This window comes from Silene latifolia, chromosome 3 (genome assembly GCF_048544455.1).
Source record: "Silene latifolia isolate original U9 population chromosome 3, ASM4854445v1, whole genome shotgun sequence".
Taxonomy (NCBI): domain Eukaryota; kingdom Viridiplantae; phylum Streptophyta; class Magnoliopsida; order Caryophyllales; family Caryophyllaceae; genus Silene; species Silene latifolia.
The window spans coordinates 779,675-838,779 of NC_133528.1; the positions used below are offsets into that span (position 1 = coordinate 779,675).

The window sequence follows — 59,105 nt, forward strand, 5'->3', positions numbered from 1 at the left end:
TTTTTAGAATAAAAACACTCAAGTAAGCGTGTTGCTCGAATTCAGGTCGAGTCAACGCCCTACTCTCATATGGCATCTCGAGCCTATGCTTGCTCTCTTCGGATGGATATTTCACGCGTAACAAAGGCCTCGGAGGGTATGCAAAAGGTCATTTTCTGATGCCTTACGGTAATGGTGGATAGTCGGGACCTTGCTTGAAGCTAAGGTCTCTGTGCCCTCTTGTAGTAGCTCGAGTAGTCTTACTTCTAGAGAGAGGAAGTTGTTGGTGAGAAGTTTTTACCATTGATTGGTGAATAGTGAGATATTTATAGGTTTTATGTGTACCTCAAATGATGGTTTGGCAAGCACGGTTACCATATTCGCTATGAATACGCCTTACCGATTAGCGATTCGCTTATAGAAAATGTGTTACATGTATTTTCAGTAATCAACTTGATAGAATTCGCTTTTAACGATTTGTGATTCGTAGGGTACCAAGCGAATTTGTAACCATGTTGGCAAGCGTGTTGACTTGTAAGACCCCGTATTGGCAAGTGAGTCAAGTCGGTTCGGTGTGCCTCATTAATAATATTAATAATAAATGTTATGACTTTTAATAATAATACCAATAATAATTATAATAACAACGACAATAACAATAATAATAATAATAAAAATAATAACAACAACAACAACAACAACAACAACAACAACAACAACAACAACATTAACATTAACATTAATAACATTATTATTCATTTTAATAATAATATTCATCATCATCATCATCATCATCATCATCATCATCATCATCATCATCATCATAATAATAATAATAATAATAGTAATAATAATAAATAAATAAATATATTATTAACAATATTATTAATTATAATAATAATAATAAATAATAAATAATAAATAATAAATAATAAATAATATTAATATTAAAAATAGTATTATTGTTAACAAAATTAATAATAACTATTATTTAAATTAGTAAAGCTGAAATGAGCTGAATTTAATGGAGCTGAACTGAACTGAATGGAGCTAAACTAAACTTAACTAAATAGAGTCGAATCGAACGAATCGAATCAAATCGAATGAATGGAATCGAATCGAGTTGAATCGAATGAATAGAGCTAAGCTGAACTGAAATGGGCTGAAAAATAAGCCAAAAAGAACAGGGCCTTATTCTTTCAGTAGAAGGAGATTGGGTTGAATTAGATTAATTTGAATCCTAAATTATTATTCATCGGGTTTAGTATATTAAATTCAGTTTGCTTTTTAGTGTGTACTAGTATAGTTCCCGTGCTACAGCACGATATTTTTTAGATTTGTTTTATAAAGAAATTTTCATATTAAATTAATTGTATAAATTAACTATACTTGGAGTTTAATGTTATAATGTACGGAGTACAAATATAATCTTAGTAAGAGATATAAAACGAAAGTTTACTACAATCAAAAGACATTTTATAAGTTATTTTTGTCTGAAATTGTTTTTAACTATAATGTTATATCGTTATATGATATGACAAAAATAAAATTAAGTGCTGTAAGATCTAATTAAAATGTGTATTACTTTATAACGAAAACAGGTAAAATTAGTATACTACGCATTTAAAAAGACAATTTAAAATAATTATCTAATATTTTTTATTTTTATTTTTTATTTACATAAAAATTTGTTACGTCATAGAAAACCATATTTTGAGTCTAACTGATGAAGGATAATACTACAAAAAGGAGATTTGCGTAACTTTAGAGTATAACTGATAGAGGATAACATTTATTGAAATGATTGTATACTAATAAACTAGGGATAATAATTGTTTTTTTGTAAAAGAGATGAATATAAATGTAATATTGTTTCCATATATTGTTTTGAGAGTTATTTTCTTAGACGGGAAAACTACTAAGAGTTTTTATTCTTTTAGTAGTCGGGGGAATATGTAAAAACAATATACTACGCATTTAAAAAGACAATTTATAAATAATTAACTAATATTTTTTTATTTAAATAAAAATTTGCTACGTCATAGAAAACCATATTTTAAGTCTAACTGATGAAGGATAACATTTATGGGAATGATTGTATACTAATAAATTAGGGATAATAATTGTTTTTGTAAAAGAGGTAAATATAAATATAATATTGTTTCCATATATAGTTTTTAGAGTTATTTTCTTATGCGGGAAAACTACTTAGAGTTTTTATTCTCTTAGTAGTAGGGGGATTCTATATATTCCCTCCAATTCACAATAAATCTCCCTATTTCATTTTTCGGTTATTCACAATAACCTCCCTATTTCTTTTTATGGTAAGTGTTTGTGTGGCCCAAATTTAATTGTATGGTGGGGTAGTGTATTTGTGTGGTCCAAATTTAATTATATGGTGGGGTAATGTGTTTTCTTAATTTTTGTGCCAAAATAAATTGGGAGGTTTATTGTGAATTGGAGGGAGTACATAGTAATCATGGAGTTATGCTTTATCATAAAATGATATCCCTAATGAAATTTATTTCAACCTCAATAAACGGTATTGCCTATAATATTTTAAGACTCCATATTTGTTAGTGTTTAGTTTGTTTTTTCGTATCAAATCACAGTCAAGATTCAAACTCTTTGTTCTTATAACGAGTAATGATTTAACATGATCCGTTACACACTTATAAGTTACCGCCGTCTCAAATTAGAATTAGTGGAGGTTCATTATCAAAGACTTCTTTATCGAACTCGATGTTCTTATACCGAGTATAATCTTAACCTTAATGAAAAACCGTAGTCCATACTAGTTAGTGTTTTCCGACCGTTTTAAGGTTTTCAATGTTTTCATCATCACCCATAAATCGAACAAAACATAACACCTAGAACTTTACGAATCATGAGTCTATGATCCAAAAATTATACACCGTTATCGACGATAGACACCAGTACTAGAGATGACAACGGATCCTGGACCCTATCTAGATCCGCGGATCCGGACCCTGATGGGTAGGATATGGATCCTAATTTTTCGAACCCCGTGGATATGGGTTAGATATGGATCCACTTATTTGAAAATGGATCTGGAAAATTTGGATCCGCCGGATATGGGTCGGATATGGATCAAACGTTGGTGTAGCGGATATGGATCTAGATCCTATGAGACCCTATCCAGATCCGGTTCATTGTCATCTCTACTAACACTACACAAACATAGTACACAAATTGTAAGTTAGAGATGACAACAGATCCTGGACCTTGATGCGTATGATATAGATCCTAATTTTCCGGACCCCGTGAATATGGGATGGATATGAATCCACTTATTTGAAAATGGATCTGAAAAATTTGGATCCACTGAATATGAGTAGGATATGGATCAAACGTTGGTGTGACAGATATGGATCTGAATCCTATTAAACCCTACCCAAATCCGGTCCATTGCCATCCCTAACACCTCCATTTACCCCACCCAAAACAAATAAGAACCACAATTCCAATAGGTCTTGGTATAGACGGGTGGGGCGAACAGACGGGTAAAGACCTCTAATAAAATGGGTAGAGGGAACAAGGTGGGGCACCCCCATGTGCTTCCCACTTTATGGTAAATGGGTATTTTGTGAGGGGAAATGGTATCCGTCTATACGTATAGACGGATAGTGTCCGTCTATAATGAGAATTTGTGCCACAATTCCCATTTCCCTCACCAAGGGGTTCCTTCCTTCCTTCCCCATTCTCCTAATCCACTCATCTTATTCATCTTTGTCTTCTCTTCCTTTTTCTTTTTTCTTTTTTCTTTTTTCCTTCCATCATTTTTTTTGTGTAGAATCAAAAGGTATAAACTTCAGAATAATTCCTTAATTTTTAAAAACCTTTTAAATCTTTTTTTTTTTTCACCTTTTATTTAACATTTCCCCCTTTTTTTACATTTTCCCATTTTTTGTGTCAATTTTTTACCACATCAATGACTACAGTTACCCCCCTTGTTGATCAATCCGTCACCACTGATCTCACCCTATTAACTGTAAATGATCAGGTAATTCTCATAGTTTAATTAATGTTTATTAATAAATTAAGCATCTTTTATTTTTTTGGTTGTGATTGTAACTAGATCTGGGTATCTGGGTATTTGTCAAATTAGGGTTTGAGGTTTGAAATTAATCCCAATTTGTTGTAATTAATTGTATGAAATTGATGGGTTTTCTGGGTATTGATTTGTTTTGTGTAAAGATATGAATTTTTTAGGTTTTAATATGTAGGTATTTGTCAATTTAGGGTTTGATGCTTGAAATTGTACCCAATTTTTAGTCGATTTCGATTTCATTTATTGTTTTTTCTGCCAATTAGTTTAATTGAGTTGATGGGTTTTCTGGGTTTGATTTGATTATGTGCAAAGATTGAATCTTGAGCTTTTGATAGCCTAGATGAAAATGAAGGGTGTGGTATTTGGTAATTTAGGGTTTGGCGCTTGAAACTAAATCCAATTTTGAGCTGAATTTGGTTCCATTTCTTGTTGTTGCATCAATTAGTTGAATTAAATTGATGGGTTTTGTTGGTATGATGCTTAAAATTATACCTAATCATGAGCTCAATTCGATTCCGTTTTGTTGTTAATTGTATTAAATTGATGGGTTTTGACTTGATTATGTGTTAAGATTGAATTTTGAGCTTTAAAAATGCGGATTTGATTCAGGTGAAAATGAAGGGTGTGGAAAAGGAAGAGGAGGGGGAAGAAAAGGGGGGTGGAATAATGACAATGGTGGTGGTGCATAATGGGGTGTGCGCGATATGTTTGGATAGTATTGAGCTTCAGGAAACAGCCCTTGTTAAAGGTTGCGAGCATGCTTACTGGTTTGTCCTTCCTTTTTACTGATAACTTTTTATTTTCGATTGTTTCCCTCTGTTGAATTTTCTCTAATGATTGTATTAATTTATTTCGAGTAAAATGGCTCACTGAATTGATTGACTGCGCTTCTTTTTACCGTGAAAGAAGTTTTGTAAGCTGAGGTGATATAGTCATGTACTCAAGTGTCATCATAAAATTTTGATCTTATTGAATTTAGAAAGTGAACCAAGCATGTATTCATATTGCTCATATTGTTTACGTCTCTTGTCTTTCTAAATTTATGTTTTTAAGTATGATTTCCTATTGCAATGCTTGCTTGTAGAGTGAATTCGATCAGATTTCATGGTTTGATTTGATTATGTGTAGAGAATGAATCTTATGTTTGACGTACGATTTCCTATTACACTCCTTTTCTTGTAAGGTTGGGGTAAAATGGTGCAGGTGAATATGCGATCCTTTTCTTTTGACCTATAGTTTTTCTTTAATCATTCATTTGGAGAGGGAGGCATGGCCGCATGGTGGATATCTATACTTGAAACAGGGAGCTGTAATGGAGGAGTAATAGTGACTAGCGATCATAAATTACGTGTATAAAACTATCATGTAATCACGTACTCACATGTGCTAACATCGACATGCTTGAGCTTTCGCTTTGCTAAACAAACTCTTAAGGTTCTCCGGTTTTACCCAATTTCGTTTTCTTAGTTAATGCAACAGGCGCATCCTTCGGTGAGTATTTATACGTTTATGAGGATTTCAATTTGATATTTTCCAAGAACAAGTTATAAATGAGTATAATCATTGTATTGGTTTGTCATATGCTGTATGTGTGCTATCATGATCATAGATGTATAATCTTAACCGGAATCTCTCTTCTTATCTGTTGAATATTTTGTACTTTATTCGAGTTGACTTATACATGTTATTTACTTCCAGTGTGAACTGCATCCTTCAATGGGCCACATACCATGAGCATCCTAAATGCCCCCAGTGCAAACATCCATTTGAATCTCTTAGTATTCATCGCGCTCTTGATGGAAGGTATGTTCTGAAAACAACCTGTTATTGCATTTAATGACCTGTTTCACAACATTAACCCATTTACTCCGTGTCACCGGCTCCTGCAAATGGCCAATAAGGGGTTTCGACTTTCGATGTATAGTCTTACCCATGTGTTTAATTAATATGACCAGTAATGGAAATTGCGTTTTGAGAACTACATCGAATGATGGCTATTTTGCAATGAAGGGCAGTGCGACTAGTTTAGTTACTAATTTTAATTTATTCCATCATCCAAAATAAGTATCGATGACAAAATCAGTAGAGAAAAAATGGTGATTATGAAGTCATTTGTTTAGTTACTCATTGATGTTTAGTCTTTTATCGTCCAATTAAAGGATGAGACGTTGAGGCGGAAGTGATATGTTTGTTACCCCTTATGTGTTGTTTAGTTAAGGCCAACATTAGCCTTATATGGCCATATGGGAATAGTCGAATACGCAGTGTGCAGGTCACCATTTTGTTGTTGTCCTTAAAATGATTGACGACTCGTCCTTGCAGCTTGCATGATTACATGTTTGATGAGAGTGTCTGCTTGCTTTTGAGAGCCACATGGTTTACACCATTGGCGGTGGAACATAGAGACGACCCCGACGACGACCTAGACGATATCTTCTATTACCAATACCAATACCAACATGATTATGAGGAACAAGATGACCTGGATGATGTCTACCTCCACAACTCATCTGCCCCCCGCATTGGCAATCGTAGGTGGGGTGACAACGGTTACATCAGGGCCGGACGCCAGGAGGCAAGACCAGCCTACAGATCAAATCTCCACGACTCGGGCATAGGCCCAAGCTCGTCCCGTCAGCGCAAACAGAAAGAAGCTGATATGGAATCTGATGGAAGCTCATCTCATGGACCCAAGAAGAAAGAAGTCGGAAAGGATCTTATGGGACGTCGTGCCAAGAGAGCGCTCAAGCGCGAAGCTGCTGACAAGGCAGCCATGGCGAAACATGAACAACACTTAGTTAGGTTAGGTAGGCAGTAATTTGCAATCAACCCTGTACAGTTTCTCATCACAATCTAACTTATGGTTTGTAAAAATAATGGCATCATAGATTTGACCAGTCTGTCTGTTTAATTCTGATTTAAGCAAATATTGCTCTGTTATCTGCTTATTTCTGCTGTAGTACTACTACAAATCTCCGATTCAGCCAAGAAACCATATTGAGGGATTTGGCTATCAGTTAACCCTTGCATCAGTTATTCAGCTATATGAATTTAGTTATTGTGAGGTCTTGTTCTCTGTTTCAAGTCTCGGACTCGAGAATCATGGCTTCTTCTTGATCCTACCGGTTTTTTGTTGTTGGATATCGTGATATGTTGTGTGGGGGGTTTCTCGCCTTTCTTTTAAGTTGAGAACTATACACCCATTTATCGGTCTAGGGTTTAGACAAGGGCGGATGGTTCAATACGTTCGTTCCTAAAGTCGGGACCAAAGTCAGGTCTTCTTAACTCTTGTATTGACGGGTAGATTATCGTGCTTATCTCGTCAAGTGTCTTTATAAGTTCGTTCCTAAAGTTGGGACCGGTCTGGTATAACCCTTGTCGGATCAGGTAAAGGTAAAGCGGTCACATAAATTTAAAATCAGGACCAAAGTCTGGTATAACGCTTTTCAGTCCAGGTAAAGGTAAAACAGTCGCACAAATTTTGAGGAGAAACCGAGGACTTTTAACTGTGCACGTATGCGATAAACCAAAATTGGCCGAAAATCGGATATAATCATGAAAAATGGAGTAATACTTGTTCTTTTGAGCTGAAATCAAATAAGGGAACTCCTGAAGTAATGCCGCACACGTGGTAGAAAAAACGGGAAAAATAGAAACCCGACCTCTCGAATGACTCAAATTGAAGTGTATAATACACGATTTTCGGGATTTTGGGGACCTGAAAAAAATGTTTCACAATCACACGGACGGCTCCTCAGGTCAGATAAAGTGGCCAAACAAATTTTGAGGAGCAACCAAGGATATTTGAGGGTGCCTATATGCGATAAATTAGCCTGGCCGAAAATCATATAATCGTGAAAATGGATTAATAGTTGTTCTTTTGGCTGAAATCGAATAGGGTAACTCCAGAAGCGATCACGAACACATAGTAGAAAAATTGGGAGAAAAAGAAACGTGATCCGGTTCGACCTCCCGAACGACTCAAATTGAAGTTGTGAAATACATTGTTTTCCAGGATTCCGGAGTCCGAGAGCAAAAATGTTCAGAAATTGCACGAGAGGTTTATCGTGTCAGACAAAGTTGCTAGACAAATTTTGAGGAGCAACTGAGGAGATTTGACGGTGCATGTGTGCGATAAACCAGGCTTGGCCGAATATCCGATAATCCTGAAAAATGGATATTTTCGGAGAAGTTGGCTTGAAAAATGACAACAATATCAGATCTCGAATCGACCTTAAATATGCCCATTTGGGCCCATAAAATGTTCTTGTTTAATTTGTCAATGTTTAAACCTTCACAAATTCTCATTAAAGACGACACTATCAATCACAAATTCTTATTATCAACATTTATTCAAATATAACTTTAATAAATAAAAGAAAATAATTCGCAAAATAATTTGTTTCTATATGTATACCGACATTACACAAGAATAATTGTACATATATTTGTATGTCATCTGTCAATACTGATGATATTAGGTCACATGCACGGTATAACTCTCGACGAATCTTGCAATTTAGATATAAAATTCACATTTTGGTTCCGTTAACCTTCAACATTAGATCATAATAATACGTTTCCTAATAAAAAAAATAGTTTCTAAATACTTTATTGTGCACCTTTCTTATCACAAATACAGCTGGTTGCGCTTTTCATATCGTGTCATCCACTTAACATATGGTTAATTTCCACATTAGAGAAATTAGTTTCTAAATACTTTATAAAGAGTCTAAATCTTTTTTTACTAATCTAAAGTACATTATTCAAAGGATAGACTTAATCCCCTTAACCCCGGACATATAAGTATATGACAATGTGACATATTAACATGTTTAAACTTGTCAATTGATATTTTATAGTTAAGCTAAAACAACCATTAAATTTACGGGTTTGAGGATGAACGACTAATTTAAATGTGACATAGGTCCAAAACGTGGCTAAAGCAAAATTCCGGTTAAGTGAATGAAATAAAATTATTTGGTAAACCAACAACAACAACAACAACATCAGAGCCTTAATCCCAAAATGATTTGGGGTCGGCTGACATGAATCATCCTTTCGAACCGTCCATGGGTGAACGCACGCCTCAAAATGCGAATAAAAAAGGGAAGATAAAAAGCAAAAGGGAGAACGAAAATGTAATGGAAAGTCAAGGTGAACTTAGGGGTTTTAAAATCGAATTCCGTCTTTCTTTTATAAAAACTTAAAAGTTAAATCGAGAGAAAAGATTAAAACGATTTTTAAAAACCGAAATAGAGTTAAGGGTCCGGAATGACCCAGGTAAAATCTATAAGAAAGTGGTTGTTGAAAAAGTGTGTAATAAAGGAGAGAAAAATAAATAAAATAATTTCTTTAAATTAAATAAATAAATAAAAACACTAAATCTGTCAAAAAAAACATCAAATACTAAAAATCCACATGTATCCTTTCCCTCCATTGTGCCCTCTCCGTCACCATACTCTCCTCAAGCCCCAGAACTCTCATATCGTGCTCTATCACTCTCAACCTTGTCTGTCTCGGTCTTCCTCTCGCCGTCTAGGGACCTTTTTCTGTTCTCCAAGTCTCCAGCCTCCTAACTGGTGCGTCCATAGGTCTCCTTCTCACATGGCCAAACCATCTTAGTCGGTTTTCCATCATCTTGTCCTCTATTGGCGCCACTTTAACCTTTTCCCTAATCACCTCATTCCTTAACCGATCTTTCCTTGTATGTCCGCACATCCACCTCAACATGCGCATCTCCGCCACACTCATCTTTTGAATGTGACAATGTTTCACGGCCCAACACTCGGAGTCGTAAAGTAGGCGAGCCTAATTGCCGTGCGATAAAATTTTCCCTTTAATCTTTGGGGCATATCTTTATCGCATAGAAACCCTGAAGCACTCTTCCATTTCAACCATCCCGCTTTAATTCTGTGAGCCACATCTCCGTCTAACTCCCCATCTTTTTGAATAATAGATCCTAGATATCCAAGAAATCAACCCTCAACAACATTCCCATCGAAAATAATACTCCCCGCCTCCGTCGATCTCAACCCCGCCACCTTAGTGAATCGACACCTCAAATACTCGGTCTTACTCCTACTCACTGAACCCACGAGTCTCTAAAGTCCGCCTCCACAATTCCAACTTTCTCTCCACCCCTTCTTTTGTCTCATCAATCAACACAATATCATCAAGAAACATCATGCACCAAGGGATGTCGTCCTGAATATCCCTTGTCAACTCATCCATAACTATAGCAAAGAGAAAAGGACTAAGTGCGGAACCTTGATGCACCCCGATGGTAATAGGAAATTCTTCCGTTCTCCCAACATTAGTGCGAACACTTGCACTAGCCTCCTCATACATGTCCTTTATGAGGTCAATATATTTTCGCGACACACCCTTTCTCGCCAAAGCCCACCAAAGTACTTCTCTTGGTACCCTATCATATGCCTTTTCTAAGTCAATAAAAACCATATGCAAATCCTTCTTCTTGTCCCGATGGTATTCCATCAACTGTCTCATGATAAAAATCGCATCCATAGTCGATCTCCCTGGCATAAATCCAAATTGGTTTTCCGAGATGTCTACATATCTCCTAAACCAAATTTGTTTTAAATACTCTTTCTTATAAGTTTCTGACGGATATCCGTCAGAAGGGAGACTTATTGCTCAAACTAATCGTAAATGTGTGTTGTAAATTTTTTTTATGGAAATAATAACAAACCTAGCTGGCTAGTCCAAGTACTCTCAATCTCACTTGTACAGTTGTACTATATAATCTCCTGCATTTTCAATAATTTTTGTTTTCATCGCAAAAATCCTAAAAAAAAAAAACAAAAAACAAAAAAAAAAGTGCCTTGGTCAATGGCTAGCAACTCTTCACTTCTACAAACAAACTCACTTGGCACTTTAGATGATGGTCAATCCTCCCATACTACATTGTCCCCACCTAATCCGAACTCGCTATCAACCCCGATTTCTAGCCCAACTCGCAACCATTCTGGGCCAATTCAAGTTAATGGCTCACGCGATGGTTTGAGTCAGGGTAATTGTGAAACCAACCCAGATACTTACCCGGCTAGTCCTTATTCTCGTCTATGCGAGATTGAAGGATCAAGAAACTTGGCCCCTAGGCCTTTAACAATGGTGGGTTCTGAACCACCAAGGCAACGAGGAAGGCCTAGGGGCTCAAAAAACAAGCCCAGGGGCGTAGTTATTAACTACGACCATGGGCTATTAAACAAAACCCATGTGCTGGAGATTCCATGTGGGCTTGATATTGTTGAGATGATCCAAAACTTTGCGAAGGCCCAACAAGTTGGGGTCATGGTCCATAGTGGAACGGGCCGTGTTATGAATGTCACGGTCCAGACTGATGGGACCAGTGAGTCCAACATCTATCGTGGTGGGGTCCATGATTTGGTCGCTATAAGTGGGTCCCATATTGGGACGGCCATCCCAAGCCCCCCCATGGGACGGGTTTATGGGCCGTACCTCAGTGAGGCCCACAATAACCTTACGGTGATCTTACGGGAGCCTAGATTTGGCTTATGGGGCGGGCCGATAGCGGGCCCGTTGGTGGCCGCTAGTACCGTAATTCTTCATGTAACAACTTTTGGATGTTATGAGTTACATAAGCTAGATGCAGAATTTCTGGCCCAGGCAGCACAACGTCCAAGTACAAGTGGTGTAAGTCCAAGTACAACTGGTCTGAAACCAAGCCCGAATTTGTCCGGTCTGAAACGACCCCGTTTCTCAGATTATTGATAAAAATATATCCGTTTTAAATATACAAATATATACAGTCGTAAAACCACATTTTAGTTACAAATTTTGTTCTCGTCTTAAATTACGACCGTGCTGTTTGACTTAGTAAAGGTGGTTTTTAAGTCCAATCAATAGTTTTTATACTTCTTTTTGTTGTGTAGCAATTGAGTGAATTGATGATTACTTTTTTTAGGATACAAATGATTGTATTAGTTGAAAAATTGTCATTTTTTATGACAATATTTTTTTTATATTATGTATTGTTTTATCCAAGTACTTTGTATCTTTATATCGAATTAAAAGACAAAGGTTTAACTAAAAAAAAAGTTGTAAAACATAAAATGAAAGCAGTATTTCTGTAACTTATTATCTCATTGCGACTTAAGTGAAGGCGGCATATATTTCTGTGACTTATTAGACTTAAGTGAAGGCGACATATATTTCTGTGACTTATTATCTTCCAAAAGTTTTTTAACAAATTGGCAATTATTCCATTAGTTTTTTAGGAAAACTATTCAAAATAAATATTATTGGAAAAATATATTTTAATCATTTTGTTCCAAATTAATGTCAAAACAAATACTAGTATGATAATAACAAATCTTTTATATAGACTTCTATTCATTGAATATAAAAAAAGCCAGCTGAATTTGTAACTTTGTTACAAACATAGGAGTATAAATTAAAAGTCTTACGACATATACAAATAATGTCAAAGTTAACAAAATACATAAATAAAAAACTACTATAATTTTTAAACCCGAGAGTAAGTACTAAATACAAAGTACATGATATTTCGATAGGTCTTGTATTTTTTGGTTTTTTTCACATAACTTTCCAGAGCTGAATTTTCGGATATTACTCTCTCATTTTTAGGGGTTGTTTGGTTGATCAAGGAACTTAATTTTCCTAGGAATATGCAATTCATGGGAATTAAGTTCCCTCATCCAATTCGGGTGAATTTCAGAAAAGTGTTTGGTTGCTCATGTAGTAATTAAATTCCACAGGAACTTCCAATGACCAAGGGGGAGTAGGTAAGCAACTTCCTACATCATGTAGGCATTGGAAGTTCCTGGGAAGTTCTAATTCCTACATTTTCCAAAATTTATGCCAACCAAACAACCCATGTTTTTCAAAATCATGGGATTTTCCAATGCCTATGTTTTCTAAGTGGCAACCAAACGACCCCTACACTTAAGTAGCCTCATTTTAAACCGGATCTCAAATGATTATCTTTTATTTTATATATTATAAGTTGTATTAAAAATTCTTCACACTAATAAATCGTGCCTACAAAATAAACATAAAGAATTCAATGGAACGGAGAAGTGTATAACGGAGAAAGGAGCGAGACATTGACTTGTTTTATTTCTTAGGATTATTTAGCGTAAATAATCAAAATTATGGGTGCTCTTCTCAAAATAATCCTAACTTTATCAAATCTCATAATTAAGAGCAAGTTCAATGGTATAGCTTAGGGATTTGCTTGCAATTTCTCAAAATTGCAAGTTAATTGCTACAACATTGGAGAAGGATATGTTGAATGGCTTGCCTTAAGCTTGTTGCTTCATTAAGCTACTTGCTTAGATTGGCCCATAATTTCCAAGCAACCAATAGAAAATTAGTTCCAATAATTTTTTATTTTTTTTAATGTTTATGAAAAAAATATTGGCATGTGTCTCCCATCAAGCTAGTATAAAAGCTAACTACACCATTAGAATAGTTTACTAGCTTAGAATGGTTGTAGCTTAGGAGTGGATAGGCGGTGTTGTTATACTCCTGAATCTTAAACTAGACCTTCGTGTAAAGGATATCTGCATTAATAATGGAGGGTGGAATGAAGGCTTAATCAACTTACTTTTTACAGAAGGAAGCGTGAATCAAATTTTGGTCATCCCTCTTCATGCTTCACAGCCACGGGATGAGATCTTTTGGCCCTTCACTAGCAGTGGCATTTACACTGTTAAGAGTGGGTATGGCATTATTTTCCGCGATTATTTCAATGACCATGGATCTAGAAAGAATAAAGATCGGATTCGCGCGAACTGGAAGCTCTTCTGTAGGAAAAAATTATGGAATCTGCCGGGACCTCAGACATGGAAAATTCTTCTCTGGAAAATTATTGCTAGTTCCCTGCCGATTGGTAGTGAGTTTGTTAAAAGAGATATGAATTGGGCTTCCTCTTGTGCTCTGTGTAACAATGCAGGTGATTCCGTGGAAACCCTTGATCATCTTTTCCGTGACTGTCCTCTTAGCTCAAGGATTTGTGCTGGATCAGGGTTGGGTATTAATGTCAGTCACCTCCCTACTCTTGATGTTCGTGACTGGATTGTTAACTGGATTCTGTACCTGTCCAGACTTGAGGATGGGGTTAATCTCGTTTTACACTTTCTTGTGATCTTGGTTAGTCTCTGGACTTTAAGGAATGACATCCGTTTTAGGGGTGAAACCTTTAACCCGGGTGTCTTCTTCTCCAAGACTCGCCATCTGTTTAAAGAAGTTCTTCAAGCCAACGATAAGATTAACAATGATCCTCTGCATCCGCCTGGTTTTTAGGCTGGTGTCCCGGGCTCTTCCTCGGACGATGATATCGACTATCAACTGCTCCGTGCGGGACGGCCTTTTTATTGTATCGGATGTTTCTCGTCTTGTTCTATGGTACGTATCTATGTTGACGCCAGTTGGAAGAACTCGTGTCTTGCGGGTTATGGATGGGTTGTCCTTGGGCCTGAAGGGGAAACCAGATATGAAGGTTTTCTTCGTGGCCGGGCTGAATCTCCTTTTCAAGCTGAAGCTCTAGGATTAAAGGAGGCCATCTCTTGGGCACGTCAGATAGGAGTTCTACACGTTGAAGTTTCCTCTGATTGCCTTCCGCTATTGACGCAATGGATGGGAAAGCAGGCCAAGCATCACCATATTAGGGGCATCTTACACGACATTACTCTTCTTTCATCTGTCTTTCATTGTTTGTGTCTTAGCTATGTTCGCAGGGATTGTAACTACAGAGCTCATGCCTTGGCACAACAGGCTATGAGCTTACACTATAAACCTTTCTTTCCAGCTGCTAAAAAAAAAAAAAAAAAAAAAAAATTTATGAAGTAAATCATGCCAACATTCTCAGTGTTAATATGAGCGAATTTAATTTCCATGGTAATTGATGAAGACAAGATAGATGAATTATATTTGATAAATTATTAAATTAGAGAGTGTCAACGTAAGAGATATATGTATGTTATGGATTAATAAGGAACATATATGTACATTGATAATGTGTTAGATGTAAGTTGTTTATGATATGGAGGTTACTTGTGATGAGTTTCTAGCTTAAGTGAGACAGGTTCCGGATTTGAAGATGCAACTTGCAAGTACGCGATAAACGCTTCTCGGACGAAAATCAGGTACTCCTTAAAAATAGATAAATATTTGTTATTTAGGGCTGAAAATCGAATACGGTAACTAATGAAGCAACCCTTGACACGTGGTAGAAAAACTTGAAGGAAAAGAAATATGACCCTGTACGACCTCCCAAACGGCTCAAATGTAAATGTATAATACACGGTTTTCGGGATTTCAGGGTCTTAGAACAAAAATTTCTGTAAATCATACGAATGACTCCTCGGGTAAGATAAAGCAACTACACAAATTTTGAAAATCAACATGGTACATTTAAGGATGCCGGTACGCGATAAACGAGTCTCGGACGAAAATCAAGTATTCCTTAAAAATAGATGAATGTTTCTTAATTAGTGAGAGTTAAAAATCGAATACGGTAACTCATGAAGCGACCCCGTGGAAAAACTAGGAGGAAAAGAAATATGACCTGGTACGACCTCCCAAACGGCTCATATTTAAGTGTATAATACACGGTTTTCGGGATTTTAGGGTCCCGGAACAAAAATGTCTGTAAATCATACGGATGGTTTCTCGGGTCAGATAAAGCAGCCAAGAAAATTTTGAGAAGCAACAAATGACATTTGTGGGTGCAGCCGTGCAGGTACGCGATTAATGAGTCTCGAATGAGAATCAGGTATTCCTTAAAAATATATGAATATTTCTTATTTAGGGCTGAAAATCGAATATGGTAACTCATGAAGCGACCCCTGACATGTGGTAGAAAAACTGAGAGGAAAAAAAATGACCCGGTACGGCCTCTTAAATGGCTTAAATTTAAGTGTATAAATCTTGTAGGGTGTGTGAGAGATGTAGCGTCAACAATGATTTAGTGTGAGATGAGAGAGAGAGAGAGAGAGAGAGAGAGAGAGAGAGAGAGAGAGAGAGAGAGAGAGAGAGAGAGAGAGAGAGAGAGAGAGAGAGAGAGAGAGAGAGAGAGAGAGAGAGAGGGTGGTAGTCACCACAAAAAAGAGAGTTGTGTGGGGATTTTATCCCGACCCTTTGAGTCAGATGTGTGCTCGAGGTCTTAGGTTCATTTATTTTACGAAAGTTTGTTAAGTTTTACTTAAACTTGTTTTCATGAGATGAAAATATATGATGGATGAAATAGTGGACGTAGGTATTTGTTGAACCACTTAAAAAATTGTGTTCTTGCATTTTTCCTCTTTATGTGTGAGCGCTAATTTTCTCCAACACTCCTAGCTGTATCGATTGTTAAAACCCGGAGCAACAAACATAACAACCAACATCCTTTCCCATAATACCGCTTCGTTACTGCTGGAAATTATCGATACTCTACCACCTCATACGAGTCCTTGGCTATACACCACATAGGAAGCAACACCGCTCCCTATATCTCCAATGTCATTTTGGATTAAAATAAATTTCGGATTATTATAAAGAAGGTCATCTTCTGATGGTCGAATGGCATGTGTGTCTCATCAACTTTTATGGGTAGCCCTATTTCCACGGGACCAATAAACTGCTCCACTGAATTTGTTGTGATTTGGACTATAATACCCCTAACTTTGTTTAGGTTACTTGAAGTGCAAAAGGGTATAATAGGAAAGTACCACATAAATCCAGTGGCTCTATACATAATGGTCGTGGCATTATGGGGACCCACTTTTATCACTTAGGGCATCAACAATAGAGGTTTGTCAATAGAGGTTTGTGTACTTTTTAGAGGTTTGTTGACAAACCTCTCTATTGTTGGGAATGGGGGTTGAGGTTCATAGATGAGAATGGTTACAATTTTGTATACATGTTTGTGTTTTTGGTTGTGAGAGATAGTGGACCCCATGTAGTATACTTTTATGAGGTTTGTCTATATTTAAGAGGTTTGTCTATTGTTGTATTGAGGTTTGTTGTTAGAGAGGTTTGTATGTTGAGTGATGTGGCATTAGACAAACCTCATTTGGGGTTTGTCTATTGCTAATGCCCTTAGTAGTGGCATAAATTTGTAAAACCAAAAGAGATTCTTTCAATTCCTTGAATCGAATTTAAAATCAAAATTTAAAAACAAACTTTAAAAAGGAAAAAAACGGTAAAGTGGATAAAAGATTCTCTCTGGCTTGCTTGGAATGTGAGTAATTATTAAGGAAGTAATAAAGCTAAAATGAAATAAAAAATGGAGGGAAGGGATGAGGGTTGGAGATATAAATGGATAAAAATGGGAAAATATAGTGTAATAGTCCCTCCATTAAAGGAGTAATTGTTCCCTACCTCTCCCCTCAAGTAATGCATTACCTCCATATGGAGGTAATAATTCCTCCCTCACCTCCTCTTTTCACCCTTCACAACTACCATAAAGCACCAATCTACTCCTATTTCTTCCTATTTTAGATCTCACTACCAATGGAGATCCTCTGTCCCATTTTTGTGTCTCATCTTGTGTCTCATCACTTCTGATGATGACACATAAACACTTTGTTATTTATTATTGCCATTTTTATCCTTTGAAGTGTGATGTGTCAAGATTTTAAGGTAATGGGACACAAGATGGGAAATAAAAATGGGACAGGTGATCTTAACTGATCTCACTACTCCCTTAATAATTACTCTGAAAAAGAAGAAGTGGTTAAACAGTCAACTGACTCAACTCCAATGTTTTTGGAGATCCCCGCTCATTTTGCGCATATAACCCCATTTTTATGAGCAAGGATTCTCTCTATTTCCTTCGAACAAAAAAAAATATTATCTTTTAATGGTCCGGATCTATGATAGATCGAGTGGTTGTAACTTGTAAACCCACTTGAATAAAAAAAGGAAATGAATGAGAATGAAAGTCTAATATCTATTAATGGTCTAGATTTAATTCTGGATAAATCAAGGTGTTGTAAATACACTTAAATAAAAGGTAAATAAATGAAAATAAAGATATACTAGTTTTAAACCCGTGCAAAATTGCACGGGGTATTTATTTGGGGCGGCATTAATGTTTTTGGATGTTTTTTTTTTTTTTTTTTTTTTTTTGCATTTCTCTTGTACTTATCTAGTTGGTCTAAATTAGCGATCTACATAATTAATATTTAAACTTGTTACAAATATTTGTTCACATGCAATGGTTTAAGAGTAAATAACAAAGGATATTTTTTTTTTAAAAATATATCGTACTATCTAGTTTTTAAAAATTATGCATGTAATTTATTTGCATTATATGTAATTCAATCCCGTAATTAAATGTAATTCCTTCTCGTAATTATGTAATTTTATTATTTTATTTTTTTTAAATTATGTAATTCATTTATTTGTAATTAGTTTCATTTATTCCGATTTGTAATTCATTCCGCTTATATGCCATTAATTTCATTTATTCGGAATGTATAAAATTATTTCATAGTATTATGTCATAGTATTTGTTCTAAGACGGAATTTGTCGCATATATTGCACACTAACGGGTCCCACCATAACATGTATTTCCAAAAAAAAAGAAAAACTGAATTAATGACGTGACACGCCCTGGATTGAGTATTGTCTTCTGAATTAATAAAGATAGGATAATACGAGTATCAGAGAGTCTTGCTTGTGGCTATCACAATCTGGTAACGTCTCACAGCCCTCCTTCCACTTACTTCTTGCGAGAGGTCACAACCTAGACCACACTCCATGATATTCTCATTTTATCCAATAATGCAATTACAAAATATTAAAGACAATGTGTAATTAATTACTCGTAGTTCCTTTGGGAAAATTCAATGAATTTCAAACTATTAAAGACAATTACAAACAAAAAAAATGGTCCCAATTAAAAATTATCCAAAAATGCAATTAATTTTCCAAACAGAAAAAGATGAATTCATTTATGACATGTAGGAATGGGCAAGATGTACTTCATGTCTTCATCCATGTCTATGGGACATGGTAGCTAGTTCAAACATTTCGACAAAACAAGATTGGATCGTGATCCATTGATGTTTATTTTCGAAAGCGATCTTATAAAAAAAATCGATTTATGCATTTTTGTTGTCGTAATTTGTATAGTATAGGAGATCGAACAAAGTACGACATAATTTTATAGGGTACGAATATGACGTATATGGTTAATAATGAATTTTATAGTCACGGTGTGATAGATAGATACGCTCTTGGATGCGAAAAATTTACGCTAAATCGATTTGAGATACTCTTTTTTATCCTCAAGTCAATCATCAAAGCGAAAAAATATGAAATTTTTTCATACATTAAGTTGTAAATAACATATTAACGATAATTCTTGAAAATTATTTTCCTATCATTCTAATAAGGAATCAACTTAAACAATTTTTTTCGGGATTTCTAATAAATAAATAAATAGATAATTGAGACTGAAGGAGTAACAATTTGCAAAATGACAATTCAAAAATACTAGTAATATAATATTCATGAAGAATTACTCATATAAAAGTCGATTTTAACAAAGATTATCATAAAACAACCAATAATTTACCTAAATAATCCGACAAAATTCCTTTATAATTCCTTTTACAGGATTACTAGGTAAACAACCCGTCTTACAATAAACTTTTATAAAACCGCCTTACAAAAGCACTTTCAACCAATCCTTAATTCCTTATCCAAAGTAATAGGGAGTACTTCATAATTTAGAATGCGGGAGGCAAGCGAAAATGATCCTTAATTATTCCCCGGTTTTCCTACAGGAAGTGACGATGGCTTAACAACCCCAGACGGGGACGGTGGCGGCAGAGCAACACCTTGAGTATCCGAAGCAACACCGCTCCCGACATCACTTACCGGAGCTTTGCCGGCGACCTGGCCGGCCGGTAATAATTCCGGCGGCGGCATGTCAAGTGTCAGCATTTCGGAAGGAATTTCTGAAGCTTGACGGCGGTGGCGGCGCGACATTGCGGTGGTTTTCACGGTGGAGAGAGAAAGTAAGAAGAGAGAGAAAGAGACAATTGAGGCTTTTCTGATTTGTGAGTGTCACTATAGTGAGCAGTGTGGTGGTTTATATATATGTGGCGAATTGAAATTTTTACGCGCTTATTACAATTAATTATTTAATTACTCCATTTACTAAGTTAATACTCCGTAGTAACAATTGGTCTCCTTTGTGACGGGTTACCATTTGTGGCGGATATTTTGTGAGATAAAATAGTAACAAAATGGGTTAGTGGAGAAAGGGGACCACATGAATAGTGTTGCAGAGAGAGAAAAAGTGGGTACTTTGTGAGGTAAAATGGTATCCGTCACTCAAAAGTGACGGATATGTGCCGTCACAAACAAGAATTTGTGCCGTAATAAAAAGATTGCTCAGTTTATAGAAAAAGACGGTCTTATATTGTGAGACGGTCATTTAGTGTAAAATGTCAATCATCTACTACTATTTTACAGGTGGTATAAATAAATGAGCTCTTTATATAAAATGACTGTCTCACAACGTGTCTACAGAATAATTATTATATTATCGGAAAGGTTGGAAGGTAAATTAATGTAACAATGTACTACATTTAATTTGTATTGGCTTGATTAGGGAAATAGAGTGATTATGGAATTATTGTGATCTCTTGAGTGGGATTAGAGAGGAATTTAATTAAGTTGTTATTAATGAGGTTGGATAATTGAGGTAAAATGGGATTAGTTAATTTGTCGGGTAATTTTGTCGTGTTGATATGTTATATTACGTATTTATGATACCGAGTTGCTGAAAAAGTTACGGTATTGAGTTTTTGTATGATGGTATTTTGACGTTCTCTTAAATTTAGAAAAAACAGTTAGTTGTATCTTGAACGATGTATGTAAAAACATACTACGTTGTAGAAGAGATCGGGTTTTATTATCACGATCTTATATAATTCACATTAATCATGGTGACATAGAAGGTAGGAAGATGAGGGTAAATCAAAGTTGAAGGTTGTTGTACAATTAATAATTTCAATTCCCTTCTATTATTGCCATCTCTTGTTTTAAAGTTAGAGGGCAAGGGAATTAAGTTCTAATTAATGAGGTTGGATAATTGGGGTAAGATTTTAAATAATTTGTCATCACACTTTTGTCATGTTGATAACTTGATACACTACATTTGGTATCTAGGATACTAACGAGTGGATGAGAATGTCTTTTGTAAGACGATTTTACGATTTTAGTGTTACTTAAATAGCCTCATAATTATTGATCCACCCTTACTGAGGCTGAGGTAGTTGAGTAAAATAACAATCAGTTTTACAACAACACTTAATTAAAATGGCAGTACGTAGGTCTCATGAAAGACCGTCTCCCACTAATTTAGTGGGAGACATAATAGAGAAAAAATAAATTCAGTAGGTTTCTCGCTCCATCATGTGAAAGGTTTCTCAATAACGCTATTGATAGACCGTCTCTCTGAAGTTTTTGAGTTAAAATGGTTTTTACACAAGGATTTTTGTAAGATCGTTTTGATGATAGGAAGAATGGAAGTAAATTAAAGTTGAAGGTCCTACAATAATTAATTTTTATTGTTTGAAACTGAAGGGGAGGTGATTAAGTTGTGATTAATGAGGTTGTTTGATTGGAATAAGATGTGAGTTATTTTATCGATGTAATTACGCTGTGTTGCGCTGTATTATGTATTTATGATGAGTACGTACTGAATGAATAATTTAGCGACATTAAGTCTTTATTTGCACATATGTAATGCATGAAAAGTGAAAGAAATAAAATTTCATTTTAAATCGAATTAAATGATGATGCAATGAATATCTCGTTAATTTATGCAAGTTTAACTAACAAAAATCGAACCATAATTTTAGATTAATTTTGGTATTAAATGAACTAGAAGGACGTTACAATTTAGGATATAGAGATTCAAATCTAAACCTATTATTCATTGGCGAAACATTTTCGGTAAATTAAAACCTATATTGTCGAACAAGGTCATCATTTTTTCTTTCTTTTTTCATGTAAGGTCTTTTAGGACCAAATATTATTGTTACCTCGTGACCAGGGGCGGATCCAGGCCCAGGCTACTAGGGCTAAAGCCCGAGTAGTTTTCAAGAAAAAAATTTACATATAGTTAATAGAGTAGTATATCAACAGTTGTTCTACTTTGGCTTGGTGGTTTACTTGTCAATTCCCATGCTTGGGACCCAAGTTCAAATCTCGTTTTGGACATTTTCTTTTAAATGTTATTGTAGATTAGTTAATTTTCTTTGGACTTATTCTATCTCTTCTTTTACTTTTCCTTGATATGTTATTTCTCCTCCTCCCACTTTAGTAAATACTACCAAAATAATATTAATGCCTAAGCTTATACCCTTCTTTTCTTCTAATTTTCATTTTTTTTTCTTCTTATTATTAACACCTCATAATGTATTTTGAGCAGTTAGCTTTTTGTCTACCATAGTTTTCAAAAACGTTGAGCATCGATCTTGTTTCTCTATAACTTTCCGAGCCATTTTGATGTATAAGTACATCATTTTTACGCCACAAAAGTGAGTTAAGGTCAAACTTGGGTTCATTAAAATCGTCTTACAAACTCAAGTTAATTGGTTAGTCGCTCAAATAATTAAAAAAATTAGAACATAGTTCGTTTAGTTTACGAGTAATCAGTATTTAAAAAGTCTACAAAACATCAAACTAAAACACGAAATTTGTCATGGTTAAAATGTTACGAAAGTGACGCGTAAAATCCTCTTTGATAATATCGATAAAAACGTGTATGCTTTTCGACTCATAAAGCCTTCTAATGTATTTTGAATCTTGGAAAAAAAAATTAGCCCTAGGTACATGTAAATCCTGGATCCGCCTCTGTGACTCATGCGTCTTCATGCACGATAGACATCCAAAGGTGTTCACTAGTTCGACGACAACATTGGCCAAATAATTTTAGCGAAAATGAGTAGTCTTTTAAAAGACCGTCTTATATTTGCATTGCAAAAAAGGCGGTTGAAAATAACATAAAAAAAAAAAGAAAAGGAAAATATACAATAACTATCTCTATTACTCCGTATACGAGAAAATTCACCTAAATACAGTGGCGGAGCCAGGATTTGAACTTGGGAGAGAGGGGGGGGAACGAACGATTAATTTCATAAGACACTCTCGAAAAAATTTCGAAAAATTTAACTAAAAACTTCGAAAATTTCAACCGCAAGAGAGGCGACCGCCTCTGCTAACCCCCCATAGCTCCACCACTGCCTAAATACTTTAGAAAGACCGCCTTTTAGAAAAATTTGTGCTTAAAATAATTGAGTATTGTACTCACATGACCACATCTACATTTAAAAGTTTCGTATGCTAATTAATTAATTATATAGAACCACACATGCATGAACATATGCATGCATGAGACTTTATCATTACTTCTCAAAAATTGACCGTGATTTTAATGATGAATAAAAAAGTTCTTTATACCACTTAAAAAAGAAATACAAAGTTATTAATACTATTAAATTAAAATTTATACAAAACAAACATTATCTTTCTCTAATTTAATAAAAGACTGTGTCTTAGAAATATTTGTGAATTGTCATCACAATTTTTTTAAATTCATTTCATCTGGTACAAGGGAATGAAAGACGAGTTTATATTTCATTATAAATGTTAATCGTTATATAAGGTAGATTTTAAATTTGTCAATTAATTTCGAAGTGACTCATGGAACTAACGCTTATTTCTAATTTTTGCTAAAAGCAAAAAAAATCATCAATTTGGTAAAGTTACATAGTTCGACTTAAAAGAATCTTTTGATATACCATGTTATCCTAAACCCTAACCAATATCAGAGTTAAGAATTAAACTTAGCGGGAGCGAGCGCCCCTTTTAGCCCACAAACTCCACCATTGACCGTAACTAATAATTAAGCTCTACCATAACAAGCTCGTATGTGACGGTTACAAGTAAGACTCGTTGAAAAGTTTATTCCTGTAAGCTTTTTAAAAGTAAAGTTAACATTCTTATCATCTTATGTCCAATATAGGTTCTATACGATGAATGATCTATTTTTGACCAAACAAAAAACTAAAATGAATAAAGATGAAAGAAGGAAGAAAAGCAATGTCCTAGAAAGAAGTTACCAAGTATAAAATTAATTTCACACTTTCACTTAAGACGGAAATATCCATTTTATAGGCAAAACGGACAGAAACTACTCTATTTAGATAGATGGAGATAGACTTTTATTATTCTCCAGATATTATTCTTTTGTCTAATCTATGAAAGTCGGTAAAATATTAAACACGTTTAACTATAAAATAGATACACATCTGTCTTAAACGAGAATTTGTGTTACAAAATTACTTATTAGAGTACACTTTTGACAATTATACCCCTTCTATTTGCACTCCTCTCATTTCTTCTCCACCATATCGCCCTCTACAATTGGAATTTTTTTCCAAAATGGGGATCAAACACAAATTAATTATCGAAATAGGTAGAGTTTCAAAATATTTGCCTAAAATGGGTCTACGTCATCACCGAAGCTAGACTCGTATTCTAGTCGCCAAGCTGATCGACGACCATACCCAAAGTGTGACTTATTGCCCAACCAAACCTCATTTTTGTATTTCAAAGCAAATCTCCATGGGGATGGCGAGTTGACTTCAAAACGCCGTCCCGCTTGGCGACTCGATCTATAAGTCAGAATTTGGCTTAATTTTTTGCAAATTTGGATCCATCTCTTAGGTCGCCATGGGGGCTGGCGGTTTAGGTTGAAATCTCTCACTGTCAAGTCGCTATGCCGGTTGGCGTTTTGACTTAAAGTTGCCAACCGAGTGAGCGGTTTGACTTCCTCACCTAGCTTCGCAAAAAAAAAAAAAGATGTCAAACCATAACAAATCTAAATGAGCTTTTGTGTATTTTTTCCAAGCTTTTATAATTTTTCACTTATATTTTAATTTTTTGATGTCAAATATTAAAATCTAATTGAGTTTACATATATTATTTTTGAGTTTTGTTATAACTTTTTAAGTTCAATATTTTTATAATAGAGCTCGGATTCTTTCAAATAAAGCTCATAATATGTAAGTGTACTGTGTAGCTCGAGTTATGCTTTATAAAGCTCGGATTCTGTACTATACAACCTGTATAACTGGTTGTATAGTCTACTTACTGAATTTCTTTCTAACTAGGGACTATATTTTTCGCATTTATATAATTTTATTGTCGAAAATATGTTTGTGAATTTCTTTTTTTTTTTTCTTTTTTTTTTTTTTTTTTTTTTGTAGCAAATGTATATATTTTCTTCATTTATCACCTAGAAAAGCTTTGAGGCCACCCACATCAATTAATGTCATACTACAAGATAATGGCGACAATGCCAAATCCATGAAAATGTTACTAATAGGGAAGTTTTAATAGTTGATTGCGTTCGGTTTTTATTTGGATAAATGACTAAACAAAATTAATGGACTGAAAAATATAGAAATTGCATCATTGATCACCACTCATCACTATTATGGATTTATGGGTGCCCTAAATAAAATTCGCGAAATTATAATTTGGACAAAAGAAAACCTATATTACAGTCATAAACATATCGACCTTGGTGATGGTGACTAAACCTGGCAAACGGGTTGGGATCGGGGTTGGAGCAATTTCGAGTTTGCACGAGTTCGTGTCAAGTCAGAATTCATTTCAGGTTCAGGCCATTTTCGAGTTATTTATGGATAAAACTAGTATACAACAATAAACACTTGAGCTAGTTCAATTCAGGACCGTGTCAAGCTCGAGTCTTGAGTTCGGCTGTCAGGTCGAGTTGGGTTAATTTTGCCAAGTCTAAATTGGTGGAGTACCACATTACCATTGTTATTCCCCTCAACTTGTGGTTCACATCCAAATTCTATATGTTTAATTAAAATACACCTCACATATATTCAACAACTGTATTGAATTGGCTTCAACGGAGCATCTTACTACAATTACTTTGAGACGGACCAAAAGAAAACGAGCATATATTTGGGATGAATCGAGTCATCAACGAAACTACTCATCTGTCAGTTACCTAAATGAAAAATCCTGCCAAATTCATCCCATTCCTACAAAACAAGGTCGGCCAGCCGATAATTCTAGTCCAACGGAAGCGCTACAAAATTTACACATTAAACCTACCGGAAAAAGGCGAAGGCCATTAATATCAACTGTTGTTTTTAGTAATTACGGGGAACTTGTCCTCGGGTTGCCTTTGCCATAAATAGTTGGCAGCTTCAAGCCACCTTGGATGGACTAGAAACTTTCCCTCTCGGACAGCCCAGCGGGACTTATCTGTCCCAGGATCTAGCGAGACGACATGCGTAACTGAAGCCCCTAGTTTGGTCGAGCATGTCGCTCCCAGCTGCTCTGCCATCTTCCACAAACGATGATCACCAGGTGGCCCTTCTTTAGGGAAAACTCTGGTGAACACTATCTTACAGTCTTTTAGGACTTCCTTTCGAACTTCTCTCCGAACCTGCTTCACCAATTTTGTTTACATCTTGATTTAGCATTTTATAACTGGATTTACAAAAAAAAAAAAAAAAAAAAAAAAAAAAAAGAAAAAGAAAAAAGAAACTCCATTTCATAGGAGTAATGTAATCCTTCACGTTTATATTTTCTTCCTTCGAGTGTAGTCACTAAACCATGCCGACTTTGACAAATTTACTTTCCCAAGATACATACATTACTTACGAAACTTTTAAGGCTATTAATATGACATCAGTGGTTATGAAAATCAAATATAACATAGTATTTCACATTGGACTCTACTTTATTTGGAGAAATTAATAAAAGTTGACATTAGTTTGATTACCGATTTAACGAAGTCACATGGGGTTGTAATTATACGAAACAGTTAGCAAATCCAAAAATGACTGCATCAGGATTCAAAGTTTTTTTATTAGTTTCTTGAATGGTGATGTTTGAATTTTGATGAGATACAATCGTACAAACTCGAATAAAAAGGAGAAATCTATGGAGTTACGACCAATCACGACAAACTAAGAGAAGTAGACATATAAGATTTGACTAGTATAAGCCTGCTGATGAAGTGCAGTTATGATCAATATAGCAATCGAAGAAGAATTAAGAGTTTCTAAGGTAATCTCGCAAGATGAAGTTCCAAACAGGTGAAGCCTTCGCATGGTAATTTATACAGCTAAATACTAAAGTTATGCCGAGGTTTAGCATTCATAAATCCATCAACGCCAAACGAAAAAAACATAAAACAACCATTTGACAAAAAAAAGGTCACCCAACGACAAGTTCAAATAATAACACACTACCAAATACCATAACAAAATGATAGTAACGAGATATACATGATAACACATGAGCAAAGCTAGGAAGACTTTACCTGCCTCACGTCTCTAGCAGCATAGTCATCTCCATTACTCTGTTTAACGATTTTAAATGAATACGTTATAAACAAAAAGAAAGAATAAACTTACTCAAAGGACAGCAGCTGAATTTAAAAAAACAAAGGGACAGAAGCTAACAGGATCAAAGAATTGGCCATGTATTCTTTTAAGAACTCCCAGAACTCTTGCAAGTGCTCCATCCAGCTCATTTTCGTCACTTTTCAACTCAGACAAGGACTTCCAATCGTGTTTGAATTGGCGACAACTTGATGAAAAGAAGTGGTATCTATCCATCAATATCAGATTGTCCACATGTTTCTGCCAGACCTGAATTCATAAAGGTTCAAAAGCAGTGCTTCTTTAGAATCTCTTGCCGTGAAAAATATCAGCTTATATGACCAAGTAGCTGAGCAAACATATTTTTAGCAGGCAAAAGGACAAAAGAATACTCCAACTCGATATTTGGATTTGCCACATTTGCAAATGGCTGGTATTTAGAAGAACAAGTAGACAAGTGAGGCTAGTAGAGAAAATTTGGCAAATTTACCGATTGGCTTTTTTCCCAAAAAGAAAATGTTGCAACTCTAAAGAAAAGAGAGCGTAATAATAATACATATCAACATGAACATTTTAGAAAATTTGGCAAATTACCGATTGCCTTTTAGTAGTAGTGGAGGAAAGAAACCAACATTAAACCCCAGTAAAAAATTCAGTTTAATAAAGCAAGTTGGAACAGTACTTACGAATTCTGTATCATCAAGTATCAAAACAGCACTCTCTTGACCAAGTACCACATCTAGTCCTTTCTGATGTCTCTCAGTGCAATCAGCTTGGGAAATCACTCTCGAATTGAAGTACAAATTTCCAGGGTCAAGAAGCTTAGCCATTTCAATTGCATATGCATGCTCACCCATTGTGTAAATGTACATTTCAAATATCTGGCTTGCTTCTTGCAGGAAATTGCGAACAAACGGTCTTAATTTGGTCATCATCCGCATCATATCCAATCGGAATAAGCTGCCTTTTGAAATGTCTGCATCTTGCAATGTACTCAAATAAGACGAGGAAAGTTTGAATGGTCCATAAGGCAGAAGCATATACATGTGACACACAAGTATGTTGATTATATTCTAAACCTAACCAATTTGTATCTTGAAATGAATATCATTGGCCACTTAAATACAATCTGTTGAGGTCTTAAACCTGTTTCTCATTTTTAAGGAGCGCAAATGTTGCTTCATATCCGGCACTTAAATTTTTGATTAATCTAAAAACTTTCTTGTGAATATAATTGCAAGATGGAAATTTGCATTGTGCAAGGGTGTCCATTACTGTCATTGCTTTCGGTTACTTTTCAAGCTCAGACCTTTCATCATCAACAATAATACGAACAAGTTGTGTCTTTCGCAAAAGTTTGTTATAGGGTATAGCACTCAATAGTTGAGGAGTAAAGTAAGAGCAGAAACGTAAATAACAATATTACACAAGTTTCAGTAGAGTGACCTTGAAGAGAGTCTGTTCTACTGTGTAGATATTCCTCTTCTGAGCTTATGTCATCCAGACGGGTGGAATTTAGTAATGTATGATCCAAGTCAAGGATCAAATACAGTTTCTTGCGGCCTAATACAGATCTCACGTCAGAGTCACGCAATCTAGAAATTTCATCAGTTCCCAGTCTCAAATCCTGCATAAAAATTTTAAGAGGTCTAGATTAGAGGAACTTCTCTGAAAATTGTTCAGAAATCATGAAAGCTATGACCTAACAGTATCTATACTTTGCTCCAAAATACCTTATGTATGTATTTAAATGGCACAACACCACCAACATCATTTACTTTTTCTCCACAGCGGATGCACATGTCTCTGAAGAAACCAGGATGCGGACATGAAGTCTTAATAGTTCCATCTGCGCACACAAGAGATTTAGCGTGGCAAAGTTCAAAATTAGGCGATTTTCATAGATGCAACTTTTTTTTTTTTTTTTTTCTGTTTTTCTCCTTTCCACGTAGAAAAATTGAAGGAATTGCTCAAGCAAATCAAAAGAAACTACACTCAACAGTCAAACCCTAGAATTGGGAATTGTGTGGCTCTTATGAGTTACGATCCTAAAAAATTATAGCAATACTCATTGGTCAACTAGAATTTCTTTTCTTACAGTACAGAGCGCAGAAAGCCACAAATCCACACACATTAGCAGAAAGTGCAAGCAATTTCAACTTCCATAGCTATTTTGAAGGTTTGACTTGGAATCAAACCTGAATTCTCCGTACTCACACCATAAGAAGTCGAAACTTGCGTTTCCTCTAGCACTTCCACCTTGAGTCTCTTGCATCTTCTACAAGATATAAAAGGAAAAAAAATATATCACGACTTCAGGAGAAAGATATGCATAGCAAAAAAATTCCCAGCTACTCCCTCCGTCCCGGTTAATTGTTGTCCTTTGCTTTTGGCACAAAGACCAAGGAATGGGAAGATGGCCAATTATAAGATGACAAGTGGACCAAATTACTCATGAAATGCAATCCTAAAGGATGTGTTTGATTGAGAGATTTGGAGGGAAAAGAAAGGGAGGGAGAGTAGGGGATTTAAAATCCCTTGTTTGGATAGCAAATGAGGGTGGAGGGAAATGGAGGGGGAGTGATTTGGAGGGATTCAATTTCCCTCCTCCAAGCCTAATCAAAATCTCTCCACAATAGGCAAGATTTGGAGGGAAATTGTATCCAAACCACACTCCATTCCCCCTCCTCTTCCTTTCTCTCCCTCTCCCTTCCCTCCTTCCCCCTCCCTTCTCTATCCCTTCACTTTTGCTATCCAAACACACCCTTGGGAAGGGGAGGGGAAATTGGATCCTTCCAAATCTCTCCTCCTCCATTTCCCTCCACCTTCATTTACTATCCAGACAAGGGATTTTAAATCCTCTACTCTCCCTCCCTTTCTTCTCCCTCCAAATTCCTCAATCCAAACACGCCCAAAATAGAAATGACAACAAATGACTGACACACCCAAAAGTGGAAAAGGACAACAAATGACCGGGGCGAAGGGAGTACATTTTACAAATGTTTTAATTGTTCGAAGCTCGAACCAGCAATTTGCATAAACACAACTAATTGCAGGGCTGACGCTGACGGAACAAATTAGCAAGAAGGAAAGAGCGAAGATAAACTACAAAAATTTGGATTATTAACCTATCGTCATCAACAACGTCATCCTTGTCGTCATCAGAATCTGACGGAACATCAGAGCCAGAAGAATGAAGCTCGGCATCAAGCAAAGCTGCGAAATCATCACTGCTCGATGAATGGATTGGAGAATCGGTTTCAATGCTCATCTGCGCAAGTTTTCTTCAAAAATTAATCAATTATTCACAAGAATAATAATCAAATATACAACAAAATTAATTCAATTCAGTGATAAAAGTAACATAATCAAGCATAATAACACAAATTCACTTGAAAATTAACCAAATAATCATAAATAATAATTAACCTAATTAAGGAGACGAAGAAGATCTGGAAGATTTGAGTGAAAGAGTGAGATTTGAGAGGGGAAATTGTGAAGAAGGAAGAAGTTAGGGTTTAATGAAGACGGTGATGATGAAAATATTGTGAATATTTTTCGACATAGTTATCAATATTTTGAAGGATCAAATTATATATTTGGGGAAAAAAAAAAAGGAAAAAAGTCCGACCTACCGGATTCGAACCAGTGACCTAAGGATATCTGTTGAACAACTACAGTCCTCCGCTCTACCAACTGAGCTAAGGTCGGTTTGTGTTTATTATTGAAACAAAATCATTAACATTGTTTATTCATGCTGACTATTATTAGTACACTTCAATTAGTTTGGAGTTTTTTTTTTTTTTTTTTTTTTTTTTTTTTTTTTTTTTAAATTGGGATGTTCACGGTCGATAATAAGGAACAATTTCCAAACTTTTATTCTTTTTTTTTTTTTTTTGCGTAGGAAACGAGTCTCTCAGACTCTCTCACACAGACTTGATTTGCAGAATATTTTTAGTGGTAGTTACGTTTACTTCGGTTATAGTAACCTTTTAAAGTTCACGTGAAGAGAAATTTAGACATGAAAAATCATGCAATACTTAACATAAATATGCGAAGTCGAAAACAAAATTAGTAAAGGACATGAATAAAGTTTTGAGAGAAGATGAACATATGAATAAAATATCACAATGGTATTCTCGATTTCTCGGGGTGCAATGCAAGAATATTAAAATATTCAATTTTTTTTTTCCGATGTATCAGAGTAAAAATCGGATTGAGAAGTACATCAAATGATGGCTAGCTCTTCAAAAAAAAAAAACAACTCAGCTATTTTGTTTTATTTCATCATAATCCATCGATAACCAGAAAATGTGTTCCTCATTCCGTAAGCGTAACTGTTGATAACACGAGGCACGACGACCGACATAACTGTTGTGCGGAAGCGTGAATATCCTCGTGTTGGGCCTCTGGTGCTACATCTGTGTCCACAATCCATAATAGTACGATATTGTCCGCTTTGGGCCAAGCCCTCACGGATTTACTCTTGGGCTATTTCCCAAAAGGCCTCGTACTATTATATTTTGTAGACACTTATAAAGATGGACTTTCATCTTTATTCGTGAGACATGGGTTTGCACCCTAACAAACAATGGGGTTCCAATCATAAACATGATAATAGAAAACACAGATCTTGGTGCAGAGATCAGTAACCCAACCAGCAGAAGACTTGCATTCAGAAGCACAACACGAAATATATTTACGCAAATAAGCTAATATTTCATTCATATATGCAAACGATAGGTGTTTACAACTTACAAAGACCAGAAAAACCTGAACGTTATTTACAGCATAAGGATCGATTAATATAAAGTGAACAACAAACGATCAACCCTCAAAACAAACACAAGCTACGACAATTTAAACAGACTAACTTCAGTTCTAATGAAAATTTGACGTAGGCACCATAGAGGTCATTCTGATTTAGTATTTCCTCCGAAGGTCCATCCTTTCCATCGCATGCTGCTCAGCCATCCAAATTGTATCAGTGGCCCTCCTGACTGAAGATTTACAAGATGTGTCCGGTAAGGTACGAGTATATTCCTCAGACCTGAGAAAACATGTCAAAAATTCCGTGGTTACAGAGATAAACAAAAGCAGGGAGTCTTGTATGAGACGGTCTGGTCTAACACGTGAGACCACCTAAAGTTCTTATGTATTCTCATTTTTTTTTTTTGAAAGAAACACACCCGAAGGCGTAAATCAATTAATTAAAGACTGATCAAATAAAACAGCAGCATTCGCAGAAGGCGGTAACTCATCTGCCCGAGAACAATATGCGCTAAAGCATGCGCAACACAGTTATTAACACGATTTGTTTGCGACCAAATAATAGACTGAAAACTACGACTATTGGCGAATGGGTTAATCTATCTCATCATGTGAGACCGTCTCACATACTTGTAAAGAGAGACTACCTTGGATGCACATTGTCTTGTAAACAAAAGCAACATGCTTATCCCCCTTAGTCTGCATATGAGGCTTCTCCAAACACTCGAGAAAAGCTAGATCGGCTTCTAGAAGCTTTGCCTGGTCATGAGAGTCATACCCCATATCATGGCAATAACAACAGTAGTCCAACCAATCAATAGGGCGTTTATCCCAGACGAGGGAACCTCCATCCTTTCCACTTGACCAATTTGGCCCACAATAATGACCGTAACGTGGAAAAAGCATAGACAAGAAAGCCCTAGCTCCAGTATGCCAAGGAACCTTAGATACATATGGTCTAAACCTCAACCGAGGAGTTGGAACACTAGTAGACGCATCATAAACTCGGGATCTTATTGCTCGTCTTTTCAAGTCCTTATTTATAGTAGTTGGCATGCGAAATCCATCTTTAGCATTAACGGCCCAAGGGATGATCGATAAAAGAGAGATTTTAAAAGACTTGATATCAAATGTAGGCCAATTGTTTTGCGGTTCTGCAACAAGTTGAGGAGGGGAGCTTAATGTTGGCTCCACCGCATTCTTCTTATGGAATCCGAACCATTCGATTGGATTAGGCACCTTCAAGCTTAGAGGATAAGCTAGTTTCATCGTAGAAGACATTTAGAACTCAACAACTTAGATCATGCCTGAGATATATCATAAGACAAAGCAAATTTCCGATAAACATAGTTTCTATCATAAACTTGCTCATATTCAAATTTTAAACCTAAATGATCCTTCATTCAGAAACATGAACACGATACTACCTGAAGTCATACAATAACGTGCAAGAAAATCAAGTATACCTCGCTCTAAGTCTCTAACCCCACAAACATTTGCCAAGACAGGATACATACTACGTCGAGAACATGGCTACAATTCTTTTCCCCTCATACTACTCAAAAGCTCATCCGAGATGGCACTAAGCCAGCAACATCAGACAATGAAATGAAGATAACCCACCAAAAGCACGGGGAATTCAAGACTACATAAGTACATCACCATTATATTGAATTATTATCCGTTTCACACTTAAGACGGTCCTAAGAGAGACTTACTATTCTTTTCCCCTCATACTACTCAAAAGCTCATCTGAGATGGCAATAAGCCAGCAACATCAGACAATGTCATCAAGATAACCCACCAGAAGCAAAGGGAAATTCAAGAACACATCACCATTAGGTCCATTATATTGAATTATTATCCGTTTCACACTTAAGACGGTCCTAAGAGAGACTTACTATTTCACAAATTATTATAAACTCACCAATTAAAACCCTCAAAATACAAGCATTTAGTAAGTAACCCAATTCAATCAATTCTCATACTGAATTATTATCCGTTTCAAACTTAAGACGGTCCTAAGAGAGACTTACTATTTCACAAATTATTATACACTCACCAGTCACCAATTAAAACCCATAGAATACAAGCTTTTAGTAATTAACCCAATTCAATCAATTCTCAAACCAAGGCAAGTTTCAATCTTTTACACTTAATTATCAAGATTAAAAGTAACAAAAACCCCAAATTCAAATTCTTCCCTCAAAATTTCCCATAATTCCCACTTCAATTACTCAAAATAATGCATCAAGTTTCAATCTTTTAACCTAATTATCAACATTAAGAGCAACTAAAACCCTAAAGTAAAACTCTTCCCTCAAGTTTTCCCAATTAAAACAACAAATTGATAGCAACAAACCCAAAATTCAACTCCAACAAACAAAAACCCACTTCAATCACTCAAATTAACTATCAAATTCAATTTTTTCAACAAATTATCAAAATAAATAACTACCATAATTGCATAATTCTTCTTCTATCAATATTTCACACTTAAAAGCAACACAATTTTAACAAATACACAAATGAAACACTCAAATTAACCCAAAAAAAAACTTTTAAGCAATAATTAAACTAATTAAACAATGAAAACAATTGAATTAAATTGAAAGATAGATTAAGCTGAACTTACATCATAAATCTTGAAAAAATTACACCTTTAATTACAAAATTTCAAAATTAAATACCCTAATTATTACTTTATGATTTGGGATTTGTGGAAATGGGAATTTGGAATATAGAATGAATGAATGATTATTCCTGAAAATGAATGGGCCCACACACACTGATGTTCTTCAAGCTTCCTGCTGTGATAGGTAAGGTAACTAAAAAGCGGAAAATAAAATAAGAAGAACCGTGTAAAATACTAGCCGTATATTCACTTCTTATTGTATTATCTGCTTTTGTTTTTATTGTTGTCAAAAAAAAAAAAAAAAAAAAAAAAAAAAAAAAAAAAAAAAAACTGCTTTTGTTTTTTTATGGATGACGGAGCACCACAATCGCTATCTTTAGTACGTACTTCCTCCATTCAACTCCACCCTACCATAGTACAATTTGTACAAATGTTAAGAAAATAATAAAGTAGTAATAAAAGTACAATGGGAAATTAGATGGATGATTAATTTGTCCATAAAGTGGGTAATTATGTGGGCCAACTAGTGGCATTTTGTGTAAATAATTGTTTGTCATGAGGATAAAAGGGTCATTTTACTTGCTTTTTATGGAAAGTGGTAGAGTGGAGTTGAATGGATGAAAAAGGAAATATGGTAGAGTGGAGTTGAATGGAGAAAGTACTAGATTGTCAATTTGTCATAAAAACCTGAGTAGACGTGATAACTTGTAAACCACGTATATAAAGTCAACGGGTGATAGAGTCTTGCAACATCGCAAGTTTTTGGGATGGGGTTTACGGAGTTGATACTGTCTTTTTTTTTTAATAGCTTGTTTCTTTTTGCGTTGATTAGGAGTATCTCTTACCGACAGCTGATGCAGTCTCATTCGGGGTACTGAAAACAATTTAATGGGTTGACACTTTATATACGTGGTTTAAGAGATGAGAGTCATTACCATTCACATTAGCCAACTTTGATTTTTTAATAGCTTCTTATAATGTCACATTATCGTTTTACGATAAATGACCACAACTTTTAGGATGCATGATGTGAGTAAAGAGTAACAACAATGTGTTTTGTGAAATTTACAAAGGCTTGGCCTACTAAACCGTCTCAAACACTCTAACTCGCTTGTTTATAGGGCCAGAAAATTAGTGAACCTATGTTCGACCCAAGCCTACATTTAATCATCTTTAGTAAGATACGAAAGTAGAATTGAGGATCTCGAATTGGTTTTCAATTAAGTTGTTTCTTTTGTTTATAGTACTCGTATGTCTTAATGTGTATAAATATGTCAAATTATCTACGTTGATAAACATTCAAGGGCCATGATTCGTTCAATACTTGTTAACCTTGAAAACAACTCTCATCTTCAATTCTTCATAGCTCCATTTATTAAAAACAAAAATGATTATACTTTAACCTTTACCAATTACAAGCAATAGCTAATCAGCATAGAGTTTAAATCCATTATCGAGTCATCAATCAAGTCGAGAAATTTTCGCGGCCAAGTGGAGATGATTAACACCATTCTTGAAGACATTTACGACGATACTCCTCCGACACACATGGCTACTTGTATTTCTGACCATGGAAATCACATCAACTGCTTCTAAAAATGCTTTTCATACCCTTCTTCGTTATCCGTCAGGACCGTCACCATCTTTGCCGATGTCCTTAAAATTACATCTGAATAACTGTATACAAACCTTATGGTATGGAATACAAATCTGTCCATGTGATACAGGGATGCCAAAAGAAAGCAAAACCATTCTACTTATTATGTACTGAATACATCTCGTCTCGATTGTTTTTTTTCGTCACTTTATGTGTGACTTTGATACAAAGCAACGACATACATACAACAATCCTCATCAGCAACCTCACAATCGAACTGCACTACAAACAAAATTTACTAGAAAACGAGGAAAGAAGAGGGAGAAATAACTTACATAAAGCACACAAAATAATACGAACTATATGCAATAAGTGGAAGAATGTACAAATAAGAAGCACCAAGCTAGCTCTGTTCATTTTACGGCATGAAATCAGCTCCACGAAGGTGATGATGGTCTGTACAAATAGTCTTGTGAAGTTGCCACGCCGTAGTTTAAGTCTAGATTGTGTAGCTGTTCCATGAGCTGAGATCGGCGCTCTTTGAAGAAGTCGAGCCTGGTCGTTAATTCTACTAATGTGGATGATGCTATTGACTGATGTTTGGGAAACTCCAATACCTGCAAGACAGCGCGTACAGGTGACTACTGCAATTTATGTTATAAATTGTTACCTTAGTTCTTTAATAGAGCTTAAAGAGGACACAAATTCTCATTATAGACGAGAGATATCCGTCTATAGTTATAAACGGGTCAAATATCCACCCACTTTAAGCATAAGACGAGCAACAAGTTGCATGGTGGGGCCCAAAAATGTCACCACTTTAAGCATATTTGACCCGTTTCTCACTTTAGACGGATATATCCGTTTATAGTGAGACTAATTGTAACGAGGAAAGAAATTGGAGCGGAACTGTTTGAAATGAAATCAAAAAGTCAGGTTGGTCTGACGTTTCTATTTCCCACTGGAGACAGACTCTTAGGCTTTAGATTATGATGGAACAAAAAAACACGACTCCCTATAGAGGCTACACTTCAGTTTACTGTCATTCAATGTAATTTATAAGGGTAATCCGGAAACAGCCTCTGGGCTGAGGTTTTGTACTTCTGACCCTCGTACCCCACCATTTACGGGAGCCCTTGAAGCACTAGGGTAATGTTGTTACTGGTGGTATTGAATGGTAAAGAGGATTATTAACAAGCAGTATACTGCCAGTATCCCCCTGGGAGAGGCCTTCCAGAAAAATAAACTTCCAAATTGTTTTGCTCAAAAAATAAGAAACATTGTTAGAGGATATTACCGGTATATTACAATATATCATAATAATAGGTTACTGTTGAATATATTAAGATTAAGTTGCCGATATTAGAAGATACTAAGGTTAGGTTAAGATTTTTTCACTACTATGTGAAAATTGTTAATAACAACCTAGTATTTACCGTATTTTACAAATTACCACCAAGTATTTTGTTTATTACAACTTACCACCTACATTATACCCGTATATATCCCATCTACCACTATTTCATTCCCAAATCATCATTTGACTTAAATACCGACTCGTTAAGTTACTAAGCAATATAATCAATTAAAGGTTAAAATACCCCCATCCCTTCCCCCCACCACCCACAAACTCCACCTCCTTCCTCTACTCCGGTCCTCCCTAACAGACCCGCCTTCTTCACCGCCACAAAACCACCTCAACCAACTTACATAACACCCACTGACTCTAATCTGTCACCCACCCCCTCAAGGCCACAGCCCATATAAGTCACCACGAACCTCCTGCCGATGTTGGATTGTCAATCCTGCATCACCACTGACATCGAACCCCCACAAGGCTACAACCCAACTTTGTCGGGGGATTGGACCGGACGGATGACGGCAGAGACGGGAGCGGGGGATTCTCCTTGGAATTGCATACGGACCTTGATTAGGTCTAGCGGGTGGGTTGAACACCCGGTTACGATCGAGGCTATACAACCCTTTGAATCCCTTGACACCCATTTTTTTCCGATAATTAGAAATTTGTAGAGGTGATCAAATGCGGGTTTGGGCCGGACATGGGCCGGACAAACGTTAAATTTTTGGCCCACGGACAAGCGGGTTTGGAACGGGTTAGTGGGCTGGGCCTTTGTATTTTTCTTAAAATGCCTTGTTCGTAACCGCTTATTTTACGGGCGGGGTGGGCCGGGTTCAATGGACGGGAGGACCCATGAACAGCTCTAGAAATTTGATTGATTTGATATGTATAAAATTATGAAAGAACGGGAGCTAAGTTTGGGAAATTTGGGTATTACAATGTCAAAAGAATGAATTGGAAGATAGATGAGATTGATTTACTAGTTTAGATCACGCGCAATGAATGGGCAGTATTTATAGAGTTTTATTTTTGTATTATTAATCATGCTAACTTAACACCTCATTAATTTTTCATATTTCACGTCATTATATCTTGATATGAGGAAAAAAAAAATTGAACTGTAAAATTATTCCAAAAAAACCGAGTAAAATTGAACTATTGAACTGTAAAATAATAGTGGTATCTCATTAATTGTTATACGACCAGTTGGAATTAGAGGTCGTCATTAGAGGCCATGTCATTAGAGGTCATGTCACTGGAGACAAGGAGATGGGAACGGAGGCCGAAACGGATTGAAGAAAAATGAGAAACGAAGAGCCTCTGAGACATATGATTTCCAAGGGTTTTTGTGTTTTATAATGTATGAATGAGTGATTTTTGGTTTGTATTTTGCAGAAAAATTTGATGGCCGCGATGAACTATGATGTTGGTGATGAATGTTTATTTTTAGTTTAGGTGGTAGTGGTCAGACTTGGCAAATTCAACCCGGTCCGAAAAGGCTGACCCCAGACCCGAAATTGACCCGAACTACAGAACCTCAATGTGACCCGAAACCCGAATTGACCCGGCCCAACCCGAACATGACCCGAGTTTTTGTCGACCCGAAACTGACCGACCCAAAATGGCCCGAACCAAAACCACCCAACCTGAAAATGACCCGACTAAACATGACATTAGTTTACCCAAAAAGACTTGAAATGACTAATTTGAAATCACACTTAATATTATTTACGTTAAAATAAGGAATCAATCATCAAGACTAAATTATACGTAAATAGGTAATAATTCAAAACGTACTTTTTTCTCTCTTAATCATTAACCCGAAAATGACCCGACCCGAAATAATCCGCGACCCATTTGACCCGAAAATGACGCGGCCAACATAAGGAAAAATACCTGAAACCCGAAATAACCCAAAATTTTTACAAACTGAACCCGGCCCGGCCCGGCCCGAAGTGGCCCGGCCTGATTGACCCGTTTAACAGGTCTAGTAGTCTAGTACTAGTGGTAGTATGTGTTTTGACTTTTGAGGGAATTGAAGTAAGCGTGTTTTAGTCATTTTATAATACATTAACTTAACTAGTCGGGATTTAAGTAAAATGTTGATAGGGGATGAAATACGGTGGTAGATGGTATATATACGGTGTAATGTAGGTGGTAAGTTGTAATAAACTTTACTTGGTGGTAATTTGTAAAATACGGTAAATACTAGGTGGTTATTAACAATTTTCACTACTATTTATATGATGTTCTTGTATTTGTCATGAGACACAATCCAATAATACAAACGCTTATGGGATACATGGTATCAGAGCATAGACGATGAAAGATGTTTGGATCACAAGTCATAATGCCCACAAATAGTTTATTCATGGATTATAAAGCATTATGGGATACACGGAAGAGAGAAGCATTACCTCTCCTACCCTGGAAGTGGACGGCACAGAAGAAGAATCAACAGCACAAAACTCATCCAAAGATGCTTCAGTGCTTTTTGAATCACTCAAGTTAGTCGACCCCATGATTTGCTTCCGAGGCTGTTTATTGTTGCTTCCACCAGCTCCTATATGTCCCTTGATGTGACTCCATTCTGGGAGCAATAATCCATCCTACATCAAATCCATTGGTTGTTCAGCTTATTATGTTATCTTTATAAGCCATGCAGTATCTAATATGAATCCAAAAAAAGAAGTTCAGGGCCTCCTAGTATGTTGGTGTTTGCTTTTGGAGATGAGCAAAGAGCAATAAAGCAGCCACTACTATATTGGCAGTACAAAAAAATCTACTCACCCCATTCATTTAGATTCGGAACATTTGTAAAACATAAATTCAAGGAAGGGGCAAGTGAGAAGGTAATTATGTCAAGTGGGAAGGTAAATATGTCAAGTAGATGGGGAGTAAGAGCAGTGGTGATTGGTGAACAATGAAACCTACATCTTATTTAGAGGGGTGTTTTTGTCTACTCGAAGTGGAGATGTAATGAATTGGTTTGAACCACTAAGGAAATAAATGGTAGAGAATCCACGTGAGCGGAAGGAGTATAACTTTTTCATCATACATCGCGTAAGAAGTAGTAACCTAGGTGAGAAAAAGCCAGCAAGTAATACTCCCTTTGTCCCGGTCATTGTTGTCCTTTGGTTTTGGCACAAAGAGCAAGGAAAAAGAAGGGGGCCAATTACTAAATGACAAGTGGACCAATTTGAGTGTGAATGATCAAATTGCTCATCAAGTTCATTCTTAAAATAGAAAGGACAACAATTGACTTAGACACCCCAAAATGGAATAAGACAACAAATGACCGGGACAGAGGGAGTACTAAATAAGCTTTGACAACAAGAGTATTATGTAGACTACCCCACTCCCCCTGTTCCTCTGCACTCAATGGTGAGACAGAGTGTAAAGTGCAGCTGCGATGAATTTAAGAGTTACTATAAAAGATCAAGTGAAAGACTTCTACCTCATTTCTTTGTTTTCTTTCATGATTGCAGAAGGCCAGAGTACTATCAAAATCTTGCTGAAGAATTCTCCTGCTGCAATGAAAAACGATCTGAGTAAGAATGTAAGATACTCTCCACCTTTGGCTTTCCACAAGGAAAAATACAAGTGAAATTAAGTATGACAGATATAAGCTACACAAATCAGCTTTGAGTACAATTATTTCGTAAATGGTCACTTCCAGTTAAATTATGATCATCATGCAAGCATCACAGAAATCCCAACCCCCTACATCAGCCTCCTTTATAGAAGGGATGCATGGAAAAGCATGTCTCAAATGGTCACCACGAGTAAGCACATGGCTTCCCGGCAAAATTCTAAGGAATGTCCAATGACATATACTATTATAAATTCTTGAATTTCCATTTATTGCGTGTAGAACCCGATAAACATCACAAGCATCTTGCAAATGAAGACAATGGACAACAATATAACTTAAACAACCCATCCTCACCTCCACCGCAATAGAGGAAAAAAATAGATAAAAAAGAAAATGAGTGCCCCCATACCTATCGCATGCATCAGAGATTGAGCCAAATTGATGTTGCCGTTGCTGATTGAGTTGATGGTGAAGCTCAGCTACCTTTTGCTTCAGTCTGGCAACATCAGCCTCAGCAAGAGCAATCTCCTCGAGCTCAGCCCTTGTCTACACATCATCAGATCATGACTATTGTATGTCCCAGAGAGAGTAAATAAAAATTAAGAAAAGAAAAAAATACCACAAAGATCCATGGGCAACGAGAATAGACAGACCTTGGAATCCATACCACGTGAACTTGAAAATTGGCCAGAAGACATGCTTAAACCAACTTCCAGAGCAGCTCTAAGATCTCTTTCAGCTTGAAGCTGCTCTTGGAGTCTTTGAACCTGAAACGGAAAAATTCTATAAGAAAACAGCTAGCACTCCCTTCACAAGGAACATCCATCAGCATAACATTATTTGACATGATAGAAGAAAATGCTTGAAAATTTCAATATATAAATCAAGGAATCCATATGTCTAGAGTAATAGGCAATAAACGAACCCAGCCAGACGATGATGACTATTGAATAACTAATGAGCTAAAGAAGAGAGAGATGGACAAGGATGAAGCAGTTCAACAAACCAATGGATGACCAAAATGTTTAGAAAGATTGAATAAAACAAGGTAGGAAAAATATGATAACTGCCTAAAATAGACCCTTACTGATTAGAATTCAAAAAACTGAAGAAAGTTAATTTACTTTTCTTCATAGATTTAACCAGCCTATTGAGAGAGACGCTACAGCAAAGTAGCAAAGTGGAACAGTAGACAACATACATCTTGTTCAAGTGCTAAGCGCCGCTCATGAAGAGCTTGTTTTCTTCTTTCCAGGCTAGCTTGTAATATTGCATTGCCGCGGGCCTACCAAAATCAGTATAGAATTGTATCAGTCGCCTATATTAAATAAAGTGGGTAAATCTGTATCAATAGACACTTTCCCCTAACCTCTTTTGCGATTCGGTGTCGCAAGTCATTCTTTGTGATTTCAAGACGCTGGATGGTAAGTCTGTTGGGCAAAAGGAACCATCAGAGATGAAATTAATGAGAAAATTGAAGAAGAAATAGCTCAAACATTTTGCAACCAAAACCATATCCTAATTAGAGAATGGCAACCAAGAGCTTTGATTATAGCGTGAACAGGGGGGTAGGTAAGGAAGGCACTTACTCTTCCTCTCCCGAGGAATCAACTGACTCCATAGATGGTGTTTTACGAACCTGAAAGGCAAACAAAAAGGTATTCAATTAACTAAGCTAATAAGTTACCATATAATACAAACAAAAAACTGAACATAAAGGCCATAAAGGCCATTAACGGCAACCGATCAAACCACCAAGTGTAAGTATAACAGACCAAATTGCATGGTACAAATTACAAACTCAACAACATTCTGAGTAAATGAACTACAAAATCAGACTACAGAATGTTGATGGACATTACAATATCTCATAGGTTCCAAACATCCAATGAGATTTTCAAAGAGCTAAAGATAAACATTGCAGGTTAAATAATTATCAAAAGTGGTAAGCAAAAGGATAAAGCTCTTTGACAGGTGGGGTACACGCTTCTACTAAAAAGAACCAATACTCTAATCTAATAATAATGATGTCCGATGCATATAGGTTCTACTTCCAACATGCTCTTATACAATACACTACCGTTCAGCCACACATAGAATAAAGCAACCAAATTAGTGCTAGCTAAACTCCCATTCGGAAGAAGAGCTTTAACCTCAGCTATACCAAGCTGATCAGGATTCCGCTAGTTATGAAATGGCATGCGCCCCCCTAATGGAACAAACAATCGCTTGCCAGAGTGACGGAACAAAAAAAATTAAAGGTTGATAACACAAATTGATGAAGTGTATATGAGCCCTATAGAAAGTTTGATAGGAGATTCAGAGGGAACAAAAGGTAGGCAGCAGAAATTCATAGTAGGAGGAGGAACAGTCTGTAATCTGTATACTAGTCTGTATACTAGAAGCAAGAAATATACCACAGCAGCGCAAGGTGAGTTAACTTACAGGGTTTCTTCCCCAAAATGGGGACCGCTTAACATTGGAACCTGCAAGCTTATTGAGAGGTTTACCAACACTTGATTCAGGGCCACAGGTAGGTAATGGTGGTCCTGGATCCAGAGATGATAGTATCTCCCCCATTGACCTATAAGATTCTCCGTTTGTAACAACGGGACTGTCAATCACATTATTTGAGCTTTCGCATGCTTTTACTGGCGTATTTTGTTCACTCAACTCGCCATTAGACTCTCTAAATGTTTCAAGATCTAATTGAGGTTTTGAATTGACGGACGAGGCATGATCCCCTCTACGTGATCCATCAGAATCATCATCTCCTACAGCCTGAACCTGAATTATAGCAAAAAGAAACATATAATAAATCTACATAGTTCTCTTGTAGATCATTGTAGATCAAATAAACTGAAAAACATTAATTATTTGAAAGCACAGGTACCCTGTTAAAGAGGGGCAATGAAAGAAAGAAACCTTATAGTCATACAGGTCGCTGCCAGCATAGCCACTGCTTCCACTAAGTTTACCACTCAATACCCGTTCTTGGTCATTATCAGTTTCATGGTCTGATCCGTTTGCAGTGTTACGATACCCATTGTCTAGGACACTTACATTCTCCTCATCTGTTGTATCATCACTATCACTGTTCTCAATCCGTGAGTCGGCCGAAATTGAGCATCTTTGTAAACTATCATCCTGAAAATAAGACAATTCACAAACTCACTAAGCAAAACTGTGCCGAAAAAACTGAGAAACTGGCCAATAGCTCAACAAATTGAGAGCAGCCACACAGAAAATACACACAAAGACAATTAAGAGCAACTTACATCAAAAATATTCTCATATTCTTCCAGAAGAGTCGTAACGATAGCTTGCGCATTATTAGCAGCATTTGCAGCAGCCAGCAGCTGAGCTGAATTATCACCGTTCATATCAAAGTCATCATCCAGCTCACACTCGCCAGCTAAAAGAGGGCGTAGAAGCAAAGGCGCCATGCATGCCGCAACGGCAGATGGGGTCATACGATTATCGGAGGCATGAGAAGCTATTGTGTGCATCATTTTCACAATCCTGCAAGGGACGTGAATGAATAAAAGAAAGGGGAAAAAACAGGGATATGGTAGTCTAACATTCTGAACAATTTTAGAATACAAGTTCATAAAAGTTACAATATCAGAATTTAGCGCACATAAGGATGACCAGACAGAAAAAGTACCTCTGCAATAATCGCCGGTTTGGTTCTGGAAAAGTCTCAAGTATAGCTGACCGTATAGCATTTACCCGAGCTTCCTTAAGATCAATTTCTGATGCAACAAAGCAGGAGACAGCAATTTATTGGTTGACCAATTCATAGAGTTGGGAAAAAAGTACTGAACTTCCAACATGTAAAACTAACTCTATCACAATAACCATATCATAACAAAGATAAAGAAATCTAGGGACGAAAGGATGAAGAAGGGAATTAATTAAATTAGTAACAAAGGCGTACAAAACAGATCTCTACAGCATGGGAAGAACTGTAAAAATATGGTAACTGAGTAATTGATGGCAAAAGAGTTATCAAGGTGCCCTCCCGATAATCTATACCAGACCTCAAAACTCTCACTCACTTTGTAAAATAAAGGATAAACTAAACCAGCGTACATTGTAAATAAGCAGCAACTAGAAACCAATAGTGGTATCAAAGGGGACAATGCTTTAAAAACGAAGGCACTTAGGACAAGACGGATATAGCAACTAGAAACCGATACCACGAAAAGCACAATCAAAGATGCCCAAGTCAAAGGCCAGCTCAAGAACCACCTCCAAATCTCCAATCAAATTATCCAAGCCCCAAAGCAGGTTGAGGATACCATGTGGCTACATGAGATTACAACTTGCAGGAGCTATTCATATTTCATTGGGCTACATAGCCAACAGCAGAAGTAAGGTTTGCAGACTTTATTCTCAGAACTTAACACTGCCATAAAAACTCAAAAGAATGGCCAAAAGGAAAAGGAAGAGACGGGAATGGGAGAGGTAGAACTGTAGAAGTGTTATTTTTCATCTACTTTCAAGCGGTCAGGCCTATTGATGACTGAAGAAAGGTATATCTAACAGATAAAAGTTGCCCAAAGATCTAAGAGGGTAACTAACAAATGGAAATGTACTTCCTACAGCAGGTATACTTTATAAATAAACAATCACGCAGCCCAACATACGAATATACATTTGAAATAATTTTAAAGCAAAGCAGCGAAAACAAGTTGATACAGCCTGAAGGATTCAATGCTTAAATCTAGACCAAAATAAATAAGAAAATGCCTCTATTTTTAAGATACTGCAATCTGAAGTTCTGAACTTACTGTAAGCCTCAAGCAATGCAGTACAACAAGATGCGGGAACTGGAGATGAAGGAAGCTCGCGAAGCACGTGCTGCCAACAAGATATTGATGAGTTGACCATGAGCCAAATCACATTACTTGGGAACAAATACCAACAAAGAAAGTTAAGAAATACCTTCACACAGTCACCGACAACATGTGCGTCTTCATGAGGATCAAATTCATTTTTACCTAAAAAAACATACCCAGATTTTGAAGGAGATTAACAGAAACCTGAGTATAGAGAATAAAATATATGCATGCACAGAGTTGTCTCAAGAAATACTGCAAATAAATGTTGGATCTGAACCTTGTTCATAATCCTGGACTCTACGCTCTACCTCTTCCACATCTGCAGCCTGCCGTAAAATTCCTTCAACTTTAATTCCTGCAGAAACATTGGACATCATAAAGTTATGCAAGAACCTTGAATAGGCAAACAGTAAAAACTACTCTCGCTGGAAGTGTTACGATCCAGAGGAGTTCAATCTTCATTGCCACGGAAACAAAAAAGAAATAGAAATGAAATAATAATAGTGGGGGGAAATCATAAAAGAAAGAAGGGTCTGATGACTATTCACCATAAGTCTCAAGAAATCGAAGAGCTTTCTCCAGAAATGATGGTCCCCCATCTATATCCTCCAAAGCAAGCAAAATTGGTCGGCCAACTACCAACGATTTAACAGGTCGCTTATCCCTCCCTGAAAGTATCAGAATGTCACTTCTTAGGTAAAACATAAACAAAACTCCACTCTTAACAAGACAATTGTCACACAAAGAGGAACAAGAAGTGAACAAACTAGAGCAGGAATACAACAACAACAACAACAACAACAACATTACCCCAGTGCCTCAATGGCTCCCGCAAATTGCGGGGTAAGGAGGGGTCGGATGTTAGCAGCCTTACTCTTGTGTTAGAAACACGAAGAGGCTGTTTCCGAATGACCCAAGATGAAAATTGCGTCGAGAACTGCATCGAAGGACTGCTACTTTACAAGAGAAAGAAGCGCAGCCACTTTAGTAAGCCATTTTGCTTTACTCCATCATAATCCAGAACCAAAGAGTAATGAGTCTTTGGCTCCATTGGAAATATGGAGAAAAAAACTAGAGCAGGAATAATGTAATAAATATATTTTTTGACGAAGTGTGAACAAACAATCACATACATTGATTAAAAGATCCATCAATACCATCACTTGTATCATTACGAAATATTCCATTATGACCCATCACAAGAGCAGCACTTGGTGCCTGTGCAAGCGCTTGCTCCAGAGCCGTCTTCCATTCAAACAAGTCCTCTGACGTCTCAGTCTAAAAGTTCACAACGCCAATGAACAAATACAGATATCAACACCTCTTTGTAAACTCTTGTCCTGTATATGACATCTCTATAACTATATGTCTATATACTTCCTCCATTCCAATGGGTTCTATACATTTGCTTTTTGCACAAGTATTTAGGTGAGTGGGGTTGGGATATGTAATTACTTATCTACCCTTACACAACTTACTTTATTACTTCAATTTTGCTGCCCCACTAATTTGGCTCCAACTTTGCCTCCAAATAAGTTGGGGTTAGGATAGTCTTTTAACATGTAAAAAAGTGAACCAAATTAGGAAGGTATGGAATTGAATGGAAAGACCAAAAAAGGAAAATGTATAGAACCCATTGGAATGGAGGAAGTATTGTTAGAAGAAAAACTGCCAAAGTGCAATCATTCCATCAACTATCAATCATCAAACAGATAACAAACTGTCTGGAAGTACCTTCAGTGTGAAAGCTCGGCCATCACGTCCATCTGGAAAAAGCACTGTCAACAGCTTCTTGTCCTCTCTCACAACAACACTGAAATTGAAATCTTCAGAGAAGGCAACAGTAACACACTGGTAAACAAAGGAATCTACGGAAACAATAACCTACCTTCCAGAGTTATTTAAATCAATGCCGCCTAAGGTCAGATTCACTTCTCCGCCTCTCTGAGGAAGGGCACTCTACAAAACAACAAATATGCATAACCATTAATCGCATAGAACATCAATGTGGTTAGTTCAAATTATTGTAAATGAGATTCAATGCTTAAATTCATTTAGAGCAGCCTAAGAGCCTAATAAGGCTTACCGGATCATTTTTAAAAAACACTAATGAAGTACGTGTTAGGATAAACCAGCGCTTCTTCCAAGACTTCCAACCCAAGCCTGCAGCAAAGGAGAACATATCAGAGCAGAATCAAAAGTAACCAAACCTAAAGTCTCCAAGCAATATAATTCCCAAGTTAAATAGAAAAGAACCGGTAAACCTAGAAGCGTTTCTCATTTGATATGAAATAGCATATAACTGTGACACTAATAGACAAGAGTCTAATCAAAATGCAAGGCCACTCATGGCAAAAGCCTTCGTAGAGGTGTTGGGGTAATGTAGATGTTGATTCTGATATTGAACGGATGTGAAGATCAATAGCAAGAATGATAAATTTATGAGAGAGACAATTACCAACCTTTGGATGAGATAAAGAGCGGTCCACTCTTAAAAACCTGAAGTATTACACACATTACCCTAATCAGAAATTTCAATCGTACTAAGGAAAAGGATCACGAAAAAACAATAAAACATGGAACTAAATTAGCAGAAGAAAGGCCACATCAAAGGTCATGCAGGTAGTTGATATGAGCCTCTGGTTAAATCGTGTTGTGCACAACAATTCAGGCAGATTATATATAGGTCATGCAAGTAAACAACAAAAACAATAAACGCTTTGTTCCAAAATGATTTGGAATCGACTACCATGAATTGTCGGCAGTAAAACAATGAAAACTGGAAAATCATAGATAGTCCATACACTTCACACTAAATCATTTTTTATTGATAGTTTAAGCATTTTTATATATGTTGTGATTGTTGTCACCACACAGAATAATGCCCAAACAATGAAAAGTGGAGTATTTCTTAAGCTGCGTTCAATTAGCCTATGAGTCCTAGCTAGCGATCAATCACAGTTAATCATGAACTTGAACTTCTATGGACAAAACATCCATCAACAACACGATGCCAATCTTACTTAACCCGCAGACATGCCGTGTGTAATACTCATGATTGTCCACTGCTATACAAAAAATGAAGCCCGGGCAATTCCCACTAAATACTACTCCCTTTGTCTCAGTCATTTGTTAACCTTTGTGTTTGTTTTTGATTAAATAGCCCTCACAAAGAATATAAAAGGTAAACAAATGACTAGGACGGAGGGAATAGTAAGCATAAACATGGTAATCAATATGGTTCTTCTCAAGGGGGAATAAACATCTAAACGATTACCTAACCGAAACAGGGCTGCAGATTCCTACTCTACTCTGATTTTGCAGCAGCATTCATAATCCTATAGCATAACAGCCCTAATCTGTACATAACATCCATAATCCTATAGCTTAACAACCCTAAAATCGTTTCATAACAATACGCTGCAGTCTCTTCTTTCATACGAAACTAAACAATTGTTGACAACACTACGAGTAATTCAATTACGATTATTAATAACTCATAACCTCGAATTCTTCACCTATAAACCTATGAATTTCCTTCAACAACCGCGATTATCACTCATTCGATCACCACTACACAATCTACATTATCCAACCAATTTAACAAAACTAAGAAATCATCAAATACAATAACCTCGAACCTCAAATTGTTCACCCATAAACCCAAGCATTTCCTTCCAACAATCGCGACTATCACTCATTTGATCACACCATAACACACTCTACTTTATCCAAATACAATCAATTAACCAAAACTAAGAAATCATCAAATACCATAGCCTCTAACCTCAAATCATTCACCAATAAACCTACACATTTCCTTCCAACAACCGCGATTATCACTCATTTGATCCCCATAACACACTCTACTTTATCCAAACACAATCAATTCACCAAAACTAATAAAACATCAAGTACTATAACCTCTAACCTCGAATCATTCACCCATAAACCTGTATATTTCTATCCAACAAACGCGATTATCGCTCATTTTATCACACCATAACAAACTCTACTTTATCCATATACAATCAATTACCCAAAACTAATATATCAAATACTATAATTATATGCAACATTTTAAACAATAACAACAGTCATAATACACTACGACTAATTCAATTAGGATTATGAATAATTCATTGTCCAACTACTAATCTCCCTCTCCTAATTCCTATAACCTCAAATCCTTCACCCATAACCTATGCAATTCCTCCAACAACCGCGATTATCACTCATTTAATCAGACCATAATGCACTCTACTTTATCCAAATACAATCAATAAATCATCAAATACCATAATTCAAATACAACATTTTAAACACCAATAAACAGTCACAATACATCAATGCAGCAATCAATCAACACCGTAAAATCAAACAATAAACAAAATTAACAACAACAATTAAAATTAAATTTAAATGCAGGCAATAGTAAAAGTAAAGTAACAAAAACGGCACCGTATTGGATGGACCATGTCTAGGACGTTCAAAAGCCGCCATTGTTAAGCATCAGTAGCTTCTTATTAACTCAAAATTAACCAAATTAATTACAATACTCCACTAATTACAAATTACAATAATAACATATATGTATAATTATGTGTATAGTATATAGTTTACAATACGAGTTATAAATCGACGGGCGAGTCATCCATTGAGTGGACTCGGTTCGAAATGCGGGAGATCGGAGATGAAGAGGAAATAGAAAGGATTAATTGCGGAAATTAGGGTTTTGAGAAGGGAAAAGAGTAAAGGAAAGGGAATGAAATTGGGGGAAAAAGGGATGAAGGAAAGAGAGTGAAGAAGAGAAGTAGAAGAGTGATAATGGTTGAAGAAAAGAGACAAAACAAAAGCAAGCATACACAAATTAGAGAGTAACCAACTGTCTCAACTAATGCTTTTTTCATTAAGTTTTGCTTAAGAGGGCTACTATTCCGTCTTAAATTTAAGACAGCTCAAATATTATCACATAGTACTGGTAGTACTTAGTAGTATTAAAGACACCGAATTTAACATTTTTTAAGTAGTTAGTGAGGTGATTTGGTATGTATTTAACCCGTTTTAAACTTAAAACGGATATTGTTGTCTTAAATGAGAATTTGGGTGCTTTGATTTTGGTTGGGAGATAAATTTCTTTTCGATTTTCGATATCTTCTGTAAGATCGTTGTCTTGTAAAATGGATTAAATTGAACTTAATTTAGAGAATTTGAATGGAGTTAACTTCATTGAAATGAGTAAAGATAAAATGAACCCAATTTAGAGGAACTGATCTCGTAGTAAAGTGTAATTTTGGATTAAAATTGGTTTGAAGTAGTGAACTGAATTTAAAGCACCCGGAATGAACTAAAGTGAAGATTATGAATGAATACAAGTTATTAATTAATTACAATAAAGAGTAAAGATTAATTGAACTTAATTTAGGAACTGAATAAAGAGTAAAATATTAATGGAGTGAACTTAATTGAAATGAAGAGTAAAGATAAAATGAGTTCAAATTATACATGAACTGAATCTGGTAGTAGTAGAGTGTAATCTTGGATTTAAATGGTTTGAACTAAATTAAATTTAGAGATTTCAAAGTGACCCAAAGTGAAGAGTATAAATGAACTAAATTTAATTAAATTAAAGTACACAACTGAATTGAACTTAATTTAGAAACTGAAACTAAGTCAAAAGGAAAAAGAGTTTATTATTGTTATTGTGTAGTATATGAAATAGTTGCCTTGTATTACTCTATACATGACAGATTTTTCCGTGTTTTGGTCTTTCTTTAGTACGGAGTATAAAACATTATGAAGTTATCATACTTATCAGTGTTGGTATTAGACAAGGTGTATAATCGAATAGTCCTTAGCTTAGTGATTAATATGGAGGTGTAGTAAACAATTTATCCCATGCTCGAATTCTCCTATCTCTCACATTGTAATGTCCTACCCAAAATGAATTTAGACCACACAAAATATCCTACCCCACATGAAATTGAATATGAGTCATACAACGGTTTAAAAAAAAAAAAAAGAGAACAAAATCCGATTAGCATGAAAATGATAAGGGAGAACTACAAGCTTAATAGAATAGGAAAGGGTATTAATAAGAGTATATGAGTTAATCATTATACCTTTTACAACAACTTTATTTATGTTTTTTGTTTGTTTATTTGGCAATTAGATAGGTAATCTTAAACTAGTAGTATGATTAATGTGGGTGTGATGTTATTAAATGAGAGATTAGGTAGAGTACAAGTGTATAGTTACCTTATTTAGGGAAGGATTAAATTAAAGTTTGTGAGGTGTGTTGAAGAAAGAGGTGAAGGATGGAGACTATTTTTTTTTTTTTTTTTTGGTAGGTAGTTAAATAGTTGGAGTCTTTGTCAAGTCTTAGTCAACTTCACCTATATGCTACTCAATTAAGCAAAGGTTCGAGCTCAATAAATTGTTGGTTCGAGCTCAATAAATTGTTGTAAGATTATAGTTAGTGACGGAATCCGGATTTGAATTTGTATATAAAAGGGGTAAAAAGGGGAGGTGAATGAGTTAAAGTGTAAGGTAAATATAATTTGAAATTTTACGTTAAGTGAAGACGAACAATTCTGCTAGCCCATCTCGCTCCAACACAGCTCATAGCACTCATTTTTAGGTTATCGTTAGACCATTTGCATAAGTTTATAGTTTAGCATTACTGTATTATTATTCTTAATTAATTGATTTACAAGCATTTGATTAAGCTAAATCGACCTATTACAAATTAATATAAAGGATGAGGTTATACCTCATGTTAAAATATAGAGCTAAATGGAATAGCAAAACAGGTTAGCAAACTTTATAATTAAGTTATAGTAAAATGGTTATCGAGACAATACAACTATTTCATTTCAGAAGTCACCCTAATCGTCTTTGTTATATTGAAAAAATCGCAACAAATACATTGCAGATAAAGCTTTTAGTCAACACTTATTAAACGGTTCGACAGTAAAATTACTTCACCGCATGATTCACGAAGAGACTAATCCAAGTTATAGTACTAAATAATTATTGACATACTTGAACTCCAATAAAAATATTCCGAATTGTAAACATTTTTTTTTTGTCGCTTAGGAATATCTCCTACCGACCACCAGGATAATCTCCTTCCGAGTTAATAAACATTGAGAGCATACTACAAATATGTAAATGTTACAAAACAAACTTACAATAACGTACGTCCTGCAAAACTAAAAAAGAAATCAACACAGTAGTGAAGATATGGAGATGACGAAGTGACGAACCCTAAAGGACGTACATGCATGCGAATTGTGAAGTTTATCGCTAATTATTTATATAAGACGGTTTTATATATGATTGTTCTTGTGAACTTTACTGTATATTTAGTGTCTTTTATAACGTTGATAATAATCTTTTATTTACTTCTAGTACTCGATACATATTTTCATGTTGGAGAAATTTTTGCGTCCTTTTGAATAACGTCCTTAGTACACACAGCATCAAAATGAGAAAATATTAAAAAATCCACCTTTGAGTGTAGGGAGGACGTAAGAATTTCTCTTCATGTCTTAGTCATCGTCTTGTTTTTTTGTTCTGTTTTTTTTTTGGGCTGAATGGAGTTGATCTGAACTGAATTAAGTTGAACTGCTGAAGTGAGTTGAGCTGGGCTGAACTGAACTGAATCAAAATTTGGTGAGATAAATAAAGCTGAAATAAGCTAAGCTGAATTATAGTCCCTTGGCTTCCAGATTATACATATAGTATTGATTAATTGATCGATTGATGGTATGATACTTGATCCGTCTCAAACTTAAGACAGATAATATCGTCTTAAATGAGAATTTGGTGCGGTTTACGAGTGACTGGTATTATTTTTGTTTAGAAGTGGGCCCACTCAAATTAGGCCCAACACTCACTTGTGTAACAGGCAGTCAGTCCATTGTGTCTCCCACACTGTTTGTCAGGTTCGGTATAAGACAAGACAATGAGAAAAGTGTCCAATAAGCTAAGCTCTTGTTTTCGAGGTGAACAACTTCTCTAAGTTTTTTTTTTTTTTTTTTTTTTTTTTTTTTTTTTTTTTAAAAAAAAAAATATTGTTTAACACTATCCGTCTTAAATATAAAAATAGGTCAACTAAATAGATGAGATGAGATGAAATGTAAAATAATTAGGGAATGGCAAAAAACTTGTCTCGTCTATCTAAATGAGTTGGTAGTATTTAACCTATTATAAACATAAGACGAATATAATTGTCTTGAAAGAGACTAACTGTCGATCTGTTATCGTCTGACCAAAGTCGTCTACCTATAGGCTGTGGACAAGCCTAGTAAATAGACTGATAATAATACAAAGGCAATGTACTTGGTGCAATTTTATAGTACTTGGCGAATTTGTCATTTTGATATATTCGAATTTGATAGTGATAAAACTCCAGATTTCAATTCTTTAGTTATATACGAGCTTGATGAACCCAAAAAAAACATTCACAACATTGATTTAGAGTGTAATTTTTTATATACTCGTTAACTAAATTGATCTCGAATCCTGATGACTATGTAAATGATTTCATATAATTCAGATTTATTGTTGTTGTTGTTGGAAATACATCTTTATATCAACATGCGACATGTTTTCTAATTGATTATATTCTTACATGTTTTAGCGTGTACACCATACTAGCGTACTATCATAGTCGGACACATGGATTTGGTACCTAGATGCAACACACAAGGCTTGAGAATATTCCATTAAATATATTGATTATGATCAAATATAGGGATATTAGTAAAAAAAAAAAAAAAAAAAAAACATTACTCAAATTTTAGGATTATAAATGACCTATTTGGATACACGATACATTAACACAAATTTAACAAAAAAGCACGCCCAATTTCAAAAGTTAGTGTTAGGGTGCAAACCCATGTCCCACATCGATAGAATAAAGATGGAATATCATCTTTATAAGTGTCCAGAAAATATAATAGTACGAGGCCTTTTGGGAAGGAGCCCAAGAGTAAATCCGTGAGGGCTTGGCCCAAAGCGGACAATATCGTACTATTATGGTCAGTGGACACAGATGCAGCAGAGGCCCAACACAAGGTATTCACGCTTCCGCACAACAAGTGGTATCAGAGCCCAAGGTTCAATTTGGGCTAGACACAAAGATTCATCAGGCCAAGACTTGGAGGTGGACGTACACAATAAGACGTGGAACTCCTATAGCTCGAGGGAGAGCTAATATGTTCGCGAGAAGCGACATGGTCTCACGGCGTTGAGACGGCAGGCCGTCCAAGAGAAGATCGTCAGCGACCCGACGAGGTGGGCTGAGGCTTAATGGAGGCAACAAAAGCGGTTCATGGTAAGTCCGAAGGCGGTCCGGTGTGACGCGCTGAGGCAGTGGATTCGGACCCAGTCCAGGTCTCACGGCGTTGAGACGGCAGGCCGTCCAAGAGAAGATCGTCAGCGACCCGACGAGGTGGGCTGAGCCTTAATGGAGGCAACAAAAGCGGTTCATGGTAAGTCCGAAGGCGGTCCGGTGTGACGCGCTGAGGCAGTGGATTCGGACCCAGTCCAGGGTATATTGGATGCAGAGGAGTTTGGTACGCAAGTGTAGCACAAGCCCCGTGAGACACATAGTGTGTCGTTTAAGGGGAGGTTATCAAGACTTGGTGATGCGGGTGTCTAGGTGATGGGGCTGCATGGTGTGAGGAGTTCTCCATGGAGGTCAAGGTCCGAGTCAAGATGATGGTCCTTGGTTTGAGGGGAGGATTGTTAGGGTGCAAACCCATGTCCCACATCGGTAGAATAAAGATGGAATATCATCTTTATAAGTGTCCAGAAAATATAATAGTACGAGGCCTTTTGGGAAGGAGCCCAAGAGTAAATCCGTGAGGGCTTGGCCCAAAGCGGACAATATCGTACTATTATGGTCAGTGGACACAGATGCAGCAGAGGCCCAACACAAGGTATTCACGCTTCCGCACAACAGTTAGAAGGGCCGAGGTCTTGAGTACTTGAACAACATTTGGTATCAGTAGTCAGTACTACTCTTTTACAACCTTTTAAACCACTATATAAAGTTCCATTATTTTATCAAACCTAGATATTAGAGCAATAACAATAGTAGTTCTTAGTGTAACACCCCGGTTTATGAAGGAGCCTTTAGCAAGACATTCCCTAATAAACCGAACTGTTACCATCTCGGTTTCCCGAGGTAGTGAATAACAAATTAAACTCCAAGGCAAATTATATAATTACTTTTAACTTAATTATTACAAAATCTCTTTTCCATCAAATTACAAGGAACTAACATAAATAAAAGTGAAAGTCTTCTAAATAATGATCTAGCTACTAAGTCTTCTGATCCAGTGTCTCACGCCCATCAAGCTCCCGTCCTATCTCTTAAACCTGTCAAGTCTGCTCGCCAATATTTGGGTCGTCACAGGTGTTCACGAATACACAGGGTCAACCACGAGGTTGAGTAGGGAAAACAATGAGACAACAAAAATATGATATGCATGCTCCTCCGTCACCTCCATCTCCATCTCAACCCATATATCATAACTCATATCTCAGAACTCATATCTCAGAAATCATATCTCATAACTCATAACCCGGACAACCCAGCCATACCGATCCCCGGTAGACTATATATATCGACCGTAGCCGATCTGCCAGCTCGCAGCTGAGGACACCAGGGCAAGTCCTGCAGAACCCGCCTGGGCCTTATCACAACCTCATCATCACCACACCATATCACCTCTACATCCTCCATCTCCAATGCATATGAATGCTCAACAGTAAACAATGCAATACAAATGTATAACAATGAATGAAATCATGCCAGCTACCAAATGTCGTGATAACACACTCAACGCGAACAGTTCAGTCAACCATATCATAGCGTAATCAACAACCACGAATCAAGTCACGTTCACAACTTGGTCATATGAAACACAAACAAGTCAACACAATTCAATAACACGATAAGAAGTCAAGTGTATTTCCCTACCTCAATACCGCAATCAAAAAGTCGGGTGTCCAGTAATATTCCACAACAATGCTCCCTCTGAAAGATAATTAAATGATAAACAATCACTTAACTATTCCCGTTCCCAAAATAGAAGTTACTAAAAATAGAATTTCTTAAAATGGAAACTTTCCCGATATAGTAACTTTTCTCTTTTAACAAACCCGACTCAAAATCCGTCTCTAAATATTTTAAAAGACTCGGGAATTGCACTTAATAACTAATATGATAAATAAAATATTAAACGAATTAAACGAATTAAGAAAACCCGAATTAAACATAAAACAACTCGAAAAACCCGAACCACAACCCGTGACATCTCACTCGCCCAAACCCTCACGCGCCGCCTGAACCACCGTGACAACCACCAGCCGTGCTCCCCACTTCGACCCCACCACCAACAACCACCACCAGCCTGGTCGACTGCCGCCGGCGAGTCGAACCAGTGCTGCCCTTTGGCCTGGTTCACCGCCAAGCCTCACCAAACGCCCCATTTTCTCCACCTACAACCACCGCAACTCTCACCTGTCCCCTGCCAAACCACCACCGTCATGCTCGCCGCCAACCCACGCACCCAGACACAGTGGCACCACCGTTTCGACCTCCCCCAAGTCCACGGTGGCGCCACCCCAAACCTACCCGTCTAAACCCGTCTGAAAACCCACATCATAACCCGTTTGCCACCCCCTGTCGCTGCCGCCTTTTACCGTCACTATCACCACCCAAAACCACCATAACCACCACCACTATACTCGTCACTAACCACCCTACCCATATACCCCGTCAACAACCACCAGAAACGCCTCAACAAGACACGCACAACCCCCCCCAAAACCCGACAGAAATGATGAAAACAGAGGAGAAGGGTTGCTCTTACCTTTTTCCTGCCACCACTACCGCCACCAGGGCCACCCACGGTTGTCGACAAACGCCTCTAGCTCTTCCCTGCTGTGCCGTCAACACCCACGGCCACACACTCTCTCTCTCTCTATGTGTGAAAGGCTGAGATTGGTGTTGATGAAGAAGGGAGGCGTGTGAGATGAGGGGCGTGTATGGTTAGGGTAAAACTAGGTTAAATTTTAGGTTAAAGATCAAGTTAGATGGTAAATGGGTCATGGGTAACGTGATTGGTAAATGGGTAAGTTATCGTTCAGTTAAACCCGTCTCAATAAGTTTACGAGTAACTTGGTCTTACGATATCAACACGACTAACAAATAACTCGACTCAATTAGCGATATAAAATACGGGGTATTACAATCTTCCCCCCTTAAAATGAACTTCGTCCCGAAGTTCGCTCATCTACCATACCTCCACGCATCACCGTGGTTACCAAAACAGATTTTCTAATATAAGAACTCATGAACTTAGGCCCATAAAACAAAATGTTACATTCCACCCTCCTAAAAAGAAAGTTACGTCCCAGAACTTACTTCATGAAAACCTATCACCACTCATGAATTTATGCAAACTATCAGAGCACCATAACAGCAGCAGTTTAATTACACAACATAGAGAACTCGTTTGTATGGGTACCACGCAACAAAACATCAGCTTGATCAAAACCACGATCTACAACTTGATCATAACCACAATCTATAAACAAGTGCAACATAAACATTAAGATTTTACAATCCTACCCAACTAAAAACATGGTTACGTCCTCGTAACCTCTTTTCAAATTTCATATCCCTATGCAACAAAATCACTGTCAACAACATGTAACAGAAAAGAACACATGATAAGAGATTGCGCAGTAACATTAAAGTCGAAAACAAGGTTTTATT

At 36.4% G+C, this 59,105-nt stretch overlaps 4 protein-coding genes and 1 non-coding gene across 6 annotated transcripts; 1 reads left to right on the plus strand and 4 right to left on the minus strand.

Annotated features, from left to right (window-relative positions):
* The first annotated feature begins 3,651 nt into the window (after positions 1 to 3,651).
* LOC141646611 (uncharacterized) lies at positions 3,652 to 6,999 on the plus strand. Its single transcript, XM_074454488.1, has 4 exons — positions 3,652 to 4,003; positions 4,661 to 4,818; positions 5,750 to 5,854; positions 6,374 to 6,999. The coding sequence occupies exons 1-4, from the start codon at positions 3,932 to 3,934 to the stop codon at positions 6,867 to 6,869; spliced, it is 831 nt and encodes a 276-aa protein (XP_074310589.1). The 5' UTR covers positions 3,652 to 3,931; the 3' UTR covers positions 6,870 to 6,999.
* Positions 7,000 to 26,089: 19,090 nt separating this feature from the next.
* On the minus strand, positions 26,090 to 31,072 carry LOC141646627 (RNA polymerase II C-terminal domain phosphatase-like 4). Its single transcript, XM_074454508.1, has 9 exons — positions 30,932 to 31,072; positions 30,631 to 30,773; positions 29,701 to 29,780; positions 29,236 to 29,351; positions 28,949 to 29,129; positions 28,189 to 28,478; positions 27,584 to 27,772; positions 27,442 to 27,480; positions 26,090 to 26,559 (listed from the first exon to the last, which is right to left on the minus strand). Exons 2-9 carry the CDS (start codon positions 30,771 to 30,773, stop codon positions 26,248 to 26,250), a joined length of 1,350 nt encoding a protein of 449 aa, XP_074310609.1. The 5' UTR covers positions 30,932 to 31,072; the 3' UTR covers positions 26,090 to 26,247.
* Positions 31,073 to 31,127: 55 nt separating this feature from the next.
* On the minus strand, positions 31,128 to 31,213 carry TRNAY-GUA (transfer RNA tyrosine (anticodon GUA)). Its single transcript is given in 2 exon segments — positions 31,128 to 31,163; positions 31,177 to 31,213. It is a non-coding gene; the product is annotated as a tRNA-Tyr (tRNA).
* Positions 31,214 to 32,200: 987 nt separating this feature from the next.
* Positions 32,201 to 35,154, minus strand: LOC141646624 (uncharacterized). Its single transcript, XM_074454504.1, has 3 exons — positions 34,908 to 35,154; positions 32,920 to 33,579; positions 32,201 to 32,552 (listed from the first exon to the last, which is right to left on the minus strand). The coding sequence occupies exons 2-3, from the start codon at positions 33,551 to 33,553 to the stop codon at positions 32,416 to 32,418; spliced, it is 771 nt and encodes a 256-aa protein (XP_074310605.1). The 5' UTR covers positions 33,554 to 33,579; positions 34,908 to 35,154; the 3' UTR covers positions 32,201 to 32,415.
* Positions 35,155 to 36,637: 1,483 nt separating this feature from the next.
* Positions 36,638 to 51,256, minus strand: LOC141646625 (rho GTPase-activating protein 7-like). Of its 2 annotated transcripts, none has more exons than XM_074454505.1 (22): positions 50,768 to 51,256; positions 48,769 to 48,805; positions 48,393 to 48,469; positions 48,195 to 48,265; positions 48,041 to 48,119; positions 47,440 to 47,584; positions 46,855 to 46,974; positions 46,584 to 46,661; positions 46,410 to 46,465; positions 46,256 to 46,325; positions 45,127 to 45,214; positions 44,738 to 44,981; positions 44,385 to 44,606; positions 43,905 to 44,246; positions 43,049 to 43,098; positions 42,829 to 42,889; positions 42,661 to 42,744; positions 42,113 to 42,226; positions 41,869 to 42,005; positions 41,322 to 41,394; positions 40,282 to 40,473; positions 36,638 to 37,121 (listed from the first exon to the last, which is right to left on the minus strand). In XM_074454505.1, exons 1-22 carry the CDS (start codon positions 50,807 to 50,809, stop codon positions 36,936 to 36,938), a joined length of 2,568 nt encoding a protein of 855 aa, XP_074310606.1. In that variant the 5' UTR covers positions 50,810 to 51,256; the 3' UTR covers positions 36,638 to 36,935. The 2 variants fall into 2 exon arrangements, with proteins under 2 accessions (XP_074310606.1, XP_074310607.1); XM_074454506.1 differs by having other exon boundaries at positions 41,322 to 41,391; positions 50,768 to 51,189.
* Positions 51,257 to 59,105: the final 7,849 nt, after the last annotated feature.

Bases quoted from the DNA above. Each gene is read 5' to 3' on its own strand.
- LOC141646611 (XM_074454488.1), top strand. From the start codon at position 3,932: ATGACTACAGTTACCCCCCTTGTTGATCAATCCGTCACCACTGATCTC. The intron at 4,819-5,749 runs GTTTGTCCTTCC...ATTTACTTCCAG, and splicing joins GGTTGCGAGCATGCTTACTG to TGTGAACTGCATCCTTCAAT. The intron at 5,855-6,373 runs GTATGTTCTGAA...TCGTCCTTGCAG, and splicing joins CATCGCGCTCTTGATGGAAG to CTTGCATGATTACATGTTTG.
- LOC141646624 (XM_074454504.1), bottom strand. From the start codon at position 33,553: ATGTCTTCTACGATGAAACTAGCTTATCCTCTAAGCTTGAAGGTGCCT. The intron at 32,553-32,919 runs GTAGTCTCTCTT...ATGTTTTCTCAG, and splicing joins CAAGACAATGTGCATCCAAG to GTCTGAGGAATATACTCGTA.
- LOC141646627 (XM_074454508.1), bottom strand. From the start codon at position 30,773: ATGAGCATTGAAACCGATTCTCCAATCCATTCATCGAGCAGTGATGAT. The intron at 29,352-29,700 runs GTTTGATTCCAA...TTGTGTGCGCAG, and splicing joins TGTGAGTACGGAGAATTCAG to ATGGAACTATTAAGACTTCA. The intron at 26,560-27,441 runs GTAAAGTCTTCC...TTGGTGAAGCAG, and splicing joins CTGCTAGAGACGTGAGGCAG to GTTCGGAGAGAAGTTCGAAA.
- LOC141646625 (XM_074454505.1), bottom strand. From the start codon at position 50,809: ATGGCGGCTTTTGAACGTCCTAGACATGGTCCATCCAATACG. The intron at 48,120-48,194 runs GTAGGTTATTGT...TTTCAATTTCAG, and splicing joins GATTTAAATAACTCTGGAAG to TGTTGTTGTGAGAGAGGACA. The intron at 37,122-40,281 runs GTAATGCTTCTC...GCTGTCTTGCAG, and splicing joins CCACTTCCAGGGTAGGAGAG to GTATTGGAGTTTCCCAAACA.